At 45.7% G+C, this 72089-nt stretch overlaps 1 pseudogene; it reads left to right on the top strand.

Moving 5' to 3' along the window:
• The first annotated feature begins 36983 nt into the window (after positions 1-36983).
• LOC140219097 (uncharacterized) lies at positions 36984-39411 on the top strand (annotated as a pseudogene).
• Positions 39412-72089: the final 32678 nt, after the last annotated feature.

Here is a 72089-nt window from a genome sequence, read left to right as displayed (position 1 = left end):
TTCGCAGCACAAAGTCGCAGCTTCTCGCTTTTGAAGGATGGGCCGTTGTCTGCGACGACAACGCTGACGTTCTTGAAGAGTTCTCAATCCAGTAATGATATCACACACTTTGGGTCCTATTTTACAACTTTGGCGTCTACTAAACGTGTGCACTTGTCCACGGTGACAAGGACTGCTTATTTCCTCTCAACTCCCTCCCCATTCTTTTTTATTTCAGCGAAATCAGGATGCACTACCTCGAAGGGGATATCTCAATACTCTGGCAATACCATCCTGTTGCCTCTAGGCGTGTACTTGGCTTTAAGAAGCTGACAGTGATGCCAAGTTTTCACATAATTTGTGATGTCTTCTTTCATGTTTTCCCCAGCGAAGCGCTGGGCTATATTATGGTATGCCTTCCAGAATCCGTCATGTCCCCTTGACTCTGGACTACTGTGGTAAAGCTTCAGGGCTGTTGGCACTTCGGTCTCCGTGACGTAAATTTCGCCATTCTTCACTTCCATTTCCTGCGTCCCTTCCCAAAGCTGTTACAGGTTTATATTTCTAGTTGGTCCTTCATGAGCAACGTAGACTCGAGATAGGGCATCGGCATATTGATGTTCCTGTCCCGGGCTTTGTATGACGTCAAAGCTGAATTGTTGTACTTCGCTAACCAATTGAGCTATTCTACCCGTTCGGCTGCGATTGCTCTAACAGGTACGTCAACGCCTGGTTGTCTGTGAACAGCTTGAAGTGGGTGCCTTCCAAGTAACTTCTGAAATATTGCAGGGCTAACACCACCGCCACTGCTTCCTTCTCCGTAGTTGCATAATTTTCTTGTCTTCGTAAATGTGGAAGAGTGGTAACTTACTATCCTCAGCTTCTTTCCTTGGTACTTCATAATAACCTCGACCTACTCCATAATAACATGCGTCGGTATGGAGCTCGAAGGGCAGCCTGAAGTCGGGGATCATTAATACAGAGCCGATGAAATGATGTAGACAAGCTCCGTGTAGCTATTCTCACACTCTTCTGACCACATAAATGGCACGCCTTTTTGGGTCAATGCGGTGAGGCATTTGGTTTTCCTTGTAAAGTCTCTTATGAATGCACTGAAATGACCCACCAGTGCCCAAAACACTCGTTGCGAATTAACATCATACGGTTTCTTCATCGTCTCGATATGTTGAATATTCTCTTCGTTGGTGCGTTTCATTTTACCATCAAACAAACTTCCGAGAAAAAGCACTTTATTTCAAATGAACTCACTTTTAATCATGTTAACTTATAGTCGTGCGGTACCTAATGCCTGAAGTATTTACACAAATGTTCCTCGTGATTTCGCCTTGTCCAGGAGAAGACAATAATATCATCCACATATACATTGCGAAATTTTCGAACAAATTTGCTCAGTCTTTTGTTCATCATTTTCTGGAACCACGACCCAGAATTGTTCCAGCCAAATGGTTACCAATTAAACTCGTAAATGTCGAATGGTGTCACAAATGCCGTAAACTTCTTAGTCTTTTCTTTCACTGGTACTTGCCTGTACCCCTAATAAGCCTATACGTGAAACCATTTGCATCCTCCAGTCTCGTCAATGATGTCATCTCTCCCAGGCATCGGGTATGGAATAAGATCGGTCGGCTTGCTTACCGTTGCCTAATCAGTGCACAGTCGGAAAAATCCATCTTCCTTTGGTACATTAGTAATAGGGGAAAGAATACAGGATATCGGTGGCGTAATGATCCCTGCTTTTAACATGCCTTGATGTTCTTGCCTTAGCCATACTTTCTTTTTATGGCTGAGATTATACGGCTTTTTTCTGACGACTGCACTATCGCGCGGCAAGAACGGCACCTCAATCGTGGTTGTGGCTTCGGGATATGAACCAATGCGGATTAACTCGGGGAACTTCAGCGGCACGTCTACTGCGCATGATGTATTTCGTTCGTCGCGTTTTTCCATCAAACGAATATCTTGCTCAGATTTTTCAATAGTCACCTTGTCATTTCATATTATGTATCTCCATAGTCCTCATGCCTGGTCATTATAAAAAAGGCGAAGTTCACCGCTGACACAACAAGCATTTGCACCTTGAACTTCGGACCTTCAAACACAAGAGCTGGCATTGGTCATTTACGCTAATTCCAAGATGTACCATCGTAGCTACACACAAGAATATGCTTTGCGGATAAGATGCTGGTTGACTGAACTATTTGTTTCAATAATTAGGTTCACGGAAGCACCAATGACAATCAATGCTTACATGTTTCGGTTGTTTACGCGCATTGGCAAAGTCAGAACCCCTGATTTAACGAGCAACAGCGTTTCTTCACCTAATGGTGTTATTGTGCCTTGCCTGGACTTATGGAGGTATGGCTGATTGTGAAGAACTGAGCCTCGCGTGGATGTGTCGCTCGGTGTAGAGTTGTGACTCTTGTCTCTTTTGATGGACCAATAAAACCTGTCGTCATGACGTATGCGAGTGACTGAAACGGTTGGTCCATTGTGCTTGGCCACCCACCTAGAACTTGTTTTTGGCCCTCCATTTTCATACCTTGTGTAATGAGGGCGATACCTGACGATTCTGGAAGTTTGGGCTCGGCTGTACAAATTAATTCCCACTTTTCCAACACATACTCTCTCAATTTGTTCCTTTCTGTCTGATGAATATGGGGTTATTCAAAGTTCCACGGTATTCTCTTTGAATCCTCTTTAAAAACTGTCCTTCCTCTCATTCAATGGTTCATACAACTGTGAACTTAACCGAAGATCGTACCATGTCCGTGCGTTGGCATACAGAAATGCTCGCATGTTCTGTATGCAATCTGCGTCACTCATTTGGTTCGTGGAGCAAGTATTACTCATAAAAATAAAGCAGGTATGTAAACCGGAAGAATTGCCATCAAATATGTCTGGTTTTACGAATGGCTATTCTCCCTTGTTTCCAGATATTCACAGCGTAACAAGATCTACCAGCTACTGCTGTTCCTTCATCTGGCATTTCTGAAGGTAAAGCAGTCCCTTCAGAACAGTTATATCAGTGTCTCGCGGCGTTACAGCTACCTGAGTTTAATGAGCTAAGATGGGTTCTTCAAAACAAGTTTCAGACTCGTCTTGTTCATTGCAGGCAGAAACGGTAACTTTGGTGACAGTGTCTTCAGCCGTAAACCTGAAGGCACTAGGATCGCTCCATAGAAGATCAGGCGTGATGACATCCTCCAGTGGCCCGACATGTTGTTCATCACCTGCTGTGTAGCGTTCCATGATGGTTCGTCGTTCGGTGAACGCGGTTTTCATCTTGTTCTCCACAGCTTCTTGTTTCCGACTGCGCAAACGTAAAGATTTCACTAGGGTACTGCCGGCAGAACCCATTTATTCCAACATTCATCCGGCTGACCTTTCGTCTTCTTGTCTTTTTCATTACCCCGCTGGTGATGTGGATCGCCAAATGTGTAGTGAGCGCTTATTCCGTATGCGTTGTGGTTCAGCGTTGGTTTCGGCAAAGTCAGTGACAAACAGCTTACTCATCAATACTGTTAGGAGTGTTGCATCTGTTCCGATAGCGTTGATGCGCGCTATCACAGCCAAAAAAAATACTCTCACCACTTGGTTCCCCTCGACGCAGTACAAAGCACGGCCCCTTATCGCATAAAAGAAAACGCTGCAATTACGCTTCGCCATAGGCTCTAAATTATTGGTGAAAATCGGTTCACGTAGCAGCATTTCTCATTTACAACGATGTAGAATGGTGAAACGGCAACCCACAAATTAACGTAATTGTTAACTAAAGGTGTTATAGGAGCGCAACTCTTCTTAGTCCAGATGGCTGCGCTGACCGCTTGTTAAGAGCTCTTCAGTTTTCGTTCGCGAACTGGCGCGAGGGACCCTTGTCACACCGTTTGCTTTGTCTCTCAAAGCTGTTTTTTTTTCTTGACTCCTCCTTGGAAGACATCTTTTCGGAGGACATCTATGCACTACTTATGAGTTCTGAGCGCGAGAGCATCGATGTCCAATTGAACGTCGCTGAGCAGTACGTTTGTACAAGTTCGGTGTTAGAATGCCGGCTGCAGATTAAAAGAAATTGGTTGAATATTGCTGTGAAATCAAGGGCGCCGCATGCCACCGACGTCCCGCGCGACGAGATACCCAGGAAGTAGCAGTGGTCACCAAGGCCTGCACGCGCGGCCACCAGGATAGCCCAGTGTGGGTGAGACACCGCGCGCCGGCTTCCGAGACAGAGACGGCAGCACAGGAACATGGCCTCGCCTCGGTCTCCCTACAGGCGCTATCGCCGCAGCCTGTATTTCCCTTCGCCCTCTCTACTCCGTGGACGTGCGCTTGTGACATGGCATCCCTCCCAATGGGGAATTTAGGTACCCGTTCGCTGGTACAGAAGACGCCAGCTTTTTCGGTCAATGGGCCCTTTGTTGTTTTCGCATCCAAAAACTATAATATTGGTAGTGTGGGCTACACCGACGTATAAGACGTCGTGTTTCTTCATTCATTTAGAAGCATTTTCGTTCATATCAGTAAAATATGAGCACTTATACTTCGATGCTCCTTTATCAGAGAGGTGTATGCTTTATAGATTTGTTTCTGCGCAAACACGAACACCAGCTGACTTCGGTGGTAAGCCATGCCTACGCGACTCATCGCTCATTTTTCTATGAGAATTTAGCAGTGTCTGTTTGATTTGAATATGATGTAGAATAAAGGTTAGGGCAGAACGTACACAAAGACAAGATATCGTTCATTAAAAGATTCTGTTAAAAAAAAAATTATGCGGCAGTAAGCTGAATGATTTGAAGTTAACGATTAAAATTACGAGTAGAAAAAATATCGCACGTCGGCTATATTTTTTTTTTTTGTTAACGTTGGGGTAGAATCTCGGGTTCCTACCCTTCGTACTTGTAATGGAAATGAATTCACAACCTTTTTTTAGTGATCTTGTTTCGTTTATCGCATGTGGTTGTTCGCCTTATATAGCTAAAGCCTTCTCACGTTTTCTATCTGACAAAAGGCAAGACGACAGGAAGCAGTGCGTCATTGTTGCTGCCGTAAATAGTGAAGCACACACTGGAGTGACTTGTCAAATGTTTAAGTTTCTTGCGCTGTTGTCGCATGAGTCATCAAACACATGCCAAAACAGCGTCATAAACGTAGTTCCATGTCTAAGCCGTCGGAACATAAGATCTCGATGTAGTGGGGTTATGTGAATACGTTGCGCGCAGTAATTTGCCAATATCAGATCTCAGATATCAGATCACGATTTCTTCTCCAACTCTTGGAAAACAAATTAGCGCTAGATTCATGAACATGTGTGTCACCGCGAACTAGCAGGCTCAGCCGACACCACAATGAAAATTCTCTAAGCCCACATATTGCTCGCAGAGACCTAGTTAAGTTTTCTTATTTTCCGAGAACGAATAATAAATGAAACTGCCTTATCAAAGCAACAGATCAAACTGTGAAGTAACCTTTTTGAGCCTGTATTACTTAATCTTTTTTTTTCATTGCTGTTTCTTTTGTATTTATTTTGTATTTGTATCGACCACCCTGCTTGGACCATGAGTCCGCAGTACTGTGTAAATGAATAAATAAATCAATAAATAACGCCACGAGAAAATAAACAACGGGAAAGATCCGTTCCGACGGTGAATCGAAACATAGACTGCAGCGTGAAAGGCAGAGACATTACCTCAAATCTGACCGCTTATACTACTTTGCGATTGCAACTTCCATATACACCACCAGCTCAAAACTGTGAAGGAATTTCTCACATTATGTTGGCCGAATTCAGCGCCTCGAAGGCGCATTCTTGCGTGCTTTACCAACATTCTGCTTTAATCTCTTGTCCTATAACGTATTGAGCACCTAGCACATCCTTTAAACTCCTCTTCTGTTAGAACAGCTAGTCCTCCTCCACGTTAGCGCAGATTGACGCTGGAACGCCACCTACTCCTCCCTTGTGTTTGTAAAGCTTCCTGCTCTTACACGTGATAACGGGAAGGCATGCGTGTAAGATAAGCAGTTCTGTACGTAATCTAAAGGCCCCTTGAACCACCCAGAAGTAAATATTTGGTTCCGGTGTTGCTGATGTGCACAAATCTCGAACGAACATGTAGCCGCGATAATTTTTTCGAACTGGTGCCATAATACCGGAGTTACAGGCGCTCGGCGATCGAAGCACGGCCCACGCTCGTTTCGCTCATTCCTTCGCTACGCTCCGTCGGCTGGTCTCTTCTCCTCGCCGTCTGCTCCTGCAAATGTCACGTGACATACGCCGTCGGCAACGCGCTTTTCGAAATGTGTTCCACCTCCTGCTACCGCGATCCCACGCTTCTCGGCCACCCGCTGTTGCTACCGTGTCAACCCGTGCTCGTGCAAAGCGTGCCGCTATGTACGCTGCCTTGCGCGCACCCGTTTTGCACGCCAGGCATAGCAGAGGGCGCCATCTTGATATGGCCGGTGTGGCGTCATTTCCTTTTCCCAGTCAGAGCTCTTGCAGCCAAGCACGGCACACGGATGCCTTCTAGCCATTGCAAAGCACCATCAGACTCTGTTCGCGCATGTAATCAGACAGCTAAGCACAAGCGTATTGGAACACGAGCAATTTCGCACTTCCGTTGCCAGCCGTAGTTACCGATTCGCAAGCGCGCACATGCGAGCAATACGACGACGAGGAGCAGGGAGGACGCGCTCGATTTGGCCGACTATACGGAAGTTGTACGTTTTTGTTCGACCAACCGATAGCGTATGCTCCCGGTGGTACCATTAGGTGAGCCCTGCTGATGCTGGGACGAGCGTTCGGGATGCCAAAAAGGCCCGGAGAGGAGCACGAGAATGTTTTTTATGTCGTGGCGCACCCGCAGTGCATAGCGTTGCTGCATTTGCCATCGTTGATTGGGACGGCATACTGAATACGATGCGTGCGTGTACTTGAACTGTAAAAAAAAAAAATATCGGAGCTGATTTAGCGGCTGCTTACCACTATTCTGAAGGTATTGCGACGTTTCGCGGAATGCGATGGCGAAGAAGCGTTGTCCTAGTGGATGCATCCGACATTTCACGGTATCTTAAACGTGACAAACTGGCTTGTTTGCGGGTACATCGGAAATAACTTTAGAACATTCATACGTTTTTACTAAATTCTTCGGAGGTCAAGTCGCTGCAGCAAAAAATAAAATGAGAGGGCAAGACAAAGTGTCATGAGAACAGATTCGCGTGACGAACTTTGTGAAATGTCGAATGCATATCAGCGAAAACTTGAAGTTACTGGCCTAGCGGTTTATCATGACTTATACCGCACTCACGGCACTTTCTCGCAAAGGAACAAGGATTGAAATTTATAGCACGATTCGATTTCACGAGCACTTATTTTTAATGCGTACAGTACATTGCAGTGAAATAGAAAAAAATATGTATTTCACGTAGTGTGCCCACGAACTACTAAAGTAGCGTCTGCAGAAGTTTCGCATAGCCCTCCTCGTCTTAAAGTACAAGCGCAATTTTCCTTCTTCGACGCGAAAATGCAGGTATATAAATTCAGCTAGACCCAATCTACAACTACAAACAATATTCAAGCTGCAATATCGCTTTTCACGCTTGACAAATGTACGATAAATTATCGGTTGCGTCTATTGGAGTTCAGCAGTCAGGCAATCTTCAGAAAGGTGCTGTGAAAAGAACGGCCACTCTATTTCTTAGTGAACAAGTGACGAAGGAAACATTTCGAGAGTGTTCTGGGAAAGACATGCAATGTTGCGGTTTGCGAAGATCAGCATACGAGTATTGCTTTTTTCATACGTAGGTGCAGTTATCCAAATAACTGCACCTACGTATGAACAGCTGGTATCTTCGTAGTCATTCCACTCTTCTTGCTGTAGCTAATCGAGATGGCAGCTTTCACACTTCGCAAAGGAGAACAAGGGTAATTGCAGTTTGTTGGGTTAGTTTGCGCTGCACCCGGGCACACAACACTTATGTGCCTTGTAACTCATATCGTTTTACGTAGCCGTAGCACAGTCACGCAGTATCTCAAATGTCGGCTGCCCCCGGGCACAACGCGAACGATCACAAAGAGACGTGTTCCTCCGCGCCGGTGCCTCATCGCTTACTACCAAACTACGATAGGCACGGCACACGAGGTAGCTCGGCAATAGAGCAGGGCTTTTGTTACATATAAGGGTTGTTGATATAGGCCATGGCAACGTTGTCAGACACAGTTCAACTTCCTAGTTCTCCTCTAGAGGTGGCCGAAGTCATAGTCGCTCGAACTAGGGGCGATAAAATCGCGTCTTTCTTCCCGTCTGGCTATTCTGGTTTCCCTTCTGCTGTCCCTCCAGGATTCAATTAGGCGGTGCTGTTTCGTGTGCTACTGCTGTGGCAGTGCGCTTCGTGTCATGCAATGCGTGGCAGTTTCTCCGGGCAAAAAGTTTCTCGCACAAGTGTTTCTGCATGTCATACCAGCAGACAATTTTCGATGTGGTCCTGCTTTCCACTCCATTGAACTTGTAGCCAGGGGTTATCATCAACTTTATTTATCATAATTTTCTCTCCTACATCACGTCGGAGAACTTTGGAATAGCACGCATGCAATGTCGACAGGAAACACGCCCCACAGATAAATCCACATTGTGGGAATATCACCTAGAGAATGTCTATAATCTGAAGTACTATTTGCACGCTATTCTTGATATCAAATAAGAAGTTGGCGAACGTTGTGGTGGACCTTGAATGGGGAAAGTGTATTGACATGATGTACAGGATTAGAAAAAGGTTAAATAACAGTAAATGCTCATCGACGGCTGGCAGCAAATCGTTCACTGCAGCCCGTTGCAAGAAAAACAACTCTCCCTTAGTGATGGTTCAGTGTCTCATAACCTTTTCATTCCATCGGGGTCATGTCATGTTGAGCCACTCTTCGAGCGCATGCAGGTGTCATTTTCACGCAACGGTAGGGTCCGTGCATGTGGCGTCATGTTCGGACAATGGAGACACTGCCTACGCTCAATCCTCTGATGGTGATCACATCTGTCCGGCGTTGCCCCCTCGCCTGCTTTTCCTTGAACCATCGTCCAATGCTTCAAAGTAACCTTATCGGAATCAAGCTCGACTACCTTGAAACGCGCGGCAGACGCGGGTTTGATAGCAATTATTTGAAATGCGTGAGCGAGTATTTGCGCACGGAGAACTTGACCGATGCTGATTAATGGTCCTTGCCTAACAGTTCTTAATACTATTAGTTCTGCAGAGGCACTCGAGCTTCATCAGCACCCCCCAAAACAATCAACAGGGCACAGTGGTGCTTCTTTTTTGTAGTAATTAAATTGGTTAGAAGGGAGAGCCATAGCACACCATCGCTCCCATGCATTATAGTTTAATCATAAACGTGTCTTCTAAACGTTTCATCTGGACGAGTCTTTCGACTTTAGAGAGGGTGCCATAGGAAATGCAAATGCAGGGAAGTATTTGGCATGAAATTTTGTGTGGGCAGCTAAAATACATTAACCAAAGAGCAAAGGGTATCTGCCAGATGGGAAAACGAGCTACCGCAGCGATCATATCGCAGGAGTAGACGATGCACTGTGCGCGAAGAGACACGTGAACCCAGCGCCGACAGGTACAAAGACACAGTGAAACCCCCGTTATTCAACAATAGCAGGTTTATCATGAAGCTTTGAGCCCGTAGCTGAGTTACATTTACTTGGAAAGAAACGGTACAGAAAAGCAAGCAGGAACGACCCAGCACAGCAGGACTAGATGACGCGTGGTGCGTGAAGAAACACTAGTGTGTCTCGATGTCCTTTAGCGCACCGCTCCGTACAGGGTGGAGACAACTACGTTGGCTGCTACGGCGTCCGCCATTTTCGTGCCCGCTCTAAAGGACGCGTTGCCAGCGCGCGTGTGCGTGAGCGATTTGTAGGCAGCACGGGGCCTTTTGTGGACAAGCATACTGTGGAAATGAGTAAACTGTGTTGATAGTTAAGGAGGTACTATTTTTATAGCTTAGAGTCAAACACCGCAATCCTAAACAGTGCCTCACGGTGTCCTGTAATGCTGAAGTGTGCAATCCTTTGCAACGCGTTACGAGCGCTTGTTTCCGCGATATCTTGTTTACGGTCACGCGGGAACTGGGTTGCGTGAGAGTCAGCAGTGCGAAAAAAATGTGTACAGTCATGCAAGATGAAGGTGAAACCCGTCCTCGATTCAAATGCTAGATGCACTGCTCGTAGTGTCTGCTGGTGCGTGTTAGGTTTCTGCAGAAGTTTGTATACCGCGACGGCTCTCGTTGTACGCCCTGCATTAAAACTTTCCTGCTCTTCGAATTTCATTATATCTTCTTGAATAGTGCTGCCACTACATGCTTCTGGCACGCAATATATACACTCCGAGAAGAGAGAGAGAAAGAGAAAGGCAAAGGAAAGACATGGAGGTTAACCGGAAATTATCTCGGGTTGGATATCCTGTACTGGGGTGGGGGCGAAGGGATGCGGTAGGTGAAAGAGAGAAGGATAAAAAAAGAAAAAGAAAACCTAAGTACACGCACGCAAGTACACACGAACTGTTTCTCTGGGCATTGTTACGCCGCCCGCAAAGGCGTTCCTAGTCTTACACAGTGTCACCGTACAATCCTATTTCACACAGTGTACAGTCACAATTTGTCAGAAAGTCATGTGTCCTTTAAGTACCACAGCAGCACCTTCATAGCGGATCGCACTGATGTTCGCGTAGGCCAGTTTCCAAGGATCTTGTCTGTCATCGGGCGCTTCTCCAGTTTGTCTAGGATGGCTGAGAGGACTGCTCTGCGGTTTAAAAGGAGAGCACTGACAAAGAAGGTGCGCTATTGTTTCATTGCACCCGCAGAACTCACAAAGTGGGCTGTTGGCCATTCCGACAAGGAAAAAGTACGCATTTAAAAATGCAACTGCAAGCCATAGATGGACTAGAAGGGTGCAGTCGCGTCGTGGAAGCTAGGGCGGAATACGGAGCTGCAAATTAGGCTCCAGGTTATGAAGGCGTGCATTTGTGAACTCATATGAGTTCCATTGAGCTAATGTTAGGTCACGTGTAAGTGTGGAAAGTCTTTTCGCTACATTGGCTCTCGAAAGAGGAATGGCAATGCAGTTGACGCAGCCATGGACAGACCGGGTAGCCGCGTCTACTCGATCATTGCCATGTATTCCACCGTGAATAGGCAACCGCTGATATATTATGTCGCGTCCTCCGTCAACTATGCGATGGTGGACTTCTCTGATCTCTGCGACGAGCTCTTCATGTGATCCATGGCGCAGTTCTGAGATTACACTCTGAAGGTCTGCTTTCGAATCACAGAAGACTGACCATTCATGGGGTGGTTACTCCTGAATAAAATGAAGTGCCGCACGCAGGCTTACCCGTTCAGCAGCTGTCTTTTATGTTACATGTGACGTTCTTAGCTGTATTTTGATGGATCTTGTTGGTATCGCCACAGCGGCAGCTGAACTTGCAGATGTGACTGAGCCATCGAGGTAAACGCGTACGCGGCCACTGTGCACCTGACGAAAGAGTTCTAATTTGGCCTGCTTCAGGGCAAACAACGGCATGTTGGCTTTCTCCATGATTCCTGGGACGGTGACGCGTATTTCAGGTCTGTGCAGGTGCCATAAAGGTCAAGACGGTCTTGTTGCGGGCATATAGTTTGATGGCAATGAGGTACGATTGGCAACAATTATACGACTGAAAGTTGACTGTGGCCTTTCTGCAGGAAGAGCGGCAAGATGGTGAGAAGCTAGTCGGGCAACGTGCCGAATATGCGCCCTGAGAGCGTCAGTCGCCAAGTACGTTGATATTGGGCAGTCTCGAGCTATCACAATCGTTGCCGCTGTAGACACGCATCTCCGAAAACCGAGACACGTCCTTAAGGCTTGAGCTTGTAGTCCCTGGAGTACACGCAGGCTTTTGCAGGTGTTACCAAGCACAGGAAGGCTGTACCTTGCGTAACCGAGGAACAAGGCGTTATAAAGCTGCAGCATTGACCCCACCGATCTGCCCAATGATTTTCCGCCGGAATATTTGAGGAGATGTATTATTGTGATTAACCTCTCCTTTAGTTATGAAACGTGCGGATTCCATGATAGGTCGCGGTCGATAATTCCCCCTACAAAGCAATGTTTCCGTGCATTTGCCACAGCTTGCGTAAAGACACTTACAGAGTAGCGCTTCATTGCCTTCCGAATGAATGTAATGAGGCAGCATTTTTCTGAAGGCAGCTTTAAGTTCTGTTTTCTCAAGTACAGTGATGGTAACGTAGCTGCCTTTTGTAGCCGTGCTCGTGCATGCAATCATGTTACAGCAGACGCCCAAATGCAGATGTGATCAGCGTAGATCGATACTTGAACTGTGTTGGGCAAGCATCTGACTAGGCCAACGAGCACTAGGTTTTATAGCGTCGGGCTCCAATACTCCACCTTGTGGTACTCCACGGAACGTTTGGTGTTGAGTCGTGGCGCCATCCTCGGTAATCACGTAGAAATTCCTGTCGGTCAAATAACTTCACAGCCACTGAAAAGTGCGCTCACCGATTTCGGCTTCAATCAGAGCATCTATGATGCCATAATGTAATATATTATCATAGGCGCATTTTATGTCAAGGAATAATGCTGCAGCGAGTCGTTTCAGACGTTTTTGATGCTGAACAAACGTGACCAAATCGATCACATTATCTATGGATGAGCGACCATGCCTAAAGCCAGCCATAGCATCTGGGTACACGTTGTAATTTTCCAGGTACCATTCCAGGCCCATCGAAATCATTATTTTCATTTTTTTCCCTATGCAACTAGTCAGAGCGATGGGGAAGTACGATGACAAGTCTAATGGTGATTTACCAGGTTTGAGAAGTGGAACCAAGCGGCTGCATTTCCATTTACGTTGAACCAAACCGTTCTACCAAGACTCGTTGTAATGGTATAGCAGCATGAGTCATGCTTTCTGCTCAAGAGTGGCGAGCGGCGCTTGCGTAACGCCGTCCGGCCCAGGTGACGAAGAGCGCCTGCAAGTCGCCAGTGCCGCTTCAAGCTCCTCCACCGAAAACATTACATCCATGCGGGAATCCCGTGGCACAGGAGTGGCACATGGCGTAAGTGCGCGTTGGAGCTGCAAGCTGGCAAGTCTTGAGCAAGATTGTTCAGCAATGTCAATTTCGCTGCGACCTTGGTGTAAAGCGAGGGATTTCAAAGGAACACGCTGTTGCGGTGATACGCGTAGTCTACGCACGGTTCACCATATGTGAGATAATCGCTGACGTGAATCCAACGACTCACAAAAACATTTCCTTCTTTGAGATTGTAGTGCATCGATGCGGCGTTGTATCTTCTTTTTCATCCGCCTTGCCTCTCGGAAATCATGGATGGATTTAGTTCTCTGTATCTTCTTTCAGCCCGTCGTCGAATTGTTCGTAGTCGCTGCAGTTCGGCTTCAAATTCTTCATATTTTGGGAAAGGCTGAAAACTACGCATAGCCTCTTGCAAGCCTTTATTGAATTTCGTGATTGAGATTTGGATGGTTCCCTTTCTGACACACGCCCAGCATGTGCGACCGAAACGCCGACCAGTCAATTCACCGGAGGGTCGTGGAGGAGTCAATCAGAGAAGAAATTTAGTAATAATTACTACCTGCCTAAGTTAGTAAACAATCAATAGTCGCATACAAAGAGGTACTAAGTGCAGCGGTGATCTTTGTCTGTTGCTAACCTTGTGATACATGTTTATTACCCAATACAGAACTGTCGTTGCATACTTTGTTTACTGCAGCGACGCCAAGTTATCACTTTTTATTGGAAATTGCCGATAAAAATATCTACTTCTTCGAGCGCAGAACTATATTTATTTGTTAAGATTAAACAACCACAGTTTCTATGCGCCGTTTTAGGGCATAAACTGTGCACTGTTGAACTTTCGCGTAGAGTGCAACATTCTTTGCAATCAACAATCACCAAACCTGTACTCTACCATCTAAACTACGACTGCACTAATTTAAAGGTCAAGCAACTACAAATAATACCACGTACACAATGATATCTTCGAGTAAGCTCTTTTACAGCGAAGCTGTTAGGCTCTAGTTGCTCGGAATTTTTCGTTACCCGCGTGCGATGTTTTGCTCACAAAAAAATAAACGGCAGCTGGAAGGCGTTTTTTTATATTTGTAGGTATTATATTTTCTCGTATATTCGAATTATAATTCGATGCTATCGTGTCGGCAGGTGGTGAGTAAGTCGCCATTTGCAAGTTTTGTGAAGCGTTTTACTTGGAGAAATTGAAGAAGTTAAATGCGGCATTTGCGCCAGGCGGAGAGCCTCCAAGAGTGAGCATCTGCGCTGCAGTTCCGCACTCCTGCGTTCGCACGTGACGAAGTGCGGGCTCTGTTATCTGTCCAATGTATCGCGGCTTCAGTAACAACCGTATTCATGCGTTCAAAACTTGTTGGGCACGTGCATTCGCAGGTTCGACCATTTCTTCTTGCGCATAATGCTCTCTCATCTTATCATAGGCATCGCTAACTTGATTAAACATTATTGCTTCTTCGCCAGGAATCTAATTTTACGTTGCGCACATATAACTAGACACAAATAAATATAACGACAGACAGACGCGTACTGGAGCTTCAGTATTTTGTCTGCACTGATGTTGGTTCTATTTCGCCTTGTTTTAAGTATCATTAGGCGCGGCTCCATTAAAACCGTAATAAGGCGTGAAAAATGGCGCGGCTAGAAAAACGCGGTGGCACACACGACTTATAGGCGCTGTAGCCGTTAGCACAGGTTGCGCACAAAGGTAGCAACAACCGTTAGTGCTTCAAAGTGACTATGACGGCCTCTCTACCCTTTGTAGAAATAGTATCTCGTTTACAAAGCTTTCGAAAATCCACAGAGCAGATTACGGCGTTTACATGTTTTACCTAAATAAAGAATACGTTGGCTAAACCGGGAGATGGTTAAATGAGCGATTGAAATATAATTTTTGCAATGTTTGTACCACCGTGAAAGGTCATCTTGGCATTCAATGCAGAGACTGCCATTGTGACCCTGAATTTAAAAACTGTGTCATAATTTCCGAACACCGAGAACCGCTTACACGTGATATCATAGAGGCTGACATCATACAGCGGCTGGGCGACCTTTGCATCAGCATGCCGTCTATTGCCCTCACAAAAAAAAAAAAAAAAAATCCAGTATCTGGCTTCGATGCAATAGGGGTTCATGTGTGACCTAACCCCAAAGTAGTTTTTTTTTTTCATTACTTTTGCTCATGTATATAAATCTGGCGATCTTGCAAATAAAGCTCAGGTTAAGTCTGCGGCTGTGTTGTGTTCTTCCTTCAGTCCTCGTCTTTTGTGTTGTGCAAACATATCGATAATCCTTCTCGGCCGTCCAATCGTAATATTGGTGTTTTATTTATTTATTTATTTATTTATTCATTTATTTATTTTCATTACCCCTGAGGGCCCTCATGCGAGGGTATTACATGGGGGGGGGGGGTACTAGGGGGGATATATGATATTCATTTCATTTATGTGAGTGTACATTTCCTATTCGAAATTAGACATTTTGTAGAACGCAATACACATTACATAAGTAGTTCCTCTGCCAGAAAATACGAGGCAAAATGCAAGGACATGTGACTTTGCCTCGCTAATAAAGAGAACGCATTGCACTGCAGACAGTTTGGGGTCCTATCTGCATCATCCAATACAGATAATATCGTTACCGTAAAATGCAGTGGAAACATTGTAAAAGAAATTGCAAGCAGTGTACAGGAAATAAGCCCAATCAATAACATGGAAAACTACAATATACTTGAAGGAGAAAGCAAGCAAATCAAAATAAAAAATCTGAAACGCGTCTTCAGGTATTTGCTATTTCACTCTGCCAGGGAAGGCACCTAGCCTGCCTGTTATCAAGAACAACTTAAATTTTATTGTTATATCGACTATCGCTGGAGTAAGTGTTTATATGGTCAGGTATCTGGTAAATAGCCGGCTACCACCTATTAGATAGAACTATATTTCTAACGTATCCTTCATCTCTCAATGCACACACAAGGTCTCAACGACGAAATGATGCAAGTTATGCGGTTCCATATAACTTTTATAACAGCGTTCATAATATTTGCAAGACTTTCGAAGTTCACAATGTAGCATAATGTGTGCTTTCACGTAGAGAGGTTTCAAATAAATCGCATCACTTTCCACAGTAACACTGGCAGCCTGTGATCCTTGTTTGTAGCGCCCCAAACTAGAACCTAAAATTACAATTAGGAAAAGAACACTACGAAACATAATTGATGTGTGAACCAGTTTGGGAAAATGTATCATGTTAGTTTGACGTTCCCCACGCCTTGATAATTCTAAATACAAACGTAATATATGCATGTGAATTGATCTTGTTACGCCACCGATGTCATGCCGTCGTGACCGTGCAATCGTGTGTCATTTGAGCTTCGTTTTTTGACTCTCGTGATGGCATTGTCCCCAAGCCATTGTCGTCAAACAGGCTTCACGATGCAGTATTCTTAAGTCAATATTCCTCACACACGCGTCGTGATAACATTTTCATGACATAGTTGTCATGTCATCGTCCTTGTTGCATCGTCATCATACAGTCGCCGTCACGCATTCCTTGTAATTGTCACGTTGATTCCACCGTTGTCGTGCTATCGCCGTCCATCTAACTTAAAGATGCGACTCTACTCATGCCGTTGTCGTCAGGTATCGTCGTGAAAAAGCAGTCGCTAAGCATTACCGTCACGCTGTCGTTAGAAAGCCGTCGTCATCGTGAAAACGCCTTTGCTGATCTACTGCCATTATTCCTTCTTTGTCATTTTATCCTAAACACGCTGTTGTTATTCAATCGGGGTTATGCAGCTGTTCTAATGCTGTCGTCGCATTTCACTCATCGGCAGATAATCGCTACTAGGCATACGTTGTCATATTGTCGTCATGACGTCGCGGTCGTGGTATCGTCATTTCAGCTTCGTCATCCAGTTGTCGCCACGTCTTTGGGAAGTCATCGTCGTATGTTGCTAATGTCGTCGTCGTCAAGGTGGCATCGTTTTATTGTTGTCATCATTTATCATTTCTCATCCTATAGCCCCGAAACAGTGGTCATTATACAGAAATCATGTGGAAAATGCGTGGTTCTGAAGCTTTGAGAGGAGGGCTACAAAGGGCCACGTACCCCTTGCTGGGTCGGCTACGTACGAATGTAATTAAATAATAGAACAGGGGGTAGTTCTCGGCAGAGAAGGTTATTTTCCCCGTTGGTCAACAAGCTTTGTTATAATTCCAAATTATCCTGTGTCCTTGCTTAAGCTGCAATATTTGTCGGACTTGTGTACTGCATACACACAACTTTCTTTATTCAATGTCTTGAACATCCTGTTTGTAGTAATGGACGTTTTATTCCTCGACAAAAATTCAATTGCATTATGTTCATATTTGTTTGTACCTTTCGTCTAATAAACCGATTTTTCTGATCCAACATTTCAATGCCGCCGCGAACCAAGTAGTAACTCTAAAACCACGTAACTAGGCAAAGATAGCTTCGTTTTGAATCTATTCGCCAACATCGCAACCAACCGAACAGCAACCTAGCAGCCAGTCTGCCACACATCACGAGAATTACAATGCGGTTTGGTGTTAGAGGCCTGAGGAGAGAATAATAGACCAGATAACCCATTTACCAGGGTATTTGCGCAAAGTGAAGTTTCGGTTTCAAATTAATGCACCGCTTGACAATGCCTTCCGGACAGATCACCAATGGCGCGGACACCCGTCAGTGTAGCGTCTGGACAGCGCAGTGCAGTTTTGTTCTCATTGTGCGGAGTGTAATGCAGTCCATTCTATCTGGTTGGAGCCCTCAATAACAGAACGTCGGGGATCGCTGTGCTTGACAACATAGAGCCGCCTTAAATGTTCGCCGCTAGAGTGATGACCGGCGAGGCACTGTTACTAAATATGCATTCTCAATAACCGCTATTGCTCAAGAACTGCACTAAAAATAACGTTCTCGTATTTATTTCAATTATAAGCTTCCTAACGCCATGAAGTATCTGCTATTTATGATGAGGTTCAGTTAATTTCCTCATCATTATTTAGTTCTAATTTGTTATATCAGGGGTCAGAGTTCTGAAAAGAATTCATGACAATGTCGACGTCGAAGAAACGCCCACATTGCTTGAATGAAGTTTGAATTGCGAAAGTGCCATGATTATGGGAGACTGTCCCAGTCGGCAGCTGCGCAAGCAAGCGAAAACGTCATAGAAAGTTATTACAACATTGAGGGCCAAAGAAAATAATGGAACGGCTCAAGGTTGGCTTGCTAATGCAGCAATCAGGGGAACGTGTTCGCTATTTGTGGTCTGTGTATACTGATTGCAAAACCCATTAAATGGAGGGTGTTGAACGGATAAATGAGACAGCTTGATAGCAAACTAATTTAGGAGCGTTTGCTATCTGTGGTGCGAGATATTATCTTGCGTGGGTTACTGTAATTGTGGGCGAGCAACAACTTCTAAACTGGGCTACTGGTTGAGCAGTTCTTCAGTAAGTTTTCTTATGCGTCGTAATTTATAGAGACAAAATGCCATAGTGGTTTTTCACATGTGATGATGATAACATTGGTCACATTTGCGGTATTGTTAGTAAAATATCCTCTGGAACACCACCATTCTTCTTGTTAGCACGATGACTGTCGACGGTAATATGATTAGGATACGGCAAATGTAGCGACCAACCGAATTTCTTAAGTGGCGTCCCAGCTACTTTTATCCAGAGTGTAAATATAGGCCTTAGCGCTCGAAGACGACGTGACCGAGTGCACAATGGTGACTATTGTATGTAGTAACATTATTATTTCTATTTTCGCTTAAGCAAATAATTACTGAAGATTAATTAAGCACATTCTGAAGCAACAAAGTTAGACAAAAAATTCCAATTAGAATGTTGTAGAGTGGTTTCCGAAACATCCGATTACACAGTTTCTAACTTTGTATCTGTTAAGTATTAGTTCCCGCTTATTGCAGATTCCCGCGAAATTTGACAAATGCAACGTAGCATGCCCGCGTGCACGCATTGATTGCAGTGCTCATAAACGTTTCGATCACAAACGCAAACAGAATTAGGCTGGCTCTGCTGCCACCTAAAAAATTTCGAGGACGCTTAAACTCCGCAATTAGGAGTGGAACACGATAGCATTTAAAAATCTCTGACTGCTTCTCACACTTCCCGGAAACTGCAGCTTACGCAACCGCAATGTTTGTGGGGAAACGCTGGCGGCGAAGGCTATAGCAAGGGACATGTCTGAACACGGAACACATAAACGGCTCCGTTCTGGGTACCGACACATGCACATTGAAATCACCGACAGCGACAACAAGGTTAGTGTCATCGCAGCTAATTCCCTCAGAGTAGCCGTGAGCCTTACGCGAATATGAGTCATTGCATTTTTTGCTTGCTTGCTTACGGGGGTATAAGCCATTGCTCATGGGAGTATGAGCCATGGATGACAGTTTTCGACGTGCTGTTCTGTATGTTGTATTCATGATTAGAAAGAATTTAAGCACTATTCGCTTCATTTTGTTGAGTGTTCGTAGCTTCTGGTTTACGGGGCTATGAATCATTGCAGTTTCTGTTTGATTACGGGGGTATGAGTGCTTACGGGGGTAAGAAGCATTGATGATGAAAATTTTTGATCTCGAAGAACAAAAATGCGTGCAACCCTAGCCATATAGAGCTTCGCTGTAATAAATATTGCTCCCTCATATATATGCTAACGTTCACGCTACTTAGGCAGTGCTCGCGTGAGTGCTGCCTAAAGAGATCTTAGGCATGCTCTATCTTAGCAGAAACCTTTTGAGGCGAAAGCTTTAAGTAGCTCATACCCCTGACAGTCTCGAAAGTGCGGCGTGTGGTACACAAAGCCATGTGAGCTAGGCTCGCTCAGACATGCGCTCGCGCCACTGTTTTCGCGTGCTTCCTATTCTTCCACAGCAGGCTCGGATGCCGCACATTAAGCAAAAAAGGCAAAGTTAATCAAGATAGAGCTAATTCAGGCACTAGAATCCACGACTTTCGGTGGTAGTCGAATGTTCAAGCCTACGCGGAAGTCGAACCCACCACCTTTGTGTTAGGACCAAGTGAGTTAAAGCACAGTTAATTATTATTAAGTTAAGGCACATGAACCCACGACTGTAAATGCGAGACGCAAGCATGAAGAATAATCTCTACTGATTGCGTCGTTACCCTAATACTTTCAGCAGGGGCCGCGCTAAAGCGCGGCTCCTGCTGCCCTGAGAAGCACTCAGCACGTATGCTGCAGTGAACATCACTCGAGAGAGTCTCTATGGGAGCCGGACAGCTGCGTCATGTAGGAGCGATGGCTCACACTACTTCGCCCACAGCAGTAGAAGGTAGACAAGGGTGCTGGCCTGCACGAACACCCGCGCAGACACCCGCGATGAGACGGGAAAGAAGGAGATGGCCCCACTTTGCGCGTGCGTTGCGCCACTTGGTAACCAACGGACGGTCGCATCTGCGACTCCAAAGAAAGGTCAGGTACGTCGAATAAAAGGCACAGAAAGCCAGCTTGCCTCTATCAACCCTGATTAGGGTGGTTGCGTCCAGAGATGCATTGCATTGCAGAGCTCGGGGCATCCTTGAGGTAGAGTAGAAGGTGGAAGTGAAGACTGCCTCGTAAGCTATGCTACATATAGGTTCCACAGAGCATGTTTTATCTGCTGCATTTTTGAAGTCGATTTTGTTGTCATGTTCTATGGAAGCTTTCTGTTTTTTTTTTTCAATGCGTTTATTGTAGAAACAGTGCCTTGGGTGAGAAATAAATCTAAAATCGTGTGACATTCCAGTCTGTGAAGGTGGTTGAACAGCGAAGCTGTTTATAACACGACAAAGAGGTGACACGTAATTTTGGACAAAAGTACGAACTCATTTCTCGTATTGATGGGTGGTCATCGAGACGAAAGGAACGCACACTTATTTACTGTCTTGATGGGTGGTCACTATTTCACTCCAAGCTTCAATTAGATTCTTTGATTCCTGGGGCTCGAAACCACGGGAGGATGCTACGCTTACGGCATTTGCTCTTTCAGGTCACTGCTACATGGCTTTGTGCTGCGGGCTGCTGGGCTACTTCTGGCTTTCTTCGGTTCCTATGCCTTGTTCCAGTCCAACGTTATCGTGTTAGACGCCAAATCTTCGTGCCGGTAATTGTCTCACCTCCTGGCAAAAAGGAAACCCCTCCTGCTTGACAGACTTTTCCTGTGCTGCGCACACCGGAACACCCGACTCGTCTTGGCTTGTACCCGATTCCCGGCCTCTGGACTGGCGACGGTTGACGATTGGTATTCCAGTCTTGGATGGGAATGACCTTCTCATCTGGCAACAAGCCTTTCCCGTGATTATAGGCGGTCTGCGCAGTGCCGGGTATAAGCGTCAGTCTGTCACTAGCTGGTTTGGGCTGGATACCACGGGAAGGACGCCACGCTTACGGCCTTCCTCTTTCAGGTTGATAAATTGAATAATGCTCCTTGCATAAGAAGCAGGAACCGTTGCTTCCTTGCTTTGTCAGGCCCACCAGAGCTTAGGTGTTTATTGAAGCGACTCTTGTGTTGTGCGTATGTATGCAGCAGCATGCATGAACTTTTAGTAATGTTACCGGAGGATGAGGGGGGTGGAGTGAACGTCTGGTCCTATGACTAAGTCGGAGGCTGACGAATTCGCGCTTGCCCTTAATGAAATTCATGACCTAAGGTCACGCAGCTTTACTTTCTAAACATGCTATCACCGAGATCGAAATTAAACAGCTGAAGCGCAAAATTGACAAATTTACTGACAGATTGAAAACGGGTGACAAGGAAATTAAAAGTTGAAGTACCAACGTGAATTTCCTGGAAGAAATCAACGCTTCTCTGTCTGTCACCGCACCTTCTGGTTCGGCTGACGTTTTAGTTGATGTGACGAACCAGCTGTCAGCAATTACGAACAGGTGCGATGATGCGGAAAATAGGCTGCGTTAGTCTAACCTTCACTCTTTTGGTCTAGATGATGTCTTTAATGGGAATTGGCCAGTCTGAGAAGATAAGGTAGTAAAATTTTGTTCCGATCACCTAGGCATTTCCGTAACAAGTTCCGAAATACATCGAGTGCACAGGCTGGGCACGCTTATCAAGGGTAAACAAAGTCCTGTCATTGCCAAGTTTACATTCTTCAATCACAAAGAACAGATTTTGTCAAGCGAACTTAAGTTTAACAGATCCGCTTTTTAGATGCGCGAAGATTTTTCGGTGAAAACGCGACAAGCGCGCCGAAAGCTTCTGCAATACGCAAAGCCCCAAAACAAACCCTTCAAGCTATCCGTGGATAAGCTTCGCATTGATGCTAATACCTAGGTTTCCGACAATTGTAACACCACCATTGTGCTGTTTACGGGATAGGGTGAGGCTAACAGGCGCACGCGTAAGCGGAGTCATTTAAAGTCGCCATCCTTATCTGTGTCTTTTACATACATTGCAAGTGGCTGGCCAATATTGATGAGTTGTGTTCTTATTTAGATGATAGTGATGCTAACATATTAATACTCACCGATACTTGGCTCTTTCCTGACGTAAGTATTGAAGAACTCATCCCCGATAAGCACAACTATAAGATATATTGGTGTGACCGTGTTGGTAAAAGTGGAGGCGGCGAGGTATTAGCAGTAAAAAAGACAATCTTATCGTTTTCCCTTGATACTAGGCCTACTATAGAACTAAGTTGGGCTGCATGCGTTACATCGTAGGTTAAAATACTTTTACGATCATGTTATTGCCGACCGGACGCGGATTCTTCTTTTTCTAGGGAACTAAATGATAACATAGCGCGAGCATCACAACTCTATTCAGCCCACGTAATATACGTTTTTCGCGATCTCATTTATCCGCTCATTGACTGGTCTACCATGCCTACCACATGTTGGGCCTCATCAATTTTTCTCGAGTTAACTCTTCACTAGAACACAAGTTGTTAACCAATTTACCAGGGGTTCTAACATATTGGACCTGGCTATAATCACTGCACCAGAAACTACTGGAACGATTTCTTACATTGAAGGATTTAGTGAATACAAACTCCATAATTTCCAAATTATTCTGCATTTACATTTCACAGATTCAGCGACTAAAACTATTTGGGATTATAACCGTGGTAATTACGATAGTTTCAACACCGAACTAGAAGCTTTTCGTAACGAACATTTTCTGCCGTCGTTTGGCTCATGAAGCACAAGCACACTATGGCCGCAGACTTTTTGTGGCTATAAAGGAAACCCAGGGGCACGTGGCAGCTGCACATGTGTTATCGCGTCAAATGGCCTGGCAGCGTTTGAGAGGGATTTTGGTTGATCGGAGCAGACGCTGAATCGACGCAGCCTCCACGTGCGACGGTTCCGAGTTTCCCCTGACGCGAAAAAGAAATTTCGGCCTTGGCTGAGCTTGAAGATCAGACTAAGGGAACCAGGCGTTTTCTCGTTTTATAGCTGGAGTAGATGAGCTATCGCTGAAAAATAGCACTTCAGTACACGCAACATACTTAACTGCTTTTGATGGTGCCAAAACGTTGTGGGGCTATATTGATTCAATACTAACGTATTACCATCGACAGTCATCGTCGATGCGTCTTTCCGGCTCTCTTGAAAAGGCTTCGCCGCCGCGAAGCATGCACGTGGACTCTGAAATAGACGCCGCGCCAGTGCATAAGAACCGAACTTCTCTGTCGAGCCTTTTCTGTACATGTTGCGCCAGCTTGTGGCACTGCCGCGGAGGGCCCGCAAAAGCTCCTAGGCGAGAAGGAGGGCGGTCTGCCGCCACAAGAGCTCCGAGAATTGTTTCCGCAGTTCTAGCACACGCAAATACTTAGCGCTGCCTGCAGTTCTCGCGAAAAAAAATCAAATTAGCCACTTTCTGATTATGAGGCACGCCTTAGTGGAGGACTCCGGAAATTTCGACCACCTGGGGATCTTTAACGTGCAACTAAATTTAAGCACACGGGTGTTTTCGCATTTCGCACCTATCGAAATGGGGCCCCCATGGCCGGGATTCGATCCTGCGACCTCGTGCTCAGCAGCCCAACACCATAGCCATTGAGCAACCACGGCGGGTGCAGTTCCAGTTAAGATGACCACCATGGTTGCCTGCCGTATTTATAAAATGAAACTGTATACTTCAAACAGTGAACAAGTTTTTCGCTACGCCGTTCCTGGATGGCGCCACGTATTGCTAAACGCGTTCTACATTAGAGCCAAGATAAGCAGGAAAATGAACCCTAAACTGAGCAAGAAAAAAGTTTCGCTTTAAAAACACTACCAAGGCCGGAAACGATGGCTCCGTATTTTCATGCCAAGGCTCCTCGGCGCACCGAAGCCAATCGACACTTCTATAGCGAAGACTTCTTATTGAGTCCTAGGCATATTTTAACGCGACAGCGTTAAGGAGCTCGTGTCGCAGAACAGCCGGTGTCGTCGGCGTTGGCCGTGAATGATAAATCCCCTGAGGCACTTCATGAATAAAAACAACCTGCAAGATGGGCTGGGTGGGAATCGAACCAGGGTCTCCGGAGTTTGAGACGGAGACGCTACCACTCAGCCACGAGTTCTTTTTTTATTACCGGCTTGGCAAAAGAAAATACAATGTGAGTATTACATGGCCATAAAAACAACTAGTCAATGCCGGAACAGTGTTGTGTGATAAGAACGATGTAGGCTAGTCACTTTATCCAAAGCATTTAGCCAATCAGGAGGATATATAAATAAAATTTGCGTATATATAACACACTTTCAATGAAGTATCCATGTGCTGTGGCCTGAACAATGCGCTCATGTCTAATATCCGTACGCGTTCGCCACACACTGTGCATGCACAGAAGCATTAACAGATCGACAGGCACTCCCTCTGGTTCCGCGCATGGCAGGAAGCGTATTCCGAAAGCACTTAACGGCAATTCCTTTTTAAGGCTACGTTTCCGAATATCCCACAAAAACACTGCGTCATGACAGTCCAAAAAGATATGCTCAATCGTCTCCGATTTTTGGCATATAAAGCAATTCACAGACCAAGGTACAAAAATGCCTTTGCTTTGCAGCCACGGTTTCACTCGGAGAGTGCCTGTATGTAGTTGAAAAAAAGAAAGATTTAACAGAACCTCTTACCGGCATTCGTTTAACTCTCTTAAGAGCATCTCGTTCTGAGCCGTGCTCCCTGACGGGTCGCAGAATCAAGCGTCCTTCATTTCTTTAGATCACTATCTGTCTATCTCTCTGCCCGTGCCGATCACGACGTTTGGCTGGCGTACATCGTTTCCCCCTCCGAGACACCGAGTTCTTTGGTTCGTTCCCTCTAGCTCAGGAGCACGTTTCGTTGCCGCGCCGAACGCTGCGTTGCTCGACGCTCACCGCGTGATTGGTGGGTGCAAAGTCCGATGCGGGGCGCCTCGGAAGTGATCGCTGCACCGTAGTGCCTTGTCTTACACCCCTTGGCGGGTCGACGGGAACGCTGTCGCGTTCCACTTTTGAAGGCGAAGCTTAAGCGTCCTCCAATTTTTTCTATGCCTCTGGCTTCTAACGCCGAAAGTGTTAAAGGGGAACATGGCGCCATATTGCAATGGTGCTGGAACGAACTAGTTTCCAGTTTCCAGCCTCAAGTTTCATGCAATGATTGCTACGGCAGGTACAAGCCGTGTTATTAAACCAGCATGGGAATAATGATTAGTACATTAATTTGCTTCAACATCGTAATCTTGGCTTGAAACGGAATCGAAATTTTTCAAACTCATCATTTCCAAAAAGTACGGTCTTATATATGAGTAAATAGTCACAAAATTAATCGACGGCAACATTTCGACGGAAGAGCTCCCAACTCTTAGACGAATTACACCCTTTAGAGCGTATATTTGCTAGACAAAAATAATCGTCATCTGCCTTCCTGGCGTTTCCTTTCTTGAAAACGCTGCGCTCGCTACTTTCCTACGGAGAATGAAGTGTCATATTGACAACGCGCACGCCGTTCAAGCTCGTAGCATTTAAGCAAGAAAATGCGGACAAGACAGCTGACGCCAGGTGACAGACAAGTGACAGCAGACAGGTGACACGGGGCGGCACGAACTCCAGAATTACTTAAATCGTTCGCCAACTACCTTGTCAAATACTTGATGGCGGAGTCGGAATGGAACAAATGCGTGTGTTCGGACCCTTGACATGTCGCAAGTGTACGTATATGTATGTATGCATTATTTCCACAAAAACTAAATACGGCTTTGTTGGGGTAAAGTGGGGAAATAAACTGGTCGCAGCAGCTTGACCAGTCCCAACTACCGTAAATACAAAAAAGGAGCAGTAGAGCGAAAATACAGTTTTCCCACGTACTTCAAATTCAAGCACCACAACATATGACGCATACGCATCGCAAATCAGGTGAGGAAGAAAAAAGAAAAGAAAGAACAACAAAAGGAAGATATGAGCATGCAAGCAAAAAACGCACAATATCTCACTGCACTTGATAAGCATGTAGGCATTGTACAACTTCTATATGAGAGAAAAAAAATCTAGAATATCAGGAGCAGAACAAGTCTCAATATGAATTTTATTAAAAAATAAGATTAATAATTAACAGTGGTAGCCTGGAGCACAGCATTTGTGATTCATAGTTTGTGCGCGATATTGGTACGTGCCAGTACTATGGCATTCTTGTACTCTATGGAGTTTCATGTAGATTCAAGTTAGCTATAAATGTAATGTAGTTTATGACTTTTTCTATTCATTTTTAAACGCTAACACAAAACTAAATTTTAAAAGGGCCAGTACTTTCGGTGTCATAAGTTTATGAAATAAATGAGCTGAAGGTAAATCGTATGGTTTATTACAAATAGTCCGAAGAGCCTTCTTTTGCAGTGTGCACAGCCTGTAGATATTTGTTTCAGAAGTGGTAGCCCAGACAAGACAACAATAATTTAATTGGCTGTGAATAATTGAATTATATATCAAGCATTTAGTAAGGCGACGAAGATAGTCCAAGCAATAAAAGATTGCTGTGATTTGTGAAAGATTACTAGCAAGAAAATCTATGTGGCTATTCAAGGTCATAGTATGATCAGAAATACACCTAGTGACTTTACCCATTTATAACTACAATTTTAGAATTCTTCATTCGCAAATCTTCCTCCGGTGTAATTTACCTGTTCTTTGCGCGAAATAACACAGCCTTACTTTTTTGCGAAATAATAGTCAAACATTTGTCAAATGACGATGTGTACACTTAATTCGAAACTGCATTAGCTCTTGTAATTAATTCGGCAGAGCGGTTCGATGAATAGTATATTGTACTGTCATCAACATAAATTACGTAACGCGTATCAACGTCAATATTTACTAAATCGTTAATAAAGAAATTAAAGAGGAGGGGTGCTATAATACTGCCTTCGGGCACACCTACCTTCACCTACCGAAATTCAGATTTAAAACTATTTACATGTACAAACTGCTATTTACCAGCAAGGTACGATATAACCAAGTCAAGTGCAATGCCGCGTATACCATATTTGTTTACCTTACTAAGGAAGAGATCATGATTTATAGAATCGAAGGCTTTTGAGCAGTCCACAGATGTTCCGAATGTTAGCAAACGTTCCTGAAAATTATTAAGAATTAGGATTTCTTTTGAAGTAAAGCTAGCGGTGTTGACATATTTTTCTGGAAAGCGTACTGGCGCTTAGTTATCAAGTTGTGCTTGTCCAGAAAGTGTGATATCCTGCAAGAAATATATTTTTCTGGACACTTCGAAAAAATAGGGAGAATAGACACAGGTCTATAAATTTGATAGGGCAGTTTTATCACCTTTCTTGAACAGTGCAACTACTTTTGCCATCTGGATTTTATGCGGGAACACACCGGCAGAAAGGCAGATATTATAAATATGCACTGTGCTGGAGCGATTACTACCATTACACATTCCACAGGCTTGATTTTATGTTATCAGCATCACAGGAAATGGTAAACAGTAAGACTACTTCTGAAACGTTTGTGGGGCGCAAAAGGATTGAATGCACACAGTTCGTTTATTGAAACTGCATGCGTTGTCATTCACACTGCGTTTAGGTAGATTAATGAAATAATTATTAAAACAGTTCGCCAACTTCGCGTCAGGTATGTCCGCCGTATCAAAAATTAAGCGCAACCCTGCAATCAATGCATCGTATGTCCACGGTGAACTCGAAGATGAAATTAAGGTACGGTATCTCTCGCGTGGTATAGATGTTTTTATTACCGCGAAGCAAACGTTAATGTCTTGTGATCCATGAGCTGGTGAAAGCTTGTTCGTTCCAGCAGGTGTCAGAAATGCTGAAATCCGAAGTATACCGGAAGCAGTTCGCGAACGAACGTGCTGTAGAGCGTTCCTGCACGCTTAAGCTTCGGTGAGATAAAACTGAGTGCGCTACAGGAGCTGGAACTGTTCTAAAACGGCGCCGACATCCCCAATAGAAGCATCGAGGATAAAACCCATCGGTGCAACATGTAAGGGGTGCACACCAGTGTGGCATCTGCCAATGCGTTTGTGGTAGCTTGGAAGGAATCTTCGGTGCCGGACGTACAGGACAGTGAAGCAGATGGCGTTTTGGTAGTCTTTAGAAGCTCGGTTAGCGGTATCATAGATCGGGCGATATTGAGAAGAAAACGGCGGTAATGTCCAGCAGCCCAAGGACCTCACGGTGCTTTCGCAGTGACGTTAGGTGAGAAAACTCGCGCGAGGCTTGAAATTTCTGTCCCGATGGTCGGATTCCTTAGGAAGTCACGCCGTATCCGAGGAACTCAATGACGCCCGTATGAAGGACCCACTTTGCTAAGCTTGCTGAAAAAGCCATGTTGACAAGGCGCAAGTTTTTGTGATTCTGCTGGGAGTAAATACTATCACTAGGATGTCATCGAGGCATGCACGGAAGAGGGGAGTCCCCGGGTGACCGCGTTAATAAAGCTATGGAACATTTGAGAAGCGTTTCTCTTCGCTAATAGCATATGCACGTGCTCAAAAAGCCCGAGTGGTACCGCAGTTGCAGGGTTTGGGATATTCGCTGGCTCGGCAGTGATTTGATGGTAACATTATAATAAAAAAAACATCTTGCTGAATAATACATTCATAATCTTCATCATCACCATCATCATCAGCCTGGTGGTGCCCACAACAGGGTAAAGGCCTCTCCCATACTTCTCCAACTACCCCGGTCACGTACTAATTGTAGCCATGTTGTCCCTGCAAACTTCATAATATCATCAGACCACCTAACCTTCTGCCTTCCCCTGCTACGCTTCCCTTCCTTTGGAATCCATTCTGTAACCCTTAATGACCATGATCTTTCCTCCTCATTACATGTCCTGCCCATGCCCTTTTCTTTTTCTTGATTTCAACTAAGATGTCATTAACTCGCGTTTGTTCCCTCACCCAATCTGGAGGCGGGCAGAACGTCTTGCAACTCTTCAACCACCTCGGACGCTGCGAGGTAATGCGGCGAAGGTCGAGATTAGCCTACACCTGATTAAACCGGGCTGCAGGATATCGTGGCCAAAATGACGGCATCTGACTGTGTACAGTGGCGAGGCCTTCTCTCGTCGTCGGTCTCGTCGTGGCCTTGTCCATGACGTCGAGCTCGCCGTACAATCACCTCCAGGTCACTACGTTTAGGGACCGAGGTAAGGACCATTACAACAATGAGTGAGTCAGCGAGCGAAAGCCCTCACAACCGTTGCGACCCATGGCAGGAGCAGAAGGTATTTTTTATTCTTCTTGCCTCTTTTTACAGCAAAGCTGTTTATGGCTACGGATTCGTAAATTTTTCTTTTGCGTGTGCCGGAAATGTGAGATCTGAAGTGAAGGCGCTAAAACGACGGTGGACGAAGAAGTAACACACACACATGTGGGCTGATCCCAGTAGTGCATTAACGGGCCGACACACAGCGGAGGTAAAGCAGGCTTCAAACACTGCATCAAGGTTTGGTATCTTGGATCTCAATAGAACCTGAATCAGGTATTAAGCTGACTAGAACAGATACTATGCTTTGACCCTCATCGGCCACGTCTAAGTTCGCACCGCCGCCTCTGTCGGCGTTACAAGCACTTGCGCATCTAATTTCCTTTCCTCCCGCTCTCATTTAGCGGCGGTTCCTCGAAACCTTACACCTGCCTAGTTTCCACCGGCTCCTCCCGAATTTTTTTAGATATCATACTATGCCGCCACCTCACCCGGGGTTTACCCGGAAGGAGGCAGTGTTATACATGGAATTACAGACGGGGTCTCTGCTCACCCCGGTGCTAGCTAAGCACCTTTGTCCGAGCGTGTACTCGAGTGACGTGTGTAGACTGTGCGCTAAGGAGAGAGCCACCGCGGCTCACATCCTCTGGGACTGTAGCATAAACCCAAGAGAAGCCAGCGAGAAGACAACGATCCCCCCACAGCTAGAGGCTGCAACGAGGAGCTATGACAAAGAGACACAACTCAAGGCCATCCAGCAGGTTTCGACAGCTCTAGAGAGGCAGCGACCGCGCGAAACCGAGGAGAAGGGGGGCAGCACCCCCAGAAAGGGGGCGGCGGCCCTCTCGGATCCGCGGAAGTAGCGAGGAACCAAGACCTCGAGGAGCACAATGCAAGAGACGGACGTAGTGGCCGCGTCGCGGTAAAAGCGTGTCCTCCCTGCGTGGAGGGAGCCTAACCGAATCTGCAGGCATTTTCACGAAAGTTGCTCTCTCTCTCTCGCTCTCACGGTAAAAGACTTCGTGCTTTTGTTTCTGTGTCACCTCTCTGTCATGAACCAGCTTCGCTGGTGATCCAGCTTCAGAGAGTGAAGTGGCTCATGAATTTTTCTAGCGTCGCAGCTCGCGGCTCGAAGTACAAGATGCACGCGGTGGAGCGTGCCGTATGTAAAAGGCAGCCGAGGAAGATGACGATAGCTGCTGGAATACCATTACGACACAAATGCATGCGACGACTAGCTCGCGGCCATGCCAGCTCTTTCAGCCACTTTGCGCTTTTGTATCCGTTTTTGCCCTAGACTAAAACCATCCAATGAGGAACATGGATGATGATGAATTTGTTGTTTTATGGCGCAAGGGCCAATTATGACCAAAGAGCGCCAGGTCAGTGTTGATGGGTTTGCAGTGGGTAGATGAATTCCGTGAGTGATAGTGACGTAGCTGTAAAGGGCCTAAAAGCAATCTCGGTAAAGCGCATAAAATCTATATGTAATAAAAATTATGGCTATGACTAGTGAGAACTAAGAGCACAAAAGATACATTGGGATAGTATGATGATATTTAAAAATACATGAAGGTAAACGTTTACAAGAAGCACTACTGCCTAAGATAGCCCTTGGAACAAAAGGGTCTGAAGGCATGTGCTATAAAAAGATATATAATCGCAGCGGCATCCTCTGGAGAGAGGATGTGCTACAAATTCGTAGAGCTAACAACATGTAAGACAACATCGTTTAGGAAATTTAGGACGGCTCTGGTGTCAAACAACGGTTCTTTACCAAGGAACATTACAGGATGAAGGGGGATGGGCTGCCGGTATGCTAGCGGAAAGTGTTTCTTTCTCTCTGTTTCGGCTTCCCGACATTCCAGGAGGGCGTGCAGGACGGTGAGCCTTTCACCGCATCTACCACAGGATGGTGGTTCATTTCCAGTTAGCATAAAACTGTGTGTGGCATATGTGTGTCCTATTCTAAGACGACAGGATAGGACATCTGTTCGTCGTGTTTTTGTTGCGGAGGGCCAATAACCCAGTTTCGGTTTAATCAACTGAAGCTTATAATTTTTCTCAGCATCCCATAAGCGCTGCCAGTGGCTTCTGAGTTTGTTTCGGATGAAAGGCTTTAGATCTAAGGCAGGTAGTGCAGTGGTGGCATGGATATCTTGTGATGCAATTGATGTGGCTATTTGGTCAACCAGCATATTACCGTCAATGCCCCTATGTCCAGGTACCCAACATATTATGACTTGCTGCTGAGACATGTACGATGTGCAAATGACTGATTAAAGCTCGGTAAGTACAGGGTTTCGATGATTGCGGAGGAACATTAGGGCTTTTACGACACTTAGAGAGTCCATGTACATAATGGCTTTGTGCAACTTTGCTTTCTTTATTTGTTTAACAGCACATAGAATTGCATAAGATTCCGCAGTGAATATGCTTGTTTCCGGATGCAGTCCGTTGGACTGGGAGAAGGATGGTCCGATTGCAGCATAAAACACGCCGGCATGCGACTTAGAAGCGTCAGTGTAAAATTCTATGCACGAGTACTTAGATTGAAGTTCCAAGAAATGCATTCGGATATGTGCCTCTGGGGCGTGTTTGGTCACCTCTACGAATGATATATCGCATTCTATGAGCTTCCACTGCCATGGCGGCAATGGCTTAGCTGGGGCCATAAGGTTTTGCTGTAGAATTGGGACTTGCATATTCTCGGCAAGCTTTCTAATGCGCAGAGAGAATGGTTCTGTAGTTGCAGGTCGATTATTAAAGAGCATTGCAGATGACACGTCGTTTATGCTTACATAAGAGGGATGGTCGCGGTTTGCGTTCACTTTTAGGAAGTACATGAAACTGGAGTATGACCTCTGAAGATGAAGGAACCACTCATTAGCTTCAGCGTAGAGACATTCTACAGGACTTGTCCTGAAGGCACCGGTCGCCAAGCGGATACCTAAGTGGTGAACAGGGTCAAGCATCTTCAAAGAACTTGGGCTGGCAGATTGATATACTATGGCCCCATAATCTAACAGTGTGCGTATAAGACTTTTGTACAGGCTCATCAGACACTTCCTGTCGCTGCCCCATGTTGTATGTGATAAGAGTTTAAGAAGGTTCATTGTTTTTAGACATTTCTGTTTGAGGTGTTTTAAGTGTGTAATGAAGGTCAGTTTTGAATCTAATATGATTCCTAAAAATTTGTGTTGTTTGGCAACTGTTACGTGCTGTCCATGTAGTTCTACACTGGGCTCTGCAAATAATCCTCTTTTTCGTGTGAAAAGGACACATGAGCTTTTAACAGGATTCAGTTTAAAGCCGTTTTCTTCTGCCCATTTACAAACTTTGTTCAAGCCAAGCTGGACATGTCGCTCACAGATAGAAAGGTTGCATGACTTGAAGCGTAATTGTACGTCATCTACGTACACCGAATAAAACATGCTCTGCGGTATAGATAAGCGCAAGGAATTCATTTTGATTATAAAAAGGGTACAGCTTAATACCCCTCCTTGCGGCACACCAGTTTCTTGTGTAAATGGCCTGGATAGAGCGTTGCCCACCCTAACGCGAAATGTACGCTTTGATAAGTAACTTTCAATTACATTCAGCATATTCCCTCGAATACCCATTTCTGAGAGATCTTGCAAAATCCCATATCTCCAAGTCGTGTCATATGCCTTTTCCATGTCTAAGAAAACAGAAAGGAAAAACTGCTTATGAATAAAGGCGTCGCGAATGCCTGCCTCAATGCGCACGAGCTGGTCAGTAGTCGACCTACCTTCTCTGAAGCCGCATTGGTAAGGGTCGAGTATTTTATTTGATTCAAGGAAATGTAAGAGACGACGATTTATCATTTTCTCGAAGAGTTTGCATAAGCAACTTGTGAGTGCTATTGGACGGTAACTTGAAACGTCAGATGGGTCCTTGCCTTGTTTCAAGACCGGTACTACGATAGCTTCTTTCCATGAGGATGGGAGGTATCCAGCAGCCCAAACAGAGTTAAAAAGTGCCAGAAGTGTCATCTGTGTATCAGTCTGTAGGTTTTTAATCATGTCATACATGATTCTGTCAACTCCAGGTGCAGAGCTCATACACGAGGTCAACGCAGCTCTAACCTCGGCCATATTAAAAGGACAGTTATATGGAATATTTGCTCTGCATTTACGGATTATTGACTTAAGTTCTGCTATTTGCTAATATTTAAGGAATGCTTCTGAATAGTTTATGGAACTTGATACACGCGCAAAATGTAATCCAAGGGCATCGGCCTGGTTTTCCAAAATATTTCCTCCCTTATCAATCAAAGGTAATGGGTTGATCTGCTGCCCTTTTAGCCTTCTCAGACCATCCCATATTTTAGCCTCCTGGGTATAGGAATTGATGCCCGAGAGAAACCTCTCCCAGCTTGCTTTTCTAGCCTGCCGTCTCGTGCGCCATCGTTGCGACTTGATATGTTTAAATGCAATGTAATTTTCCGCCGTAGGATATTGGCGCAATCTGCCCCATGCCTCATTTTGTCTTTTTCGTGCATCCCTGCAGTCTTCATTCCACCAAACAATACGTTTCTTAGATGAGTGACCATTTGTTTGTGGAATGAACTTTTCAGCTGCGTCAAAATTAAAAGCGGTAAAATATGCTACAGCATTATCTATACTAAAATCGCGCATAAAATGTCGTGATAAATAAGTACATTCCTTGAAAGACTTCCAATCCGTGGATTCAAATTTGCAGCGGGGAACCTGTGGACGGGTGTCGGGTCGTGTTAGTAAGTTTAAAGTTATAGGAAACTGGTCACTCCCAAACGGATTTTCTATGACATCCCATTCTAAGTTGGCAAAAAGTATTGAAGATCGAAGCGTTAAATCTATCGAGGAGTATGAATTATGCGCAATATTATAGTAGGTGGGTTTTTTCCTATTAAATAGGCATACACCGGACGTAACAAGAAAGGATTCTATCAGTCGTCCCCTCGAATCAGTCCTAGAATCACCCCACAGGCTGTTATGCGCATTAAAATCCCCAACAATGAGAAATGGCTTAGGAAGTTGATTAATAAGTTCGTAGAACTCTATTTTGCTCATGTAATAGTTTGGAGGTATGTATATAGAGCAGACTGCTACTAATTTACTAAAAAGAGCTGCTCGAACTGCAACTGCCTCGAGGGACGTCCGAAGCGGCAAGTGTTGGCAAGCAATAGTTTTATTGATGATTATGGCTACACCGCCGGATGAGGTGTTCACCTCGTCACGATCTTTACGAAAGATAGTGTGCGACCGGAGAAAATTTGTCTGTGTAGCTTTTAAGTGCGTTTCCTGAACACACAGTAGCTTTGGATTAAATTTGTGTAGAAGTTCGGTTACGTCGTCAAGATTGTGGATGAGACCTCTCACATTCCATTGCATAATCTGTGTATCCATTTTGATGGAGTTGGATACTGTGTGTTCTGGAAAGGAAATCTTAGTTCACCGGCGCTTTGCAGGCGCCGTGACGGGAGTTTTATCTCTTTTGGAGCGATCGAGAGATCCTCGTCGCTCCTTAGGCGCTGGTGGCCCCGTCTTACTGGTGGTTGTGTCCACCGCCTCTAGCGAGGCGCTGGACACGCGCTCTTCCGAGCGCTTTGTTTGACGTGAAGGCCTCAGCACGTTCGACGAGACCTTCGAGGTCACCTGCCCGGAGGTAGATGGCCCCGTCTGCTGGGGTGGCGGAGCCGCATTAGCTGCAACCGCCGCGGGGGCTGGTGGCGTAACTGCCGACTCACTGCTTGTGGGTCGGACAGCCGCCTGAAGCCGTTGTGTCGCTGCCCCCTGGCGCGTCACATCGGCAAAGCTGCTCTTAGGCAGGTATGACACCCACCTACGTGCCTCCTTGAAAGATATGTTTTCTTTGACTTTGATTGTCACAATTTCTTTTTCTCTTTTACAAGACGGGCAGGACCGCGAGTATGCGGCATGCTCGCCATCACAGTTGACACAATGTGGAGTGTTCTGGCACGCTTCGGAGGAATGTTCATTGTCACTGCCCTTGGCACATGTCAGCCGGCCTCGACAGTTCTGTGAACTGTGGCCAAACCTTTGGCACTTAAAGCATCTAAGAGGATTGGGCACGTACGGCCTGACACGGAGCTTGATGTACCCGGCCTCGATTGACTCGGGCAGGACACTCGAACCGAAGGTGATTATCAAATGTTTGGTTTGGATTTCTTTGCCATCCCGTCTCATTTTAATTTTTTTGACATTTATAACACTCTGTTCACTGAAGCCCTCCAAGAGCTCAGCCTCAGTGAGCTCCAGCAAATCATCGCCCGAGACAGCGCCGCGGGAGGTATTCATCGTGCGGTGCGGGGTTACTACTACTTGGGCCTCTCCAAATGATACTAGTTTAGGCAGTTTCTCAAATTGCTTCTGATCGCGGAGCTCCAAGAGGAGGTCACCGCTAGCCATCCTCGACGCCTTATATCCTGGACCAAACACTTCGGTAAGAGTCTTCGATACAAGGAACGGTGAGATTGTTCGCACTGTTTAGCTGGTGTTTCTGAGTGGATCACGTGAAAACGAGGAAAATTGTGGACTTGCCGTCCGAAAAACTGAAAGACTTCTTCGGTGCGTCCTCGTTTCTGAGGGCGATCAGGGAGTTTAGGAAACGCATTCTCCATAGGTACAGTTGGGTTTTCGGCCGCCATGCCGACCACCCACCATGGAGCCCAACAGCGCGACGTGACAGAAGTTCCTGCTAGAGAAACCCTGCCAACGCCAGCCGTACATCCCTGCTATAACCAAATACAGCATAACCAAGGCTCGCTAGCTACATAAGGTTAACCCTTGCCGCCTGGAAACTGGGAAGTGAGGAGAAGTGATGAGAAGACAGGAAAGATAAAAAAGGCGAAAGAGAAAGACGAAGATTGGAGAGGAGGACAAGAAGAGGCGACTGCCGATTTCCCCCGCGTGGGTCAGTCTGGGGGTGCCGTCCACGTGAAGCAGAGGCCAAAGAAGTGTGTTGCCTCCGCCGGCGGGCCTTAAAGGTCCGAACACCCGGCAACGGCTCAACCTCCAGGATCCCCCTTTCCCGGGACACGGCTAAGCCGCGCACGGCTACACGCGGGAGGGTCCAACCCTCGTGTGCTCGGGTACGTGGTGTCGCAACACACCAAACGCCTGCTGACGCAGACGCCCTTGCGGGGGACGAACATGGAGAGTGCCACTCAACAGTATGGATCACTACTGAAAATTTTAACAACTGTATAAATTATATATCTTTGATGTACTGCGCGTAAATATGTGTATATGTTATCCAGCCTATCTATGTTTCACTAAAAATATTTCCTCGTAAACCATGCCGTTCCTTATTACTAATTTTATTCCTCGAAATCCACACTTCATATACACACACGCATATTTCTTGGGGTATGTCACCAACATTTAAAAGTCGTCTTTTTTGGTAAAAAAATGTCATTCTTTTCTTTTTTTAGATTCCGAGAATCCCCAAATATTGAAAAAATGTTTTGCACCAAGAATCATGTTCGTATCTTATTCAGTTCAAACGATATAGCCAACTATTGAACAGGTGGTGAACAGTTCCGAAACCGAAACTGATGTGGTTTGGTAACAGAAACTGATAACTCAGCGATAATCAATGGCGTATATTTAAAATCTTCTGTTATGTCTTAGTCTGACACATAAAAGATTATTCAAAGGCAATTTATAAGGCTTCCTTTTTCTAAACATTGCTTTAAATCTCCACAAGGGGGATGCATGACGCTACAAGCGTCTCAATTGTTTACTTTGCGTGCGATTTACGCTACCGCTTTCAACGCTACCGGTTTCAACCTTTTTATAGGTACTATTTTTGGTAGCAACAGTAATAACATACGCTGGAGAGTTTTTATAAGAAGGCATGGCGATGTTCCGGGTAAAAAGGCGATTGAAACGAAAGGTTTTTGCAATCGCCACACGATGAATAATCCGAGCGAAGACCATGCGGACGTGAATGTATCGGCGAGTACTGCAAAGCTTGGGAACGTGGAGAACAATTGCGGAGTGCCGCTGCAAGACCCTCTATTGTATTGCAAGGTAATAGAATTACAGATATGGAGATCCTATCATCTGTTTTTGCAAACTGGCCTGCCCGGAATGCAAGAAGACGTCACTCAGACTGGAAGAATGCTCGCAGCTTAGAATATCCTGTGCATATGCTGTTCTACGTGATGCGTGCGCATATGTACATTCCTTTCAATCGTCAAAAAAGGCTGCAAGTGCTATTGAGAATAACCTGCGTCTTGTCTACGCAATGTGTCAGCTGGGCAAGGGTATTCTGGAGCTGTTACGCTGATGAAAGTAATCAACATGCCACCGCCGCCTTGGCATCGTGCCTACCAAAAGATATCTGCAAAGCTCTATAAAGCTGGAGAGACTGGTGCGTCTAAGTCAATGATGAATTCCGCTGCTGAAGTGCGTTGTGTTGTGCAAAGTACTGAGTGTGGTGTGTCAGGTGATGGCACATGGCAAAGGCATGGGCATTCTTCATTGAACGGCTGTGTGTCTTTGATATCCATTGATACTGGGAAAGTTATTGACGTAGAAGGCATGTCAAGTAAATGTAGGGCATGGAATTTGAAAAGTAAGTTGAACCCCTCAAGCACTGAATTTCTGGAGTGGACCGCAAATCATACCCAGTGCCAAAGGAACGACACTAGTAGTGCTGGTGATATGGAGGCAGTAGGGCTCTATCGTATGTTCGAGCGTGCAGGAAGAAGTCGTAGCCTAAAATATGTAGACTTCTATGGAGATGGCGACTCCAAGAGCCACGTGGCTATAAAGGACACATATGGCGCAAATAGCGCGCGCAAACTGGAGTGCATTGGGCATGTACAGAAGCGTGTTCATGCCGACTACGAAACTTGAAAAAAAAAAGTGTTCGTGAGCTTGGAGGCAAAGGACAGTTAATGGATGTCCTCATCGACCGGCTGCAGAACTATTATCGTATTGCCATCAGAGCGAATGTGGGAGACCTGCAAGCCATGAAGCAATCTGCATTCGCGAGCCTGTTTCACTGCAGTTCAACAGATGGAACACCAAGGCATGGTCTGTGCCCTCTTGGCACTGAGATTTGATGCGGGTTTAACCAACGGAGTGCATTTGGTGGTGGATGCTACAAGCACAAGGGAGGCCTTTCCAATCAGGCACTCAGCAAAGTGAAGCCAGTGTATACTGACCTTTGTACGGATGAGCTCTTTAAGAAGTTCCTGCATAGAGAAACCCAAAATGCCAACGAGAGTTTCAACAGTATGATTTGGCAATGGGTTACCATAGACGTCCACGTGAGACTGCCCATCCTACTCTTTGGCTTATGTGATGCTGCGTGCCACTTCAATAATGGAAACAGAAGTGCAGCACATATTTTGAGGGAAGCAGGCATCGAACCTGGCCACCACACCACACTCTCGTAGCATGTTACACCAGTGAGCAGTGCCGTGTGAAGAAGGCCCAGCGTCAATACACGGGTGAGGTAAAACAACTCCGCAAGAAACGGGCAGCAACATAAGCCAAAAGAGAGCTTGTGACAGCTAAGGAGGGCCCTAGCTATGAACCTGGTGGACTTTTACTTCCTAGGGCATGATGATCTTGTTTCTACATGGATTGAAAAGCTTTATTCTTGTTTTTCTCAAAACTTGATTTCTTGAACTTTCTTGTTGCGCAAACAGTTATAACTTGGAAATGAATAAATACTTTTCAATAAATTTTGCATGCTCGTTCATTTGTTACTAACCTGTGCAATGAACGAGAATGAATGAAATCGAATGGTCAGTTTGGACGCAATCATGTTTGATGTCAAGAAATGCAGGCAAAAATGACAATTTTTTCCTTTGTATTTTTGCTCTAACTTGATTCCCAATTATTCGATGCCAAAGATCCTAGTTGGTTGCACAGTCTGGTTAGTTGGCTGACTCTGTGCCAAAAAGTTTACAATTCCTCCTCGCTAAAGCCCCTCCATCGACGCACCACCGCCGCCCTCTTAAGTAGCGACAACCTTTGTTGTGCGCCGCCTTTTCCCCTCACACCAAATCCGGTTCTGGCATTTCCAGTTCCGGCATTCCCGGTTTAAAAATTTCCGGTTCCGGCGTTTCCGCTTCCTGGAGTTACGCTGCGGAATTTCTGCTTTGACTGCTGTTAGACGATGGTGAGACGCCCGCGTGTACTTAGCAGAGCTGTGGCAGTCACCATAAGAAGAATGCAAAGGGGACAAGCTGTTGTATTGCGCTGAAGTAGTAGTTCGCGCTCGTTCTTTTCCAGATGCACAAAAATGGCAGTGGTCTCCAAGCGCGCAGGCACTACATGCCATTGTACGTTGTCGCTCGTTGACGCGAAGCAGCGAACACGAGCAGATTACAATAGGCGATTGTTCTTGGATGAAATCACATTCATAGTTTAAACCGTAGCTGGGGCAATTAAAGCCTCTCCATCGACGCGAAAGTAACAACGCTAAAAAACATAGCGCCACGTCCACTCGGAACAGGGAGCTGCAGCTACATAAGTTCCGCTTGACGCCGGAACCTAAGGCGGTGAGTGGGAGAGGAGCGTGGAGGAAGAAGGCAGGTTGGCGGTACTTAACCTGGTCGGCGGAAACGTGTATGGTGGGGCTTGACTCCTCTCTATTCGTTAGTTATGAATGTTCACGTAACAGCCAAGTTTGGGCAATTTTCTGTCAATAACAAACGCCAGCATAGTTTTTTTCACTCTTTCTTTCATTTGAATGTCGTATAAGATGGTGCTTTATAAGATTGATGTGAAATAACAATTTAATGGTCAAAATATATAAGAAATGAAAAAGGTGGTGGCATTCCTTGAGCCAGTCACACCATGAATGCTTCGCTGTACGCAGATATGAGCTCCAGTTCAATCTGGCAGTATTTAATGCAGTGGCCGTGTCAATCACGTCTCTGATGAAATCGCTGCGAACAGCTTCACTACGTGTTCCGCTGGGACAGCCAATTACAACAATTATATTGCCCTCGTCGCGATCTCAAATCATACATCACTAACAAAGCCACCTAATATTTACTCCCGAGAGGAGGTCATCACTAGACTTTGTTCCCGAACTTTAAGGGTAATGCTAATGGGTAGGTCGCACGATCACTTGAGAGACCTGATCAATGACATTGTCGTTTTGGTACTCACAAAGACGAAGCGGCTACGCAACTTCGTGCAACAATCTTGGAGGCCGACGCAGGAATGCGCCACGCCATGCCGACAGATGCTAGTGAGATGAACGGCGTCTCGATGCACAGCTCAATTTCAGAGATAAAAGAAGGTGCTTTAATCCAAAGATGCAGGCGTGAGACGAGCCTAAATGTGATAACTTCGCCGAGAAACTACTCTCAATGGCGGTGTGCGTTCACATACCGGAAATGCGGAATGGGGGGGCACGTCATGCTGTTCTAAAGACAGGGAGGGAATACCCTGCTAGGAGATAGGGAGCAGGAGGAGTAGGCATTAATGAAGAGAAAGCAGTAGATGTCGGCCAGGAGAGCAGGGAGATGTGCTAGAACCTCCTGGTGCTTCTTGGCCGAACCGCGTATTGGATATGTTCTAAAACACGGAAAATGTTCGTGCTCTATCGAGGAGAGCGAATACGCGATAGTGATCATATTGTTAAAATATCGGACTGCTGCGCTGAGAGGCAGAGGTTTCAATGCAGTCTGTGGACGGGCTTCTGTATTTTTTTTTGAAGCTGAGAAGGAATGTACTCAGCGAGAACGTGGGTGACCGACCGGTTGAGCAACACAGAAACAGACAGACGGAGCGACTCTGACAAAACCACGGATGGTTTGCAAGAAAGCTTTGTTTTAAAGAAGAAGAAATGGCAAGGAAACGCAAAAAGAAAGCTTTTTTCGAAATTCAGCTTTCTCCAGCCGTGCTATTGTTCTTCCTTCGGCTACTGGGATACACATACCGCATATATTTTGTACTTACCTTAGAGAGAAGAGGAAAAGATACAGCATCATGTGTAGGAGGGCACTATACAAACGACACATTCCAGATGCTTGACTTCCAAAGGTCTTGACTTTCTAGCAAAGATATATAAGCACGATCGTACGACAGGATGAGTCAACTGAAACCTGTGATAGATCAGAGAGAGAGAGAGATCTGAATGACATCTATTGGCAAGAATTAGCACCCGTAGCGGTTTCCTGGACAGTAGGCAACCACCGCTCCTCGTATATGCCCGCCAATTTGAATCGAATAAAAGACCTTTTTTTATAATGAATTGTAAAGAACAGCAGGCCTTTCCAAATCAAAAACATCCAGCCCAGGTAACAAATGTCAATCGTGAACTGTAATGTTCTTTTGCAGGTCGTAATTTTTAGGCGTATAGAGCGGAAAGACAGCTCCCCATAAGCTAACAGTAGCACGGATTCTTACGTCTTTTTCTTGTGACGAGGAATGAATTTCCATGTTAAAACTACAATAAAATATTGATTTATTCTCTGCCATAATTACTTGATTGTAAAGCGGGTTTTTTTTTAATGCTTTCCGTTGCTTCAACTCCACCATCGCGATACATTCGCATAAAGCCAAAATTTAGGATATTTAAAGAAATATGCGCAATTCCATGATGTTTAATTTTACAGTTGGGACCTGCACCTTTCCGTACCGGTTCAATCCATAGAGAAGTCGACCGAAGTAACAGCGTTATGTCGACTACGAACGTTCGCTATGACGGGCCAGTTCGAGATACGCGTAATTTTGATAGCCGACTGGTAGGGAAACTTCGTCGCTGCTCGGTGGCTCGACGTCAATCAGTTGACGAATCTCGAAATACGGGTCCTTGACTTCGAATGGCCTTGTAGTGGCCTGCGACTGTGCCCGACGGCAATGGTTGTGCGGTCTTTTATGAAGTACTTTATCGAAAATGAACTCGACAGCACAGAGTACTTTTATCTCTGGCTATCAGTGTGACATAGTTTCGGTTTAGCGAGACTTGACACGTTTCGGCACCGAACCGCCCCCCCCCCCCCCCCCCCCAAGTTTTATGCGGACAGCGCTCTTGGCATTCATAACGGGCTTGGCGCTGCGCCAGAAACATTTGTCAGGGGCGCTTTCGGTGAAGAGCCACGCGAACTTTCGCGGATGTGAAGCTTTCTCCTAACGTGATCGGCCGTGAATATCGCCCAACAGAAGTTCAGTGACCTTCTCCAATGCTGATGATTAGTCAAGAGAACTCTTTTCTGAATTGATTCCATGCATAAAGATACCATTTCTTTTCTGTTCATATCGCGTTAGATTCGCAGTTTAATTATTTTTTTCTTTGGCGGATTGAAAAGTCCACCCTGACGTTACATTGGAATAGATACGGTAGTTTGTAAAGTAAAGCATCTATTTGTAATTCGCTCGCTGAGCTATTTATCCCTGGGAAAGTCGTTCCGGCAAGTGAAACGTGTTACTCTAACCTATGCGCTTGGTAACTTTGGCTTAAATCAAGATTTCCAGGTACTAAAATAACGCAGAATTCAAGATGCATTGGGCATTACAGGGTTACACACTATAAAATACAGTCATAGACCGTGTCTTCATTTCGAAATGATAAACAATGCCTGTGAAAAAAATTGATATAAATTTGGTGATTGCGCGGAAATGCACGTCGTATATGCCAACTGAGTTTCTATTATTATATATTTATCATTTTATAGCTGGAAAACTCCTTCTAAAACTTAGTTTCCGTTTACAGGAAATTACAGGAAAAATAAAAAAGGGGAATTTTTAGCTTAGAACCCAACTGCTAGTCACAAGTTTGCTTTTTTCGTCGAAAGGTCTAAAAACGCAGCCATGTGGTCAGCGTTAATACATTATTAGCATTCTCAGCAGTCGTCAGTTCTTTTCTTTGTTTTTTTTTTTCGTTTTCACTGTCTGGGAGGATCTTGTTTCCAATACTCGGAAATAAACTGATGCGGGGAAAGAACTCTGTGCGCTGCTTGAAAGCGCGTAGGTGCGGAAACCCGCATCGAACGTGCGCAAAGATAGTGCAAACACCAAACAAAATGAGCCGGTACATCCCACGCCCGGCGGAGGTTCACGTTATGCTAAGCAGTGTACGGAGAGCCTACAAAGTTAACTAAACAACCATGAGGAGGGAAGAGTAAATAAAGAGAGAAGCCAGGCATGGTAATCAGAAAAGCGTGTGGTTGGCTAACCTACACCGGGAGACGGGAAAGAGTGAATAGAAAGACTACAAGAGGGAGGGAGGGGAGGGCGAGGAAAGTCGAGGTGAGCTCGCCCACCGAGGTGGAGGGCCTGAGCGAGTCAAAGACGTTCACAGTGCCCAGTCGCCCTGAAGAAAGACAAAAGTCAGAAAGACAAGCATAATATATCGCGTTGTGACGACAGGAACAATCGGCTGTTGTCTGTGCTACGTGAAGACCGTCCCCATCGCTCGTCGGCGTCACAAAGCTATGATACGAACATGAGAGAAGCAAGACTTAGGTGGCTGTTTCATGACCTAGATGACACGAATGGCGTGACATTCACGTTATTACCCGTCATTTATGTTCATCATACACTCTAGTCGTATTATGCGAATTTTTGTTACATAGAAAGCTAAGAAAATGACGATACGAAACGACGTACACGGCCAAAAAGAGAGATTCTGTCAAAGTGGCACAGTTTGACAAGAAATGCTTTGCACTTAAAAAAAAGCAGTGCCCTTCCAATCTTTCACGAAGGATAGCCAGTGAGGTCGTGAATGTGGGACCCTAATAGCGAAATGCCCTTCCGCTGCGGGTCGGGCCAGTATGTATTATCTTCAGGATCGGCCCACGTATGGGGAGTGTTCTAACGCCTGCTTCACCTCCGCTGCGGATCGGCCTGATATTGCAATATTTTCGGGATCGGCCCGCATATGGGGATGGTTTAACGCCTGCTTAACGCCGCGGGCCGGCCCTGCATTGCACTATGTCCGAGGTTTTCCCAGATATGAAAAATTGTTTGTCTATGTCCGCGAAAATGAGATCCACCATAACCAAGCCATAAACAACTTCGCCGTACAAAAAGCTTTCCCTTGATCGAAAGTGAATGTCAACATGAAATGGCAAAGTAGATTGGTTGGAGACAAAGAGGTTTAAAACATATTTCCTTGCCTGGAGATGCCGTCACAAAGCAATTCAACAAGAGGGGAGACTCGGCAAAAACTGGCAACAGGAAACGCGTCGCGCCTAGTGCTAATCCCTCCGTTAGGTGACGTGAGTGTCGGAAAAAATTATGATATTGACACGTGTACTTATATTTACCGGGCGACCAAATTTCGCCGCCTAACAAATGTTATCGCAAAGCGCGGGACGCGTCTGCATGTATCCGAAGTTTCTGGAAAGTTATCGATGCTTCTATCCGCTGTCTGTTGTCGCCGAACCTTGTGTTATCTGATTTCATCGCGTGACTCGAATGTTGTAGAACTTTGTGGAAGGCATGCGGGTCCCAATGATTAGACTGGAACATTCGATGACTGCTGTATAAAAGCCGACGCACTTGACCCGCTGATCAGATTTTCGACGATCGCCGACCGTGTTCGCCGCTATCGTTGTGCTATAAGTGTAGCCTGTTTTTGTGGGCACAGGTTAGCCCAATAAAAGTTAGTTTTGTCTTTCACAGTATTTGCTACTGTGTTCTTCAACGTCACCACCACGTCACAATATGAACTCAGACAATGTTTTCTTCTTTTTTCGCACTAAAGCTATAATAAATCAACTTTTACTTATCGACTTATTTTGCTTGCGTTACGTAGCAACCAGCTAGCGCACGTGAGATGCGCCATATGCATCCTTCACGACTGCGCATGCGCAATTCGCTTACTCGCCGAGCGGTCTCTTTTGGATGTAGTGTGTTTGCTGGGTTGCCTGCTTATTCTAGCGTTCCTTCTGCACTTCGACATGACGCCACTGGACTGTTCGAGTAATGGACTATCGGACTGGACTACTGACAAAGTGACATATTTTGTTTGACAGTCTGCGACGCATTTCAATCAAATTAGGGCTTTACGGCATGGAACAAAGACTTGTGACGCTGATAATGAAAATCAGGTCGGCCGTCCTGGCGTAATTATTTTGAGTTAATGACTGGTACTGTGAGATGTTTGCGACGCTTTCTGGGAGCCCCTGTATTTTTACTTTTTTTGGTAGCTTTTAGGCAAGCTCGCCGGAGCCCACTTTGTGACGCAGTTAGTTATCGTGTACTGAATATTTCTGGGACAAGATTTGAAGCTTTCGCTGACCCGCAACATTACTGTGAGTAAAGTTATTATTTTTGGGCGTACCCTAGAGGCACAGTGGCTGCGCCCGGCATTGCGACACAGTTAGAGAAAAGCAGCTGGGCCGTGTGACGCAGTGAATCTTGCTGGGACAAGTTCGTGACTCCTTTTGTTACCCCCAGGATTATAGTAATTTCGTTACTTACTTTTTCGCATGCTCTTGAGGTACGCTCACTGCGCCTTGCGTGGTGACGAAGTTAGGGAAAAGTAGCTTGGTGGTGGTGTGAAAGTAAGTTTGGCGTGCACTGAATCTCAGTGGGACATATTTGTGACGCTTTCTGTGGCCGCGCAACAACGTATACCTTCTTTCGGTATCCACCCTCGCGAAAAATACTACGAGCGATGGCCAGGAGTGATAACACTAGAGTGTGTTGCTTGCGCCGTTAGAACGCGCCAAAGATAACGCCGAGATGCACCAAAACCAAGAACTTGAAAATTCGGTCTTTTCAATGAAGGGAAATACGCTTTGCACCCACGCATTTGTCTTTAGTGCGAGTAGAAGGAATTCTGCCGGCGTCTAGCATAGTCTGACTAAGAGCCTGTTGGGCTACTTCTGTGTATGTAGCTTCCAATCGCGTCGGCTGAAAATACACATGCTGTCGCGCCTGTGTTTGTGCTCTTAAACTGTTGGAAATATTAACTGGGAATGGGGAATGTATGCCAATCAAATCGTTTCATAATTTTATGTCACTGTTTGAGAGAGATCGCGCGTTTTCTACGCCATGTATATGTAAAGGTCAATTGCTTTGGTTTGTAATGGGGCCTATTCACGACTTTGGTGCGCTTCGCCCCTACACGCAGTATTTCTAAACAGTCTAAGCACCAAAATGACACATGCTTGTAATGTTTTCAGCAGATGCCGTCCGGTGGAGATTCGTACGAGGACTACTGCTGCTTACCTTTTGCCACAACGTTGGATCAAACCACAAAAAGCCCGGAACGAGCATTTATATAGAGGGAAAAAACATTTCTTCATTAACAAGGCATTTTGTAACTGCTTTATAAAATTGCGCTTGGCACACATTCGATGGAGGCTTGCAAAGATTGATCGAAATCATTTCTCCTAAATAAAACAATACCGTACAAAAAAAAAACAATTCCTTACAATAAAATATTTTCGTAGAATTCAGCCGCCAGGCTCTATGGGAGCGTCCGCTTTTGATGAATGTCTTTCTCCAGGATGCCGTCTCAAAAGCGAAGCCGAACCGCCGCCACCTTACGATAGCCTAGAAGTAGCTTTAACAAATAGCCGGTAATGTAGGAAGTGCTTTCTTTGCCGCTAGCCAGAAGTAGCAACAAGAACCCGACTTGTGTGCAACCGCACGGCTGTTCAACAGCTGCAACTTCGTAGATGCACAATTACGCTTTGCACAAGGTGCTGCTTCTCCGGAAGTCTGTTTATCTACTTATTTATCCTCCTACGCCAACCCAGTGTCCCATGTTCTATACCTAGTAGGGTCACTAGGAATGCGGTCCTAGCAATGATGCCTTCGTGGTCGTTTCATTATCACCATTCCAGCTTTGTAATACGAAATCCTCGTCATGCCTTTGTCGTAAAGCCTTCTACCTCGACCGAGTCGTCCGAGTTGCCTAATACGCTGTGCGACATGGCATGCGTTGCTATGGTATAGCTTCGTGGCTGTTCCATCATCCTCCAACTGTTTATGCATGGTCGTGATACTGTTTTCGCCATGCCATCATCATGCTACCGCTTGACCATTGCGATCACTTTAGTATCGTCACGTTATTGTCCTCATGCTGTTGTCGCCATACCAAATTGGTGGATCCAGCGATATCAGGTCTTACTCTTCATTCTATCGTAAATATGTTGTCCTCATTTAATCATGATGATCCCACCGTTGTCACGCGTTCGTCTTCATTGCGTCATTGTCGCATAGACGTCATCGTGTGTCCTTTGTCGTATAGTCGTTGCCAAGCCGACTTGGTCGTGAAATCACCGCCATTCCATCTTCTTTATCCGGTTGTTTTCATAGCATCGTGATCGTACTATCATGATCACTTCAATTTGCGATTCGACTCTCGTCATGCAGTCGGCGTCGCGCCATTGTCTTTGAATAGGTTTCGCGATACAGACATTATGTAATTGTCATCATACACTCGTTGTCATCCTATATTCGTCATGCCGTTGTCATGTCATCGCCACCACTACATCCTCGTCATGCATTTGTTTTCATACCGTCGTTGTGATGTCGTTTCGGTTGTTCCATGGTCGTCATTATGATTTCGACATCCTCCTATCGTCACGACATCGCAATACCGTTATTGCAATGTCTGCGTAGTCGCACTGCCGTTTTAACACTGGAGTATTGTCATGCCATTGTCGGCAGGGTGTAGTGTCGTGGCACGTTTGTCTAACTACGCACTTCATTCCTTATTCTTATTCTATTGTTGTCATGCGGTAGTCATTCAATCGTTATTACGCCGCATTTGTCATATCGTCATCATTTCATCGTCGCCGCACATACGTTACGATGCATTCTTTGTAGTACCGCCGCCGCAATGCTGTCTTGGTAGTTCCATCCTGGTCATTCCGCCTAGTTAATTTGGTTTTCATAGGGTTTTCGTCAACCACCGTCGTCATCCAATAACCCTCCAGTCTTTGTTGTACCATTGTTGGCGTTACTGGATCGTCATAATATAAGGATTGACATCTCATTGTTGTCATGCAATTGGTCTTAATCTTAGTGTTTATCTTTATCATCTCTTGTATTCTTCCATTTGACACCCTTGTATGCAATTTTTATTTTCACTGCGGTCATGTATACGGTAAGTAAACGCTGTCAAGCCCTATCTCCAGGCTTTTTGTCCGCTGTCTGCAGCATCACAGTCTGTCGCTGTTGATCTTGAAGTAAACTGAACTTGAGCTTGAACCCATACGTCTTAGCCGTTTCGTCATTATCATTTCTTTGAGACTTCATTGTCACTGAGTCGTCATTGTACAGTAGTCGTCGTGCGTGCATGAACGTGGGCTGGTTTTGCAGTGTAGAGCCACAGCAAAGTGGGAAGGCATCGGGGTTTGTTGCATATACCCGAAGCTACGAAAGTCTCAGAATAAGACAGTGTAAAAACTACACTGGTTAAATGAACGCTACTTGAGGAATTTGGTCTGTTGCTACAGATTTGTAGATTGCTATTCTCATTACCATTGACCGTCAGCCTGATGATACTAACTCTTCGGCCCTTTTTTTTGATGTTGCTGTCGGTGGAGCGTACGTCGCTCTTGTGAGTGGCCTTAAGGGAAAACTGGAGAAGACAATATAGTTAGAAGACGACTGTGCCTGGTTTTTACGCTGTTTACATCTGTTTGCTCTAGAAGGCGCACGGAATGGTTGCAGGTATCGAGAAAGAGCCGTTGGCAGGCCCGTTTAAGGCCAAATTGCGGTACTGCTATCCTCTTCGGCTGCTGTACTAGCCGCCGTGAACACCACCATGCAGTCGCTTACAGGCTTACATGGAAAACAGGAGCAAAACACCGCACGCGTACTGCAACACAATGTACACGGACATATTCGGGCCACAGCAGTGTAGTCAGACGGCCCAATGCCAGGCCGCTGAAAATGCTTACCGCTCAGTATAATGTGTAGATATCGTTTGCAAGCGCAACTAGAAAACTTTTCCTAATTGCTTAGCAGGTAACAAAAAATAATAAATCAAACTCTTCTAACATTTTTTTGTTAATTTTGAAAAAAAAAATAGTTTTTCCATCTCTAAGCCGGACGTAGTCAACCAGCACCAACTCGTCGCCCGGGCCCGGAGGGCGATCCAAACCAGAGGGTTCCTGGAATAAGGAACCCTCCCACTTCGACTGACAAGTCACGGCTTCAAATAAAGGTTCATTGTGTGGGTCGAGTCAGGCAACACTTATAGCAAGGCGGTGAACGCAGGGCCACGTATACCTTTTTATTTTTCGCTCCACATAGCCATGCCGGAGAACAATCGGCGTCGTGGCGCCGCGTGTAGTTCTGCCGTGCGATGTTCCCCGTGAAAGTTCGCGTCATGTAGCCCGGGGTTTATACGGTCATTGTCATTCCCTCATGCTCTTCTGTGACGTTGGAAAATGAGTGCAATAGCAATCCCTGAGAATACCGGAGTATGTCGCATAAATAGAAGCATCGAACGCTTCAGAATCAACAGTACAGATTTATTTTATTTATTTTATTTATTTAGAAATACTGCAGGCCTTAGAAGGCCCAGGCAGGAGGGGAAAGGTACAAACAAAAACAGAAATACAACAGATTGACGAAAAAAAAAGCTCCGGCAAAAATGTCATAGAAAGTACAAATGCATAATGAGTAAAGCACCTCTAATTAATGAATAGAGAGTGGCAGATACAAATTGAAACACTGTTTCACAAGCACAATTTCAAAGCACAGGAAATGTAATAGAAAAAAAAGGAGGAGTGCATATTCAAAATTACTACAACGCGCAAATCAATAAATATTGCACAACGATACAAATTGAAACGAGATTTCGTAAGAACAAGCACTAATACTACATAGTAACAGACGCTATTGAGTCAATGCTGAGAAGTTTGTTAGAGGGTAGGCTGTTCCATTCCGTTACTGTTCGAGGGAAAAAGGAAGACATAAAGACATTGGTTCTACCATTATAAGGCGATAATGATGCAGCGTGGCGATGTCTTGTTCGGCGGCCATAAGGGGTGTTATGTAAGGTTCGGGAGAAAGAGATAGCTTATTGTTACTCAGCAAGGAGAGAAATTTAAGCCTGTAAATTTTTCTTCTTAGTTGCAAAGACTGAACATTGTGGTCAGCCATTAACCGAGTTGGGGAATCACTTGAGCGATATTTAGAGAAGATGAACCTTACTGCTTTACGTTGTATCATTTCCAGCGCATCGATGTTTGTTTTAGTACAGGGATCCCATACAATAGCTGCATACTCGAGTTTAGGACGGACAAGAGAGGTGTACGCAATAAGACGGGTTTCGGAAGGAGCGTGTTCTAATTTATGCCTGAGGTAGCAAAGTTTCTTAAAAGCCGAGTTGCAAAGATGGGAGATGTGCGAGTTCCAACTAAGGTTACTTCCTATGGTAACACCAAGGTACTTATATTCATTCACCTCTGTAAGAGGTTTGGATGCTAGGCTATATGCAAACGACAATTTATTAATTTTTCTAGTGTTCTTCATAAATACTGTTTTATCAATGTTAAGCTGCATATCCCAGCGCGCACACCAAGCTAGTATGTCTTGAAGGCTAGAGTTTAGAATAACTTGATCTTATCGGCAAGTGATCTCATTATAGAGGAGGCAGTCATCAGCAAACAGTTTTATTTGTACGGGTTGAATGACAGTGTCTACAATGTCACTAATATATATATTAAATAATAATGGTCCAAGAACATTACCCTGGGGAACACGAGAAGTGACAGGAAGGGTGCTGGAAGAGCAATTATCAACTACTACGAATTGCGTACGGTTAGAAATATAAGCGCGAATCCAATTTACGAGATGTGAAGGAATGTTGAAATGGTCAAGTTTTTCTATTAGCTTCGCGTGCGATACAAGATCAAATGCTTTCCTGAAGTCCAAGAATATGATGTCAGTTTGCCCTGATTTGTCGATAGTGCTAGCGAGACTGTGAACTACAGTGGTTACTTGGGTTACAGTGGAGAGGCCCTTTCGAAAACCATGCTGCATAGGAGATAGAATTGCTCTATTATCGAGAAATTTATTGATTTCAGAAGCAATAATATGTTCTAAAAGTTTGCAACAAGATGAGGTTAGTGAAATGGGACGATAGTTTGCTACGAGTGATGGATCGCCTGTTTTTAGTATTGGAACAATACGAGCAGAAAGCCAGTCGTTAGGAAGCACCGCCGATGAAAGGGATGCACGAAAAATAATTACGAGAAAGTGAGATAGCATTTCAGCGTACCTGTGAAGAAACACGTTTGGTAGGTTATCAGGCCCAGGAGATGATTTTGTTTTAATATTCAGAAGCATAGAAAAGACGCCAGACAAAGAAATAAAACTAAAATCATTGTGTGCTACGCCATTCACACGAGGGGAAACGGGCGAGTTCGAAAAGACACTGTAAAAATAAGCATTGAAGTGAACAGCGATATCTTGTTTAGTGACGACAGGATTGCCCTCATGCATATACGGTCAACTGATTTACTTTTTTTACTAAGATAACCCCAAAACCTGGAAGGAGCAGTTCTGATGAAGTTAGGAAGGGTGAACTGGTAATAGCGAAGTTTAGCAACACTGATAGCCTCATTTAATTTTGCTTGGTAGGATTCTACTATGTCACGAGAAATACCCTGTCGTCTTAGTCGCTTGACCTTTCTCTTTATGTGCACTATGTCACGCGTCATCCAGGGCGTAGCTCTATATGTTTTCTTGGTTTTATTTAGAATAAAGTTGTCAATACCGTGCGTACAAATATTCTTAAATTCATCCCAAAGTTGAACGGTGTCATGTCCCCGAAAACCGCTAAGACGAAAGTCAAGATAATTCAGTTTGCTGTCATCCCTGGCGCTAGAAAAATCTTTTACAGTAATAGTTTTACAATGAGTAGATCTGAGAGGATCAAGGTAGCAAGAAAAAGCCACAAGTTCATGATCAGAAATGCCATGTTCAACAGAGACAGAATAATGATCTAAAGTCCGGCTAATAAACACAAGGTCAAGTATTGAGGCAGAAGTAGTGCTAATTCGTGTTGGCTCAGTAACCACTTGCTGCAAGTTGTGCATCAAGATTATGTTACGCAACTGCTCATTATTTATATTAAGATCAGCGCTAGGAGTTCCGTGAATCCAGTCAACTCCCGGAAGATTGAAATCACCTATGAGAAAAAAATTTTTCGTGCACAAAAGACGCCATGTGATCACGCAGATCATTGAGAAATTGCGGAGCGGAATTGGGTGCGCGGTAAACAGCAAAAATCAAAGCAGAAGCATTATGGCATAAAAGTTTTAAAGAGATCACATCAAGATTATCAGCTTGACGTAGGAGAACTGCCGAAATATCTTGTCTCACCAAAATAGCAACACCGCCACCTCTAGTAGGTCTATCCCGACGGAAAGCACGGTAGTTAGAGGGAAAGACATCCGTATCTTCTATTTCGTCCTGCAGCCATGTTTCTGTGATGACGAGAATGTGTGGATTATGCGCAAGAATTATCGCGTCAAGCTGATCACTCTTGTTGATAACACAGCGTGCATTGATATTCAAGATTCGGAATTCTTGAGGAGGAGCAAGTCAGTCCTTTTTTGAAGTACTGCGATAGTCGTGGATTTTAATCCTGGTGTTCGTGGCATCATTCCATATAAAGTATTCATTGTTGACCCGCAGTTTCGCGTCTATCAAAGTAACTTTTTTGCCCTCTTTCTTTTCAGCCTTCGCGCTGTCCCAAAGCAATTTACGTTTTCCGCGGGCTTCATGCGAATAATCATTTTGTACAGAAATTCTGGTCCCTTTTAACTTGTGGGCGTTCTGTAAGATTGCACGTTTTTCATTGAAGTCCTGAAAGAACATAATAACGGGTCTTTGTTTACCAGTCTTCCCTAAACGGTGGATTCTTCCAATCGAGCTGCAATTTACGTTTAGCATATGGGAAAATATGTCAGTCACAATTTTTTGCTTAAGCTCAGTTTCTGTTTCAGCGGCTTCCTCCCGGAGGCCAAATAGTATCAAATTGGAACGCCTACTTCTATCTTCCAATTCTACTATCTTGGTTTCTATAGATTTAACGGTTTGTTCGAGTTCATCAACACGAGCGATAGGTTTTTCTAAAACAGTGAAACGATTGCCCCAATCAGTAAAAAGCTTTTCCATATTATTCTGCTGCGTTCTAAGCATCGCCATATCTTCAACTTAGTTTGTACTGCCAGTATTTCTTGCAGCACTACTTCAATATCGGGGCCTGGATTTGTCTCAACGTCACCGCACAGCAAAGTAAACACATACAGTACATTTCGTCAGCAATACTAGCACAACGCCGGGGGCACGGCAAGACCAAAAGACAGCGGCAATCGCTCTTAAATGAGGCAGAGTAGTAACTAACCTGCATGAAGCAGAGGAAAGGCTTGTGAAGCCACATGCCCGCAGTTGGTCCGCCGTGCCCACTGAAATCGTGCAGCTGCAGTCGTCCTTTTGTACAGCGGCCCACTGATGTCACGTGATGTGTAGGTGGCGCTATGGTTGGATTGTGCGGGACCAGAGCTGACGTGACGTGGAAGGAAGGTGTATCGTGATAACTCTCCATCGTTGCTGACGTGTTAAGAAAACACGTCAGCATGTCATGATACACGTCATAATACACGTCATGATATAGATACACGTCATGATATAAAGGGTGCGCCGGCTAACTTTAGCCAGAGCTTAAAAATATGCCTATGCACTCTTAAACGACGCGACCAAGTGTTTGTTGTTAATTTTGGTATGTAGTAAGGCGCATCATTTTTCTGTTCCGCTTAATTGAATAATTAGTCAAATATAATTAACATACTTTGGCAGCAACCAATCCAGGCAAAAAATTCCAATTAGAAAGTTCTAGAACAATTTGAAAAATGTCCGAATAAACAGTTGATAATTTTCTATATATTAGGGAATTAGTATTTTGTTTCTCTTAGTGCAGATGCGCGCAAAATGCAGCAATATTACCACGTGGCATGCCCGCTTGCGTGCCGCGATTGCAGTGTTCCGAATCGTTCCGTGTAGAAGTGAACATATCATTTATGCTATCATATATCATATGATATCATATCATTTATGATGCCGTGTCGCGGCAGCGGCACGGCAGCGCCGCAGGCGTTGGCTGTGCGACTGACGCCAAAAACCACTTGTGATGCGATAACCGTTGCCCCACTGCCTTTTAACCCGAGAGCGTTAAGCTCCCCGTGTCGCCAAAAAATCTCGCCGGTGATGTCCAGCGCTGCTCGGTGTTTCTGCAAAAATAATTTTGAAACACGGATACCCAACCAGACAATTGCTCAATTGAATTGCTCAAGCTAAAATACGCAGAAAAATTGTAAAGCACAACTTAGAACCTACATAAATGATAGTGTCAGTTTGTAAGTTGCATACAGAAGAATAAATATTTCTGTTACGCAAAAACTAAAAAAATATTTCGGGTCAGACTATTCATATGGCGGCCGATCAGCCAGCGAACCTTTTTCTGCCGCTTGGACGCGAGACTCCAATTACCTATCTTGACGCTTACGAGTGGCCTCCAGCACGCGATCAACATCGGCAGCTTACAGTCGACGCGGACGATTACACTCTCGCATATGCTCAGTGGCCGCATTCTCAGCTTTCGCACGACCATGTTGTAGTTGGTTATACGCGCGCCTCTGCTGTCGAGGCCTCTCTTCGTACTCGGCTTGTTCTTCGGCCGTGTGTACAGCGCACGGTCTTCCCACTTTTGTTGGAGTTTCAACGGTTGCAGTGATCTACGTCTGCAACGCACAATCCGGTTCTTGCACAGCGTGGCGGTACTGCCGCGCACATCCCCGTGCTTCCCCGCCACAGAAGCTGCGCTGTTGTACAGGGCAGACTACAGCACACGGAGCCGGCAGCAACGTCAGCGATCGCGGATCCGCTTACCCACACCGCAGGCGAGGCGCGCTGGGAAATCACTCGTGCTTTCTTCTGCGCTGTACTATCGTTCGTTATCTTTTTTCTTCAACCTACGGATGTTAGCCAGCCCAGATGCCCCCTCTACGAGACCACGCGCAGCCTCGGTGTTGAAAAAGAGAAATATACAAACCCCTTTCCAGCGTTTGTACCATGCATAGAGCGGCCAAGGCCTCCCAGTTTTGTGCGCGCAAATCTCAAAGGCCATAAAACGGCGCGCTCGCTTCGTCGCAACGCCTCCAGATGGCACTGGCCTTCGCCGCGTCGAGGACCTCGCAAGAGGCCGCGCTTTTACCAGGAGCGCGCCTTCGTGCAAAGCGTTCGCCGCCAGCCTTTCCCTACAAGCATTACGGTAGCATTAGCTGCAGCTTCCGGGATGTGTGAGAACAAGTCATGGATCTTTAAATTCTATCGCGCTCCACTCTTAAAGGCGGAGCTTATGCGTCCTTCATATTTTTTTTAAGTGGCAGCAGAACCGGCTAAATTCTGTGTCCGTTGGTGATCGAAACGTTTCGGAGCACTGTAAAGCGGTCGCAAGCGGGCAAGCGGGCCTGTAACGTTCTATTTGTCGAAATTCGTGGGCATCTTCAGTAAGCGGGAAAAATCTACTACCTAATACATAGAAAGTTAGAAACTGTCTAACCGGATGTTTTGCAAACCGTTCTACAACTTCCTAACTGGAACTTTTGCCCAACTTTGTTGCTTCAGAATGTGGTTAATTATTCTTGGCTATTTATGAACATAAGCAAAAATACAAATAATAGTGTTACTGCATACAATATTCAGCATCGTGCATTTGGTCACATTTTCTTCGAGCGCACAGGCATACCTTTAAACTCTGGATAAAATTAGCTGGGTAACCTTACATAAACGTCACTTGAGAAATTCAGTTAGTCGCTACATTTACCGTATCCTAATCACATTAACATCGACAGTCATTGTTGTAACATGACGAATGGTGGTGTGCCAGAAAACACTTGACAAGCATTACCTGAAATGTGACAAATGTTGTCATCATGACGTGTGAAAAACCACTATGGCATTTTGTAAGAATAAAACACTACGGATAAAAAAACTTACTTGAGAAGTGCTCAACCAGTGGTGCAGTTTACAAGTTCTTACTCGGCCACAATTACAGTAAACCAGACAAGATAATAACTCGCACCACAAATAGATAGCAAACGCTCCTAAATTGTTTTGCTAGAAAGCTGTCTCATTTATTCATTAAACACTCTCTGTTTATACAGCTTTCCATTCAGAACACCGAGACCACCAATTGCGTACACTTTCCCCTTACTGGCAGATTAGCAATCCAACCGCGAGCCGTTCCCCTACTCTCTTCGGCCTTCAATGTTGCAATATAACTTTCAATGACATTTTTGCTTGCTTGCGCAGCTGTCGACCGGGAGAGTCTTCCATACTCATTGCGCTTTGTACATTCAAACTTCATTTAGGCAATATGGGCGTCTCTTCCACGTAGGCAGTGTCATGAATTCTTTTCAGAACTCCGACACCTGATATATTAAATTCAAGGTAAATTATCATGTGCAAATGAACTGAACCTCGTTGTATATAGCAGATACTTCACGATGTGGTGCAGCTAAGGTTATAATTGAAATAAATACGCGAACATTATTATTAGTGCAGTTGTTGGGCAATAGCGGTTATTGAGAATCCATATCTAATAACTGTGCCCGCGCCCGTCATCACTGTAGCGGCGAACACTTTAGGCTGCTTTATGTTGTCAAGCACAGCGATCGCCAACGCTGTCTTATTGAGGGCTCCAACTGGCATGAATCGGCTTCATTATACTTCGCACAATGAAAACAGAACTCCACTGCGCTTTCTCGACGCTAAGCTGACGGGTTACCACGCCATTGCTTCGCTTTGCACAAGTTCGATGGTAAATTGGTTATTTCGCCTATTATTCTCTCCTCAAGCCTTTAACAAAACATTGCAATGTAATTTTCATGATTTCGTGTGGCAGACTGGCTGCTAGGTTGCTGTTGGGTTGGTTGCTATCTTGGCGGATACATTCAAAACGAAGCTTTCTTTGCCTGCTTACGTGGGTTTAGAGTTACTACTTGGTTCGCGGCGGCATTCAGCTGGTGGATCGCAAAACGAGGTATATTAGACGAACGGTACATATATATATGAACATAATGCAAATAAAATTTTTGTCCAGGAATAAAACCTCCACGGCTACAAACAGAATGTTCAAGACATTCGATAAAGAACGTTGTCGGTATGCAGTACAGAAGTCAAACTAATATTGAAGCTTCCGCACCGACTCACGATCATTTTCAATGATCACAAAGCATGTTGACCAACGGGGAAAATAACCTTCTCTGCCGAGAACAACCTCCTGTTCTACTATTTAATTACATTCGTACGTAGCCGACACTGCGAGGGGTACGTGGCCCTTTGTGGCCCGCCTCTCAAAGCTTCAGAACCGTGCTTTTCCCTCGTGACCTTTCTATGATGAACACGGCTTAAGTGCTATAAGATGACAAATTAAAAATGATGACAGGAGTAAAACGAGGACACCTTGACGACGACGACATTAGCAAGATACGATGATGGCTTCCCGAAACCGTTGTGACGGCAACAGGATGACGAAGCTGAAATGACGATGCCACGAGTGCGACGTCATTACGACGGTATAACCACGTATTCCTAATAGGGACTATCTGAAGATGACCCAACGGCGACGAAATCATTACAACAACTACATAACCACAACTGAATGACAACGGTGTGTTTAGGATGAAATGAAAAAGAAGGAAATACTCAATAAATAAGACAAGTCGTTTTGACGACGATTGCGGCTTTCCAACGACGGCGTGACAGTAATGCTAAACGACCGCTTTGTGAGGACGATGTCTGACGAGAACGGCATGAGCAGACACACATCTCTAAGTTTGATGGACGGTGATAGCACGACCGCTGTGGCAGCAAGGTGACAGTTACAAGGAATCCGTGACGGCGACTGTATGATCACGATGCAACAAGGACAATGGCATGGAAATTATGGCATGAAAATATTACGCCAGCGTGTGTATGACGAATATTGCCTGACGAATACTGCATCCTGAAGCCTGTTTGCCGACAATTACGTGGCGACAACGCCACCACGAGAGTCAAAGGACGTAGCTAAAATGACAAACGATTGCACGATTACGAAGGCATGACATCGGTGGCGTAACACGTTTCATTCATATTCATATATTACGTTGGTGTTCAGAATTATCAGGCGCGGGCAACGCTAAACTAATATGATACATTATGCCAAACTGGTTCAAAAAAATCATATTTCGCAATCTGCTTCTCTTTATTGTTCTATTACATTCTAGCTTAGGGCGCCACAAACAAGGATGACAGGCTGCCAGTGTAGAAAGAGATAAGATTTATTTGAGCCCTCTCTACGTGAGAGCACACATTGTGCTACATTGTGAACTTCGAAAATCTTGCAGGTGTTATACACGCGGTTTTAAGTTAAATGGAACCGCCTAACTTGCATCATTTCGCCGTTGAGACCCTGTGTGTGCATTCAGAGCTGACGGATAAGTTAGAAATATAGTAGATCTAATCGGTGGCAGCCGGGTAAGTACCAGATACACGATTATATAAACACTTACCCATAGTCGATACATGGATCGATGAATACAAAACTTTAATGAAGGTCCTGAGGTACGCGGCTCAGCGCGCTTCAACAATAAAATTTATGTTTTTCTTGTTAACAGGCCAGTTAGATGCCTTCCCTGGGAGAGTGAAATAGTAGATACGTGAAGGTGCGTTTCAAATTTTCATTTGGATATGCTCGCTTTCTCCTTCAAGTATTTTGTAGTTTTCCATGTTATTGTTTGGGCTCATTCCCTGTAGACTGCTTGTAATTTCTTTTACAATGTTTCCACTACAATTTACGGTAGCAATATAGTATATCGTATGATTCAGATAGGACTGTAAACTGTCTGCAGTGATATGTGTTCTCTTAAGCGGCGAGGCAGACTGAGGTGTCTGCATTTTGCCTCGTACTTTCTTTTAAAGAAACTATTTATGTAATGTGTATTTCTGTCTACAATATGTCTAATATTGAACAATCTGAAATGCATACTCGGCGTAACTAAATAAATGAAATGAAAATTTTAAAAAAATGGCAACGCCATTATTACGATTCCACGACCCAGAAGGATTATCGACAAGCTTGCAATCCGCAAAAGACGAGGACTGAAGGAAGCGCACAACAGATGCGCTGACTTCGAGTGATATTTATTTGCGCAATCCCCAGAACTACATACATGAGCAAAAGTAATCAAAAAACAACTTTGGCCTTAAGTCACACGTAAACCCCTATTGCATCAGAGCCAGATATTTGATTTTGGTTTTTGTGAGGGCAATAGACGGTATGCAGATGCAAATGTTGCCCAGCCGCTGTATCTTGTCAGCCTCTATGATTTCACGTATAAGCTTTTATCGGTGTTTGGAAATTATCAGACAGTTTTCAATTTCAGGCTCACAATGGCAGTCTCTGCATAGAATGCCAAGAAGACCTTGCACGGCGGTATAAACATTGTAAAAATGATCTTTCAATCGCTCGTTTAGGCACCTGCCTGTTTGGCCATATGTGAATATGAAGAATAGCGTGCGAGTATTACTTCAGAAAAGACATTCTATAGGTGACATTCGCACAATGTGGTTTAATCTGTAAGGCGTGTTTCCTTTGGATATAGCATGCGTGCTATTTCTAGTGTTCTTCGATGTGATGTACGAGGGAAAATTATGATAACCAACGTTGATCATAACCCCTGGCTACAGGTTCCATCGAATGCAAAGCAGGATTACATAGGAAACATTCTGCTGTTATGACATGCAGAAACACTTGTGTGAGAAACTTTTTGCCCGCAGAAACTGCTACGCATCGCACAACACGAAGCACACGGCCACAGAAGTAGCATAATGAAACGGCACCGCCGAAATGAATCCTGGAGAGAAAGCAGAAGGGAAAGGAGAGAGGCCCGGTGTGAAGAAAGACGCGATTGCAGCGCCCCTAGTTCGAGTGACTACGACTTCGGCCATATCTAGAGGGAAACTTGGAAGCTGAACTGTGTCTAAAAACGTTGCCTTGGCTAATGCCAACATCTCTTAGATGTAACGAAAACCCTGCTCACTTGCCGAGCGACCTCACGCGCGGTGCTTCTCCTAGTCCGGTTGTAGGTGATGAGGCACCGGCGCGGAGGAACACGTCTCTTGGTGATCGTTCATGTGCGCTGGGCTGTGCGCATTTGAGCTACTGCGCGACTGTGCTACTGCTCTGTGAAACGAGAAGAGCTGCTGGGCACGTAAGTGTTGTGTTCCCGGGTGCAGCCCAAGCTAACCCAACAAAGTGCTTATACCCTTTTACGCCTTTGCGGAGGGTGAAGGCTGCCGTCTTGATTAGCTATGGCAAGTAGAGTGAAGTACTACAAAGATATCAGCTGTTCATACGTAGGTGAAGTTATTTGGATAACTCCTAAATACGTAACGGACGAAGTGTTAAAAAAAAGCAATACTCGTATGCTGCTCTTCGCGGAACACAACGTTGCAAGTTTTCTCGAGAACAATCGTAAAATGTTTTTTTTTTTGGCACTTGTTTACTAAGAGATAAAGAGTGGCGGTGCTCTTCGGAGCACCTTTCTCAAGACTGGCTGACTGCTGAACTCAAATAGACGCTACCCATACCTTTATTAGTTCCTGTGCGCACTACGTTAAAAACATATAATTTTTATTTCAATACAATGTATTGTACGCAGTAAAAATACGGACTCGTCAACTGATATCCTGCTATAAATTGCAAGGCGCATTCCTTTGGGAGAAAATGACGCGAGTGCGGTATAGGTCATGATAAACCGCGTGGCCAATAACTTCAAGTTTTCGCTGATTTGCCTTCGACATTTCAAAAAGTTCATCATGCGAATCTCTTCTCATGACACTTTGTCATGCCCTCTCATTTTATATTTTGCTGCAGTGACTTGACCTCCGAAGAATTAAGTAAAACATACGAAGGTTCAAAAGCTACTTCTGACGTACGCGCTAACAAGCCGGTGTGTCACCTTTAAGATATGGCGAAATGTCGCATGCATAAGCCAGAACAACGCTATTTTGCCATCGCATGCCGCGAAGCTTCGCACTACCTTCACAATAGAGTGGTAAAGAGCCGCTAAACCTGCTCCGCCATTTTTTTTTTAAATATTTCAAGAAAACGCGCGCTTCGGACTAAGAATTCCATCAATATAAACGATGCCAAACACAGCAACGCTATGCACTGCGGGCGCGCCACAACCTTAAAAATGAATCTCATTCTCCTCTCCGGGCCTTTCCGCTATTAGGAACAACTGTCGTAACATCGCCAGGGTTCACCAGGAGCAGACGGCATCAGTTGGTCGAACAAAAACCTGCCACTTCCGGACAGTATCTCTCCCTCGCTGTGTTGCTCACTCGAGCGCGCTTGCGAATTGGTAACGACGGCTCGCAACGGAAGAGCAAAATCACTCGTGTTCCAACAGGCTCGTGCATAGCACTCCGATTAGCTGCGCGAACAGAGTCCGACGGTGTTTGCAACAGCCTGAAGGCATCCGTGTGCGGGGCTTGGCTGCAAGAGCGCGACTGCGAAAACGAAACGACGCGACACCGGCCGTATCGTGATGACGCCCTGCGCAGTGCCTGGCGTGCAAGACGGGTGCGCGCAAGGCAGGGTACATAGCGACACGCTTTGAACGAGCACGGGCTGGCACGGTAGCAGCAGCAGGTGGCCGATAAAGGTCGAATCGCGGTAACAGGAGGTAGACCACGTTTAGAAAAGTGCGTTGCCGTGGGCATATGTCACGTGACATTTGCAGGAGCAGACGGCGAGGAGGAGAGTCCAGCCGACGGAGCGTAGCGAAGGAATGAGCAAAACGAGCGAGGGCCGCGCTTCGATCACTGAGCGCGTGTAACTCCGGTAATATGGCACCATTCCAAAAAAATTATCGCGGCTACGTGTTCGTTGGGAACCCGAGCACATCAGCAACACTACAACGAAATTTCATTTCTTTTTCAGGGTAGTTCAGGGGGCCTTTAAAGTACGTACAGAACTGCTTACCCTACAGTCATGCCTTCCCCTTATGACGTGTAAGAGCCGGACGCTTTACAAACACATGGGAGGAGTAGGTGGCGTTCCAGCGTCAATCTGCGCTAATGTGGAGGAGGGCTAGCTATTCTAACAGAGGAGGAGTTTAAAGGAGGTGCTAGGTTAGTGGACAAGAGGTTTAAGAAGAATGTCGATAAAGCACACAAGAATGGGCCTTCAAAACGCTGAAATCAGTCAAAATAATACGACAAATTCCTTCACAGTTTTGAGGTGGCGGTTTATACGACAGCTGCAATAGCAATGTAGTATAAGGGGTCAGATTGAGTAGTGTCTCTGCCTCTCACGCTGCAATCTATGGTTCTATTTGCCGTGGGAACAAATTTTTTTCATAGTTTCATTTTTTGGTCACCTAATTTATTTACACAATACTGCGGACTCATGGTCGAAGCAGGGTGGTCGTTACAAATAGAAAAGAAACAGGAACGAAAACAAAAGCTATAATACTGCAGGCTCAGAAAGGTTACTTCACAGTTTGATCACTTGCTTTGATAAGTCAGTTCCATATACTAATGGCTCTCGGGACATGAGAAAACTTAAATAGGTCCGTGCCAGCAAAATATGGCGTTAGAGCATTTTCATTGTGGTGTCGCGTGGGCCTGCTAATTAAGGGTGACAAACATGTTCATGCATCTATCGTTAGTTTGTTTTCCAAGAATTGGGGAAGAAATTGTGATCTCATCTGATATCTTAAATCTGATATTGGCAATTGACAGCACGCCACGCACCCTCATGAGCCCTCTACCGCGACATCTAATTATCAGTCGGCTTAGGCATAGAACTACTTTTATGAAGCTGTTTGGGCACCTGTTTGATGACTCATGCGAGAACGGTGCAAGAAACCTAAACACTTGACTAAACACCCCAATGGGTGCGTCACTGCATACGGCAGCAATAATGACGCACTGCTTCCTGCGGTCTTGCCTTTTGTCAGATACAAAACTTGTGAAGGCTTCAGCCACCTCAGCCGAAAAACCGCAGACGAAAAAAGAAACAAGATCAGAAAAAAAATGGTAATTCATTTCGATTACAAGTACCAGCGGCAGAAACACGACATTCTACCCCAACATTAACAAAAAAGAAAAATACAGCCGACGTGCGATACTTTTCCCACTCGTAATAGTAATCGCTGACTGTAAATTGTTCAGCTTTCTGCAGCATAAGTTTTCTTGATCGGACACTTTTAATGAACGATATCTTGTTTTTATGCACATTCTGACCTAACCGTTATTCTATACCATACTGAGATCGGACACCGCGCAATTCTCTTAGAAAAGTGAGCAATGAGTCGCGTAGGCATGGGTTACCATCGAAGGGAGCTAGTGCTCGTGTTTGCACAGAACCAAATTTATAAAGCATAACCCGTCTGATAAAGATGCATCGAAGAATAAGTGCGTATGTTTTACTCATACGACAGAAAATGATTGCAAAGTGGACTTCTTAATAACAGTCGAGCACTGCCCCTTTCTACCCGACCTGCATTTTCGAGCGATAACGGAATTATAAGAGCCAGCAAGTTTATCAATTTGTATAAATAAAACTGCAGCCATATTTTAGAATAATTATTCGCTATGATGACTATCAATATATGAGCAAAGCTTGATGCGGCTGGGAAGAATGCTGCGTGTGTTCGTAAATGACAGCATAACATGTGTAATTTTACAGATATCATATGATGGGTTGATATCATGCTGGGCTACCCTTGCAGTCAGTCAATGCGCTAGCTATCGTGAATATACTACGACAGTGTCAGAGGAAATGACGTACAAATAAATCGAAATATTTGATTCGCGGCTTATCTACAATGAGATTAAAAAGTATATTGTCTGACTTCACAAACTCAAGCATGTTTCTGTCGCTAATACAGGTTTGAAGACAAAAGCTTTTCGCGTAACAAGAGAGGTTACCTATAAAACTATAAATATTTTTCACCGACCCTCATTTTTTTTTAAATATGTAAACTTAGCAATAGTAGGCGTATATTTCGCTTCACTGTACTATGTCACGTTCGTGTTCGTGCGTGTCGTGTTCAAGTTAGATGTGCGAATAATGAAAAGTAGTACGAAGATTTTTTCGGAAATTTTAATTCAGTTCTTCAAATTAACCCAGTGATATGGTTGTAAGAAATGCCGCAAGTAATCTTGAATTACAAAGCTGATTTTTCCTATATTTGCAGTGGAAGTGGATTGAATTTAGCTCACCTAAAATAGCTACAAGGCTTTGGGCTTACCTTGTGATAAAGAGACGGGGCTCCTTTATTAAAACCAGCATCAGCTTCCACCGTGTGAATCTTTGCAGGCAAGTGTGGAATTTCAACACCTAAAAATGCTTGCTAGCGCTTCAGGGCACAGAAGTTGCGAATATCTTTGACTTGCCTTAATTATCTGTACTGAGGCTAAGGCCGCGGAATGAGTAGGCTTGAGGTCGGGTCCATAAAAGGTGTTGGAGTTCCCGCAGTGTTATAGAAGTAATATAAAGGGATAGAAAACAAATCTTTTTCTCACCCTGTTCAATTGCGGTTAGCAAATATATGGGGCAATTACGCCACTGGTAGGTTTCCGTCACCGGTCCCTAAACAATCGTAACGATCCAAATAGCTAACGTTGAAGACCGGTAGAGGTAGATCCTCATGCCAGAAGTGCTGTCGAGAGCCAGGCCTAAGCGCACAATCACATGATCACAACGCGCCCATCCAGTGGTGACCTGCGATAGAGGCTTTCTACTACCTTTGTGTCCAATCCTTAAATGCAATACACATGTGGTAGCGGTCTGGAAAGTGATACGTACTTTCCTGGTCAACGAACTTGCACCTACTTATCAATGTAATGTAGGTCTGTTCTCTCGCAGGCAAACCCGTAAAGGCCTCCTGCCTCAGTGCAACAAGATAACACCACATACCAATAGGTCTGCCACGACCCGAGACGGCGCATCTTACCGAGAAATCGATAAGAAAACTGATAAATCTCCTTTTTTTTATTTTTCTGCACGTTAATGTCTGTGGCCATTGAAGTAGATGCATTTACACTGCAGGTCATTAAATCAAATACCTCGATTGCCATTTATCAATACGGTAAAATTTTTAAGGCTTGAACATTGGGCAAGGCCCACAAGTAGGTATGGACGGCTCTCCGGAGCTCCGACTTCTCCGGAGAGCATGAGAGTCCGATACTCCGCGCATGTATTTGAGTGAGGGTAGCTGCCGACTGCAGAGTATTCTCTATGTCTCCGTCACTGCCATGGGTAGTCCATAGAGTGATAGCATCAGCATTAAGTGTGTGCCGAAGGTGACGGATGGTTTGTAGTTTACGGGCAAGGGGAATGAGAGTGACATTGAAGAGAAACGGGGAGAGGACAGATCCCTGGGGGGTGCCAATCCCGCTAAGGGTGTATGGGCGGGATGTGTGGGGACCGAAGTGAATTTCGGCTGTGCGGTTATTAAGGAATGCTTGAATATAGGTGTACACACGTTCACCTATGTTCAAGGGGGAGAGCGCCGCCATTATCGCTCGATGGTCTAGGCGATCAAAGGCCTTAGAGAGATCCAAGGCGAGGACGGCTTTTGTGTGGCCCGGTATGAGGGGGTCTAAAATATCCTGTGTGAGCTGGAGCATGTTGTTCTGTGCCGACAGGAAGGGAAGGAAGCCCACCATGCTGTGCGGGTAGAGGTCTTGCTCCGCCATGTATTGGGTGAGTCGGGCGAGTGCGACATGCTCGAAAAGCTTGCCCAGGCATGAGGTTAGGGAAGATGGGGCGAAGATTTGCAGGTGTAAGCGGTTTGTGGGGCTTGGGTATGAATAAGATTTTGGCGTGACGCCTGGATTGCGGGAGGGTGCCCTCCTGCCAGCATGTGTTGAAGTACACCGTGAGCAAGGCAATCGACTGATCGTCTAAATTGCGGAGCATGCTATTGGACATACGGTCAACTCCTGCAGTGGCCGCTCTGACTTCTGCTTCCGTAATCTCCGCGCCGAGATTGGCATTGGGGTTTGAGGTACCGGTAGTTGCATGTGTGTTCTTAAGTATGTCGATGAGTGCGTCGGGAGAAAGGTCGGTCTTGTGTATAAGGCGTGTTACGTGCTGTTGTGTGGCTGTCTTAAATTACGTGTGGTCAATTAGGTGACGCAGGAGTTGCCAACTGCGCTTGGAGGACAGATTGCCAGACATACTATCGCAAATCTGCCCCCAGTTGGATCGGCAGAGCTCCTCAGAGTGCTCAGAAATTTTTGTTTGCAGTGCGGCTAGCCGCTTTTTAAGGGTCCGGTTGAGATTTGCCCTGTGCAGCGGTCTAGGATGCTATGGTGGGCCTCCCATAGGTGCGCCAGGTGAGTGTCGAGGGTGGGCGTATCTGGTGTGGTGTCAAGGGTTCGAGTGTGTGCGGAGACATCGTTCATGAGTGATGCCACCCACTGGTCGATGTCTGTAATGGGAGCGTCATGAAGGGCCGCCCCTGCCGCGCGGACTGCATCCCAGTTGGTGAGTTGGTGTGTTAAGTGATGGGTCGTTCTTTTTTTGTAGGGTACTGTAACGTAAAGGATGTAATGATCGCTTCTTAATGTGTGATGTGTTGTGTTCCATGTAATACCCGCAAGGTTGCGGCTTAGTGTCAAGTCCGGCCTGGTGTCCGCGCTGACGCTGTTGCCAATTTTCGTGGGGGTGTTAAAGTTGTGTGTTGTGAGGCGGAGCTCTTGTACCAAGGACCAGAGACGTCGTGCTCGTCCCGTGGTAGTGCGGTAGCCCCAGTCAGTATGCTGACTGTTGAAGTCCCCTCCGATTATCAATGGATGCTTGCCTGCAATACGACGAAGATCTCGCAGTAGCGTTGCCAATGAAGCCATCGGATGAGACTGTGGGTGGTGTATATTTGCAATAAAAATAGATTGTGCGGAGTGTGTACGTTGTATGATTTCTGTGATCACGCAGGGCGTCTAGGAGGTGATGCGATACGTTTGGTGTGTAATGGAGCGATGTATGAGTGTGCAAGGCCTGGGTGTATTCGTTGCGTCCGAGTGAGCGGATGTGTAGCTCCGAAGTGTGGCAGCGGCATGTGTGTCCCGAAGGAGGAGAATGTGGGGCGTGGGAAGTGTGGGGAGGAAGAGTTGGAGGGGTGCGCGCTTGCCCCGAAAGCGCCGGCAGTTCCATTGCAGAATTGATAAGGAATTAGGTCATAGCCCCGCCATACTTTAGCTTGGGTGGGTTGAGTATAGGTGGGTTTGGTAGGGAGTTCTGTGGGGTAGGTCGGCGGGATTGATAGGGGCGATTGGGGAGCTGCAGCGAGGGAAGGGCCTGCTCGATTGTTGGGGGCGGGTGTCGTACCGTAGAAGGCTCATCTCAAGGGTGTGCAACATGCGCGTAAATGCCGCTTCAATTTGTTGTTCGAAGCGTTGAGACAGGTGGTCGATAAGCTGACTGAATTTTTGCCTCTAGACGCGCGTTCATTTCGGCGAGTTTAGCGTCCATGCGGACCTCTAGAGATTGAAGGTCGGTCTGGCTGACGGGTGCGTGCTCTGTTGTGCGTTTTTTCTTGGGTGGGAGAGAGGTGGGGGTTTGGGAGTCTGATTGTTCCATGTTTTCAGTGTGTGTTTGAGGTAGCGGCGTGGGTTGGGCGGGAGGGGCGATTGGCGGAAGCGGTAGAGGGGTAAAGGTGGGGTAAAGGTAAAGTATAAGTGAGGTAACATGACTCACCTCCTGTCGCAGGGCCCGGAGCTCCTGGTCACGGGGATCCAACTGTGTGGGCGGGGGGATTGAGGGCTTGCTGCGAGCGTTCAGTCTTTCGCCTGCTTCTCTGTCCGCCCAGGAAAGCTGTAGAGACTGTTGGTCCTGACTGCGACGAGACGATGAGCGAGACTTGCTGGAACGACGGACGCTGGAGCGGTCCGTGTCTCGTTCCGGTGTGCGGGAGATGTGCTGTTGCCGTGACGCGGGCGGTGAGCGGCGTCCCCTCGCTTTGCAGCCTTTGTTACCGGTCATTTGGGCGCCTCCATAGAGTATGCAGGCTGGCGTGCATGTCGGGGTGTCCTCTCGGAGTAATCACTAACGCCTACTGGGAAGAAACCCCAGCACAGATTCTGGACCACCTCATCACGGGGGCAACCCTGGCATCCCCATCATTGATGCCCGCCGCATGGGACGTACCCGTTCGATCCTTATCACCTTCCGTACGAGTCCGGTGCCCCGAACCATCTCCTACGGAGGCGGACTCCACAGCTGCAGTTTCTACACAGGACACCTGGACGCTTGCACAAACTGTAGAAAACCGGGGCATCGCGCGGATGTGTGTACCCTTCAGCGTACGCCCAACTGTTCAAGATGCGGTACTCTGCACCCCCGAGAGCACGTACGTTTGCGAGAGATGACCAAGAAGATCATCGCCAAGTCAATCCCAATGGCAGCCCGAGTGTCCCAAATCGTGCTACAGCAGCAAAGGGAGCTTCCGACTTTCCACGGTTCAACAGCTGGTGGCGTGTGGTGCTTGGAGGTTCTTGCCTGCAGTTAGCAGGGCCAGGTGAAGCTGGCCCGGTTGAAGGTCGGTTAGGGTAAGCCCCCGGTTGAACGAAACACTATCTTGTAGGCATCCTCGGGCAAACGCGGCTGGCGTTGCGACCTTCGCACCGCGAGACGCGTCGCGCGCAGCTGGGACGCTTTGGGTACGGTTTGGTGTTCGTGATAGGCAATCGGCATCACAGTGTTTTCATCCCGACTTGCACATTACACTGGTGTCATATTCCAGTATGAGGCTCCGCCGCGCCAGCCATACTGAAGGGTTATTTATTTACCTAGTGAGCACAATGCGTGATGGTCGCTGAAGACTGAATGGCCTGCCACGTAGGTATGCGAGGAATTTTGCTGAAGCTGCTTTTGACAGCTACCGCCTAGCGTTGTCAGAGTTGTCGGACGATCTCGCCACTGCTACGATTTGTAAGGGCTGTAGGTCATAGGGAAGAACTTGGGGAGACAGGACTAGGCGAGCAGGATTTATTTGCATCTTTTTACATTAGAACAAGGGATACATTCGACAGTCTAGCGTGGCTACCATATGGAGCACGCAAGACGACACATACAGCATGCGAGCACGAAGCTCAAAACACACTGCTTCTCGAGCACGAGCATGAACCTCACGAGCACGATCACAGAGCACACAGCTCACGAGCGCGATCACAGAGCACTCTCTAGCAGCCGACAATAGGTGCTTATAAACACTCCATTCTCCCTTGAAACCTAGGTGAGGGGAAAACTGCAGTTCACCGCCAAATCGTAGCATCCAACGTCATCGTAGATGACCTGCCTTTTTGGAGGAGGAGGGCTCTTACACACACGTACGCACGTGCTTCACTGTCCCCACCGAGGTGAGACGGTCTTCGCAGAACTCGGGGCTTACGTCCTGAAAGGCGCGTGGGGAGGTGCGCCAAATACCTTCCGTCGCGAACTCCCCCGCTCACGGCAGACCAGGTCGGCGGTGGCGAGTTCAGTAACAATGCCTGGTTCGTCGAACTCATCTCGGCCTTCCAGCGACGGAGTCGTTGACGTGGCGTATTGTCCTCCTGACACAGTAGACCTAGTGGCACCGTTCGGCTGGAGAAAGACGGTTGTTTCCCAGAAAATGTTCACGCCGCTGCCGCAGCTGGCTGCCAAGACTTTGCATGTCGTCACATCGGCAGGTCATTCCTAACAGCGTACATTATCACCCGTTCATGTCAGTCTTTTCTCTGTACTAGGACGGCACCGAAGCGAAGGTTACTTGCGTAAGTATAGATTTCGCTATTGCCGTCCTCGTGAAAGTGCGCACATAACGGCGGCGACTACATGCGTCGTTTCAGTCCTTGAAATGCACCTTCCTGCGGCGTTTCCCACTAGAACTCGACATCACATTTGGTTATATGTGTCAGCGGCTTAGCGGTGCGCGAAAGGCCCTTGAAAAATCGCCTGTGGTAGGTACACATGCCAAGGAATCTGCGCACTGCCTTCTCGATGGGCTGCGAAAAAATTAAGATGGCAGCTATCTCCTGGAGGTCGGGGCGGACTCCACATTTGCTGATGACGTGGCCTCATCGCAAGCGATGCGACAATTTTCCGACTTTAGAGTGAACCCTAGCGACTTGATGGTCTCCAGTACTGTCGCAAGATGCCTCAGGTGATCGTCGAAATTTTCAGCGAAGACGACGACGTCATCCAAGCAAAGAAGACAGGTCTGCCACATCAATCCTGCTTAAACCGTCTCCATCACGCGCTGGAACATTGATGGGGCCGAGCACACCCCTAATGGCATAAGCTTGAAGTCATAGAGGCTGTCTGGTGTGATGAATGCGGTCTTTTTCCGATCTATTTCGTCGACTTCTATATGCCAGTACTTAGACTTGAGGTTCATCGTTGAGGAGTATTTAGCATCGCACAGCCGATCCAATCCGTCGTCTATCCGAGGGAGAGGGCATACGTCCTTCGTCATCTTGTTCAGTCGACGCAAACCGACGTATAAAAGTAGTAGAGTTCCGTCATTTTCCTTCACAAAGACGATGGGAGATGCCAACGGGTTGTGGACGGCTGGATGATGTTGTCGTGCAGCATTTCGACGACTTGTTGAATAATAGCTTTATGTTCTCGCGTCGGAACAAGGTAAGTGCTCCGGCGGAATGAACGAGTGCACCTTTCAGTTATTATGGGATGCTTTGCAACTGGGGTTTATGAAATCCTCGATGACGTATAAAAGCAGTCTTATCGTCGTGGAAGACTTCTGAGCTGTTCATGTTTACTCCAGGGGAGTGTTCGATTTTTGTAGAAGTCTCGTTCGAGAAAAATGGTGGCCGAGGTAGATGCGGCATAATCCGAGAGGACAAACGTATTTCTCGTTTCCACAATTTCCTCGATGTATGCGATCGTCGTTCCCTTGTTGATGTGCTTAAGCTCCTGGCTTAAGTTTCTTAGCACCATATTCGCTTTCCCTCAGTGCAGTCGATCGATCCCTCTTGCGACGTGAATTTCACGATAGAGCTACAGACCTCGATGAGGGCTTCTACCTCTCCGGGTGTTTCGCTGCCGACGGAAATGACAATGCTGGAGCAAGGCGGGATGCTGACTTGGTCCTCAAGTACACTCAAGGTACGCTGACTGGAAGACCTCTCAGTCAGTATCTCTTGGTCTGTAGAAAGCGTTAATGAGTTTATTTTATTTATTTTTCAAATACTGTTGGCCGTCTTGGCCGTAACAGGGTGGGTACAGCTGGTTTG

The sequence above is a fragment of the Dermacentor andersoni genome, chromosome 6 (assembly GCF_023375885.2).
Source record: "Dermacentor andersoni chromosome 6, qqDerAnde1_hic_scaffold, whole genome shotgun sequence".
Classification (NCBI taxonomy): Eukaryota; Metazoa; Arthropoda; class Arachnida; order Ixodida; family Ixodidae; genus Dermacentor; species Dermacentor andersoni.
Note: the sequence above shows the minus strand (reverse complement) of the source record. Positions and strands in the feature narration are given on the sequence as shown.